Below are 72089 nucleotides of genomic sequence, written 5' to 3' on the forward strand. Positions count from 1 at the left end.
GGTTGGGTACATTTCCTTTCACCTAATGGGACTATTCATGTGTCCGGACACCGGCGATTGTGTGGTATTGGCTATTTATTTAACCATAACTTTGCATTCATTTAATAATTATATTAAGATATGTTTTCCTTGAAATGTAGTTACATTATCGTCTACATGGCTTTATTCTGACATAAAGACATAAGGCGTTACTTTGCTTATGTGCAAAGTAATTATAAAATTGATTGGCTTGTGTGGAGGCCTTCACACTCCCTGAGCGAGCCATCAAGTAACTATAAAAAGGCATATATCTTAACTTTCAATTCAGTTATATTTATTCCAAAGTATTAACATGCAGCTTATATATATGTCTTTATGATGACATAGAAAACATAGACCAGGCTGGGCTGGTGTAGCCCAGCCTGTTCGTCCCTAGACGTTCGTCTGGCTGGTGTAGCCCAGCCTGTCCGTCCTAGACGTTTGTCTGGCTGGTGTAGCCCAGCCTGTTTGTCTGGCTGGTGTTGCCCAGCCTGTTCGTCCCTAGACGTTCGGCTGTTTGGTGTAGCCCAGCTTGTTCGTCCCAGTTGTTGTCTGGCCGGTGTAGGCCAGCTTGTTCACCCCAGACGTTTGTCTGGCTGGTGTAGCCCAGCTCGTTCGCCCCAGACGTTTGTCTGGCTGGTGTAGACTAGCTTGTTCGCCCCAGACGTTTGTCCGGCTGGTGTAGCCCAGCTCGTTCGTCCCAGACGTTTGTCTGGCTGGTGTAGCCCAGCTTGTTCCCCCCAGACGTTTGTCTGGCTGGTGTAGCCCAGCTCGTTCGTCCCAGACGTTTGTCTGGCTGGTGTAGCCCAGCTCGTTCGTCCCAGACGTTTGTCTGGCTGGTGTAGCCCATCTTGTTCGCCCCAGACGTTTGTCTGGCTGGTGTAGCCCAGCTTGTTCGTCCCAGTTGTTTGTCTGGCTGGTGAAACCCAGCGTGTTCGTCCCAGTTGTTTGTCTGGCCGGTGTAGCTCAGCTTGTTTGTCCCAGACGTTTGTCTGGCTGATGTAGCCTCGCTTGTTGGCCCCAGTCGTTTGTCTGGCTGGTGTAGCCCAGCTTGTTCGTCCCAGCTGTTTGTCTGGCTGGCGCAGCCCTGCTTGTTCGTCACAGACGTTTTGTCTGGCCGGTGGAGCCCGGCTTGTTCGTCACAGACGTTTAGTCTGGCTGGTGTAGCCCGATCTGTTCGTACCCAGTCGTCTGGGATGGCCGGTGTATCTCGGCTTGTTCGTCCCCAGCTGTTTGCTGGCCCGGTGTCCCACGTTATGTTCGCCCCAGCAGTTTGGCCTGACCGGCGTAAACCGGCCTGTTTGTTCCATGACGTCTCGTCCACTCGGTGTAACCGCCTGTTGTTCCTGCACGTACACGTTCCCTCCTGTTTCCCTGTCCTGTCCTACTCCAGCGCAGGCGCATGCCGTCGAGCGGTCTGTCCGCTTGGGTGGGCTATGTTATGTTATTATCTTGTATTTAAGTTTCTAAATTAATTTATTGCATTGTTCAGCTTACAGTTATGCCTTGTATTTACTTACTATTCCTCTTGCAGCGTTAATGCAGTGTCCATTGCTGTGGGATACTCAACTAATTTTGTTTCACTTCTGAGAATATTATTGCTTAAGGCTAGCCATTCTCCCTTGATTAGTACTGTTTTAATAACCATTCCATCCCTTGAACATTACAGTTTTACGCTATCCAAACCATACCATGCACATTACTGTTTAACCTACCATCCTATCCCTTGATTAATCCCGCTTTAAGCGACCAAATCTTCCCATGATTACCACTGTTTCTTTTATTTGTTCAGCTTATATACAAGTACATTATATTACGGTCTTATTCTATTATTAGAATATAATATTCCCCTCCCGTTCTCACTGTTCTGTTCTACTCCTCCAGGGTAGGCGCATGCCGTAGAGCGGTCTGTCGGCTTGGGTGAGCTACGCCATGTTATCATTTATTTAAATTTCCCTAAATTAATTTATTACTTTCTTCAGCTTTCAGTTATGCCTTGTATTTACTTACTAATTCTGTTGCAGCGTTAAGGCATTGTCCATTGCTGTGGGATACGCAAATAATTTTGGTTTCACTTTTGAGACTATTATTGTTTTAATCTAGACCAACTATTCCATGAATAAGTACTGTTTAATTAACCAATCTATCCCACGAACATTACAGTTTTAATCTATCTAAACTATACCATGCATATATTACTGTTTAACCTAACCATCCTATACCTTGTATAGTCCTGCTTTAATCTACCCAAATTATCCATGATTATCACTGTTTACTCTTTTATTTGTTCAGCTTAAATACAAGTATATTATATCTTTTATTTGTTCAGCTTAAATACAAGTATATTATAACACGGTCTTAAGCTATTTACTTGTTCAGTTTCAGTTTGTCTTGTATTTACTCCGCTATTTATTCTCTGTTTTCTAGCACTGCTTAAGCCTCATGCCTCTCTTGCTGTTTTGGCCTCGCTATGTTATTTATATTATTTATTAAAGTTTTCTAAAATTAATTTGTTACATAGTCCAGCTTCAGTTATGCCCGGTATTTACTTAATAACACTGTTGCAGTGTTAAAGCAGTGTCCATTTCTAATGGGATACTCAAATAAATTTGCTTTTCACTTTTGAGTGAAGATGTGGAGATTATTATTGTTTGAATTCTTCCAAACTATACCACGAATAATACTGTCTTAATATAAACAAACTATACAATGAATAATATGGTCTTATTATAACCAAACTATACCATGAATAATACTGTTCAATCTATACATAAATATTACTCTCTTAATCTATTTTAACTGCTCAGCTTTTATTACATTGTCTTTTATTACGATAGCATTGGCTATGCCCGGTATTCTCAATCACTATGGACACTTAACTTTACCTTTGCACTTGTCTACTTGTGTATGTGACGGTTGCCGGTGCGGCAGCTGGGTCTCCCTGCCTGTTTTTTTTCCCGTTAGACCTGCCGATGCTTACTTTTTCATTTTCCGCAGTGGCGAGAAGCCGGAACGCGCAGCAACTGCAACATGGAAGAGGGCTCGGGCGGCGTCGTGCGAGGACAACAGCGCAGTGGTGTGAGGACGCAGCCGGCCTGAGCCAGGACGAAACCCGCCCGCTTCGCCTCCAACTCCTCGGGCGTCTCTGATGTGGACGGCTACCACACTTCCCAGAGGCCCCCTGCCGGCAAAGCGGCGGGTGGCACAGTGTCGCAGCCTCCACCCCTTTCGGCCGACGATTGAACGACGCTGCAGGCGCCCATCGCGCAGGCTCGGGGGCCCTCTCATGTCACAAGCCTTCTGGGCATGAGAACCACCGAGGCCGACCCTGCCGCGGCTGCTACAGCCGCCCTGCCCCCCACCTTCACCGACCGTCGCCCACGGGCCAGGGCCAGGGGGCATAAGTCGAGGCGACGTGTGAGCTCCTTCAGTCTGTCCTCCTTCCTTCCTAGTTGGGTCGCGTAGTTGCTCTGCCACCCTGAGGTTTCCCTCGCGGCCAGCGGCCACTCGCCCTTCGGGGGGGGGGGGGGTCCGGCCTGCTGGCCTGCAGGGTGAGGGTGCAGCACCCGTCCCCAAGTGTTCCGCTGTCCGCAGCTACTACTTTGACTTTACAGCCATTCTACTAGTAAGCCCTACCTTATGTCAGGTAATTCCTTCTTCCTTGGCGGCTCGGCCTCTGGCCTGGGGTTATTTTCTACTCCAAATACATATCTGGCTTTCCCAGTCACTATATATTTTTCTGCCGCCTGATCATTCTCCAGCTAGGGTTTCCCTTATGTTATGTTGTTCACTTTGGTGTCCTGTTATCTTAGAATTAGATTTGTTATATTCGCCTCACTGCTAATTCTAGACAATAGGACATTAGGTTTCTGCAAAATTTGTTACTAGGCTATAAGATTACGTTATTTTACTACGGGTGTACAATTTAAGATGTTTCGTGTACTTTGAGTTAGCCATGGCTATGTTATACATTTGTTAAGACCTACTTAGAAACCTGTTTTACTTCTGCAGAATTATTTATCCTGTCTAATAAATTTACGCCCCCATGTGTTGGTGTCTTCCTTCCCCTGATCAGAAAATGGCCACTGCCTTTTGAACGAAAGGCGGTGGAGTTTCTGATGGGGAAGGAAGAAACAATTGCGCATCGCGTTCCGCAAGGCGTGGTGCGGCCAGCCTGGGTGGCATAAAAAGGCGCGGGAAGCCAGGTCTCGGTCTCACTCCCTCTCCCGACCCGGTCCACGATCCACGAAGCGCCCACCCTCCTCCCCCTTTCTGCTGGCTGCCAGTTTTCCCGGTTCTGAATATGTCAGTCGTTGTTCCTCACGTCTTTCCTCCAGTTTCACTGGGGATGGGTGGGGGGGGGGGTGCAGCGCCTGTCCCCAAGTGTTCCGCTTTCCGCAGCTACTACTTTGACTTTACAGCCATTCTACTAGTAAGCCCTACCTTATGTCAGGTAATTCCTTCTTCCTTGGCGGCTCGGCCTCTGGCCTGGGGTTATTTTCTTCTCCAAATACATATCAGGCTTTCCCAGTCACTATGTATTTTTCCGCCGCCTGATTATTCTCCAGCTAGGGTTTCCCTTATGTTATGTTGTTCACTTTGGTGTCCTGTTATCTTAGAATTAGATTTGTTACATTCGCCTCACTGCTAATTCTAGACAATAGGACATTAGGTTTCTGCAGAGTTTGTTACTAGGCTATAAAATTACGTTATTTTACTACGGGTGTACAATTTAAGATGTTTCGTGTACTTTGAGTTAGCCATGGCTATGTTATACATTTGTTAAGACCTACTTAGAAGCCTGTTTTACTTCTGCAGAATTATTTATCCTGTCTAATAAGTTTACGCCCCCATGTGTTGGTGTCTTCCTTCCCCTGATCAGAAAATGTCTAATTCTTGGCTTTATATGAGTTTACTTAATCAGATGGTATATAAATGTATCCATAAATATAATGGTCAAATAAATGTTGTTTCCCTTAGAAATTTAGCCAAGTTCTCAAAAAAAAAAACACTTGCTAATTATAGAGAAGAAGAAAAACTAATTATTTTGAAAATAGTTAGGGATATTAAAAAACAAACAATGTCAGAGTGTTCATTGTTTTGTTTAGGGTTACTTGATTCATTATGTATGTAGTTATATGTTCTATTTTTAATTTTAAACATAACTAAAGCATATATTATATAAGTGATAATGTGATGCATGATCAAAAGCCCGTTTTGTAATATCATACCTTCCCCCCTGTATAAATATAACATAATAAATATAGCCGTTTTATTTGTTATTTTGTTACCTAAAGATCAGAAATATAAATAAATATTTCTTGTCAAGTTTATGTTTATAAAAATAGAGAATGTTTATATGTCACAAAGAAGTTAATTCCTTAAAAGAATGTGCTTTCAGTTACATGCCTTTTTCCTATGAAAGTTGGTCGTGGAGTATAAATAATTCTTCAGAGAATAATTCAAAATTTGATGAATATTATTACCTTCCACTACATGACAATAAAGGATTTTATCAAATTGTGACCATGTTTCTCAAATACTGTAGACAAATATATAATTCACTCTCTAATGATAAAAACCATAATCATAATAAATATGTAGCAGGAAGATGCCGACTACGCCAATTACCAGGACTCCTGCTCTTAGGTTATGATACTGAGACACGAAAGAAAGGTATAGTATCTTTCTCATTTTTCACCAGTGATTTGCCATGCACTTGGGTTATTCCAACTTCGATTTCTTATTTTTCTGAAATTGTTACCAATCCAGGTTGGATTGCAACTACAATGCTAAAACCTAAAATACCACCTGTTTTTAATTTACCCCACCCTATTAGTATCTTTAGTCTTGCTGACAGTCATTTAGTAGTAGCTTATCATTGGTCATCTATTCTCATTTTGCTCTTAGAACCCATATTGTTGATACCTTCTTCTCAGCTTCAATTAAAAATCTAAAGGGTAAGTGGGATCCACATCAATTAGTAAATAAAAGTGAAAAATATCTTAATAATAAAGAAGCAAGTTTAAAACTTCTTGGTTCTCATTATATCATTCAATATTTTCCCAAGTCTCATCTTAATGAAAATACATTTTCTATTGCAGTCTTTCACTCAAAGCATTTACCGATCAACCAAGAACTACAACACGATTCATTTCAAACCTCAGATTTTATGAAATCCCTCATTTGGGGTATTTCTCTTCTACAACTGAGTCAAGAAAGTCTGAAATAAATAATGGCAACAAGTTCTTATTCCTCTCTACCACATCCTCCTCCTCCTCCTCCTCCTCCGCCTTATTCAATCATAAAACTGCAAAGTAGTGATGGTGATATTTTTGAAGTAGAATATTATATTATCAGACAGAGTGGTAATATAAAAACAATTTTAAATGATTTGAGTGATGATACCAATGATGAAGTATTCCTCTTCCAAATGTAAACACTATTATTTAAAAAAAAATAATTGAATGGTGTGGTTACCATCACAATAATAATGATAACATTAATAATATTAGTTCTGTAATGTCATTTTCAAAATGGGATTTTGATTGTTTTGAACAAGATACATTGTTGCCAATAATTTTGTCGCCTGATTACTTAAATATTAAAGATCTAACTGACAAAGGAATCAAAATGTTTGCCAATATTATTAAAAAATTGACAGTAGAAGAAATCAGAGAAATATTTCATATAACTAACGATTTGACACCTGAAGAAGAAGAAGAAATTATTAAAGAAACTAACTGGTGTAAATTTATATAATTACAAGACCAGAAAGGCTATAAAGAATAATTACTGTGGAGTTCGTAAACCGTAGACTTTTTTATTAATTGTTAATGAAGGCAGGGGACATGACCTCTTGGGGGTTAGTAATAATTAGATGCCAGAAATTAGGTTTTGAAGATTTACTTTAAGGAGAAAATACAAGATTTGATAAAATAGTACTATGTTTTTTTCACATGTCTTTATAGCTGTTGATATGTATTAATTAGATCCATATTGAATGATTGTAGTAAGCAACAAACAGTACACTGATGAGGAAATATGTAAATACTGTAATTTTTGTAATGTACTTTTATAAATAGACACTATATAAATTCCAATACAAATTATTTGCCACATACACGTGGACCACAATATATATAGAGTATAAATTATAAGGGTAGGACGTGACAGAGTGGATTTATTGACAGCAGAGGAGCGTTAGAGTCTTCAAATAGCAGACGCCCAGTATATCAGAATATTGTGATAGAGTGTAGAGAGAATGTTAAGAGACTAGAAAAAACTGGGTATAAAGTAAGATTCATGTGGATCCCTTCAAATGTGGGAATACTGTTGAATGAGGTAGTTGATGACATAGCGAAGAGAGCCACTGAAAAAACTCTGGTTGATGTTGTATGTCAGTTAACCTTGAAACAAATAAAAACAAGAATCAAGGTGATTTAGGAGGGTGAAGAAATGATAAAGAGAATGGCAATGGTGGACAGTAGTAACACACTTAAGAATTATTCAATAATAAATACAAATTCGTCCTTCACTTATGGTAAAGGAAAGTCTACTTGGAAGGATTCAATGTACATGAGATTACGATTAGGATATAAATATATCTGGCAATACGGTGTTGATGTCAGTGAAAAAGATAAGGAGTGTAAATTATGTAGTATGCCGCACGCCCACACCTTAGAACATTATGTATTAGAGTGTCACCTTATTGAAAAATATAGAAATAAAGAAATAAATAGTGTACCACATCAAATTGTTTGGATGTGTGATAATGGTATAATCGACAGTATACTTAGGAGCTACAAGAATTTTGCCCCAAGAATGTAACAAGTATATACTGTACTTGCTGTATGCAATGATAAATGGGATTCTTGTACTGTTATATGTCTATTCGTACTCACTGAATTTGTGCGCCCCTTGAGGGACTTGAAGTAGAGGGGGGTAGAAATAGCCTAAGCTACTCTATCCTTTTGAGATGTATTTATTGCTTATCTCAATAAACATACTTGAACTTGAACTTGACAGAGTGGATAGCGCTCTGAGCTGTGGATCTAGGGTCTGGGGTTTGATTCCTCCGAGCAACGACAATGAATACATAACCTCTGAACAGTTCCCAAATAAATAAGTTATATTATAATATAGTAAATAAATTTATATATAGTATAATGTGTGTGTACACATATGTACTCCAAGCATTTTTAAATTTATTACAACATTATCAGTATAACATCACTTATATAATATTAGTCTGTTGATATGCATACTCCTTTCTCTTCTTAGAATGATTCTCTAAATATTTATTATATTTTTGAATACCCCAATCATATGACATCAAATATACATAATATATTAACATTAACAAAACAAAAGAAGTTAATGAATAATGTAAGATAATATATAATTCATCATTATTATGGTTAGTTTCATTATTTACATTTTCACTAACTTCTACTGAGAATGTATTCTGTTCCGTTAACACCAAAGTGGTATTTTCGTAAATTACCATTTTAAATTACTTATTTGGAAAGACTAAGGAGACTCAGGGGTAGGTAGGAACTTGTGTTAATCTCCTTTCCCATACAACTCCTTTATATAGCAATCAAACAAATATATATCATTATTATTTTTGACTTAGTTTAAATATTAACATTTTTACCAACAACTCTTGTGGGAACTACAATTAACTCCTTTATACATCATTGTCTCCTAAGGTATCAAACAAATATATGTACAAATAATGAAAACAAAATAATGTTATTAAAATTATAATAAGAAATATGGTATACTGAAATACATTCATTTTAGATTGTTTCTTTCTTTTTCAATATGATGAAAACGGTTCAGGATATAATCATTTTTGTTTAAAGTAAAAGTTTTTGGTGATGAATAGTCACCATTTCGATGCCAATATATTTCAAGAGGAAATGTATTTTGACATTCCCCAATTAGGTTCTAAGAGCGACTCATGTACAATATTTGATATTATTAACATAAATCCATTTGTCTTGATATGTTAAATAAATGTTAATGTTAATGCCGCTACAAAAGCAGATTCCATTTGAGTAAAAGATTGAATAAATTTGTGTTTTTCCTTAAAAATAGAAAGAAAATGTATTTTAGGAACCAAGTGTAACTTTTTATTATCAGTCAATTAAATTGTTAATTAAAGGTTGGCCTTCATCATCAACTAATTCATAAGGTATTTCATCAAGTTCATTCATTTTTTTTATTTCTCCAGTTATAGTATATATATATATATATATATATATATATATATATATATATATATATATATATAAAAAGCCTCGGCTATCACCTCATTATGTCCGGTCGTGATGGTCAAGTGGATTAAGGCGTCTTGTACATACCAGTTGCGTTGCTTCTGGGAGTATGGGTTCGAGTCACTTCTGGGGTGTGAGTTTTCAGTTGCATATTGTCCTGGGGACCATTCAGGCTTGTTCGCATTTGTGTTCCTCACGTGTGCCCCAAAGAATGAGGTGATTTGGTAAAATGCTATGCCCAAGATTACTATCCGAGTGCCGGCGGTGGGGTGGTTCAAATAGCCTCGGCTATCACCTCATTATGTCCGGTCGTGATGGTCAAGTGGATTAAGGCGTCTTGTACATACCAGTTGCGTTGCTTCTGGGAGTATGGGTTCGAGTCACTTCTGGGGTGTGAGTTTTCAGTTGCATATTGTCCTGGGGACCATTCAGGCTTGTTCGCATATATATATATATATATATATATATATATATATATATATATATTTAAGGCACAACTCTCCTAAACACGAGAGTGAAGTATACAACTTTAGAACACTTTCCCACCAGGAGACTCGAACCCTAGCCAACCCGAGCGGGTTAAGGCGTACCTGTTATGCCAGTTGCTGGAAGGCTTCTGTGCTGGCTAGGGTTCGAGTCTCCTGGTGGGAAAGTGTTCTAAAGTTGTATATATATATATATATATATATATATATATATATATATATATATATATATATATATATATATATATATATATATATATATATATATATATATATATATATATATATATATATATATATATAACTTTAGAACACTTTCCCACCAGGAGACTCGAACCCTAGCCAGCACAGAAGCCTTCCAGCAACTGGCATAACAGGTACGCCTTAACCCTCTCCACCACCTGCTCAGACCCTAAAAGAGATGGTAATTTCGGAGTATTTAAATACCACAAAGATCACCACCTCCCAAGAGCACTAGAGCAAGTGAGGGGTCATTTAGACGTCAATTTCATCAAGTCCCTGTTAATATGGGAAGACACAGTGTCTATGCTTAAGGCACAACTCTCCTAAACACGAGAGTCAAGTATACAACTTTAGAACACTTTCCCACCAGGAGACTCGAACCCTAGCCAGCACAGAAGCCTTCCAGCAACTGGCATAACAGGTACGCCTTAACCCTCTCCACCACCTGCTCAGACCCTAAAAGAGATGGTAATTTCGGAGTATTTAAATACCACAAAGACCACCACCTCCCAAGAGCACTAGAGCAAGTGAGGGGTCATTTAGACGTTAATTTCATCAAGTCCCTGTTAATATGGGAAGACACAGTGTCTATGCTTAAGGCACAACTCTCCTAAACACGAGAGTCAAGTATACAACTTTAGAACACTTTCCCACCAGGAGACTCGAACCCTAGCCAGCACAGAAGCCTTCCAGCAACTGGCATAACAGGTACGCCTTAACTCTCTCCACCACCTGCTCAGACCCTAAAAGAGATGGTAATTTCGGAGTATTTAAATACCACAAAGATCACCACCTCCCAAGAGCACTAGAGCAAGTGAAGGGTCATTTAGACGTTAATTTCATCAAGTCCCTGTTAATATGGGAAGACACAGTGTCTATGCTTAAGGCACAACTCTCCTAAACACGAGAGTCAAGTATACAACTGTAGAACACTTTCCCACCAGGAGACTCGAACCCTAGCCAGCACAGAAGCCTTCCAGCAACTGGCATAACAGGTACGCCTTAACCCTCTCCACCACCTGCTCAGACCCTAAAAGAGATGGTAATTTCGGAGTATTTAAATACCACAAAGATCACCACCTCCCAAGAGCACTAAAGCAAGTGAGGGGTCATTTAGACGTTAATTTCATCAAGTCCCTGTTAATATGGGAAGACACAGTGTCTATGCTTAAGGCACAACTCTCCTAAACACGAGAGTCAAGTATACAACTTTAGAACACTTTCCCACCAGGAGACTCGAACCCTAGCCAGCACAGAAGCCTTCCAGCAACTGGCATAACAGGTACGCCTTAACCCTCTCCACCACCTGCTCAGACCCTAAAAGAGATGGTAATTTCGGAGTATTTAAATACCACAAAGATCACCACCTCCCAAGAGCACTAGAGCAAGTGAGGGGTCATTTAGACCCCTCTTGGGAGGTGGTGATCTTTCGAGGTGGTGATCTTTGTGGTATTTAAATACTCCGAAATTACCATCTCTTTTAGGGTCTGAGCAGGTGGTGGAGAGGGTTAAGGCGTACCTGTTATGCCAGTTGCTGGAAGGCTTATGTGCTGGCTAGGGTTCGAGTCTCCTGGTGGGAAAGTGTTCTAAAGTTGTATACTTGACTCTCGTGTTTAGGAGAGTTGTGCCTTAAGCATAGACACTGTGTCTTCCCATATTAACAGGGACGTGATGAAATTAACGTCTAAATGACCACTCACTTGCTCTAGTGCTCTTGGGAGGTGGTGATCTTTGTGGTATTTAAATACTCCGAAATTACCATCTCTTTTAGGGTCTGAGCAGGTGGTGGAGAGGGTTAAGGCGTACCTGTTATGCCAGTTGCTGGAAGGCTTCTGTGCTGGCTAGGGTTCGAGTCTCCTGGTGGGAAAGTGTTCTAAAGTTGTATACTTGACTCTCGTGTTTAGGAGAGTTGTGCCTTAAGCATAGACACTGTGTCTTCCCATATTAACAGGGACTTGATGAAATTAACGTCTAAATGACCCCTCACTTGCTCTAGTGCTCTTGGGAGGTGGTGGTCTTTGTGGTATTTAAATACTCCGAAATTACCATCTCTTTTAGGGTCTGAGCAGGTGGTGGAAAGGGTTAAGGCGTACCTGTTATGCCAGTTGCTGGAAGGCTTCTGTGCTGGCTAGGGTTCGAGTCTCCTGGTGGGAAAGTGTTCTAAAGTTGTATACTTGACTCTCGTGTTTAGGAGAGTTGTGCCTTAAGCATAGACACTGTGTCTTCCCATATTAACAGGGACTTGATGAAATTAACGTCTAAATGACCCCTCACTTGCTCTAGTGCTCTTGGGAGGTGGTGATCTTTGTGGTATTTAAATACTCTGAAATGACCATCTCTTTTAGGGTCTGAGCAGGTGGTGGAGAGGGTTAAGGCGTACCTGTTATGCCAGTTGCTGGAAGGCTTCTGTGCTGGCTAGGGTTCGAGTCTCCTGGTGGGAAAGTGTTCTAAAGTTGTATACTTGACTCTCGTGTTTAGGAGAGTTGTGCCTTAAGCATAGACACTGTGTCTTCCCATATTAACAGGAACTTGATGAAATTAACGTCTGAATGACCCCTCACTTGCTCTAGTGCTCTTGGGAGGTGGTGATCTTTGTGGTATTTAAATACTCCGAAATTACCATCTCTTTTAGGGTCTGAGCAGGTGGTGGAGAGGGTTAAGGCGTACCTGTTATGCCAGTTGCTGGAAGGCTTCTGTGCTGGCTAGGGTTCGAGTCTCCTGGTGGGAAAGTGTTCTAAAGTTGTATACTTGACTCTCGTGTTTAGGAGAGTTGTGCCTTAAGCATAGACACTGTGTCTTCCCATATTAACAGGGACTTGATGAAATTAACGTCTAAATGACCCCTCACTTGCTCTAGTGCTCTTGGGAGGTGGTGATCTTTGTGGTATTTAAATACTCCGAAATTACCATCTCTTTTAGGGTCTGAGCAGGTGGTGGAGAGGGTTAAGGCGTACCTGTTATGCCAGTTGCTGGAAGGCTTCTGTGCTGGCTAGGGTTCGAGTCTCCTGGTGGGAAAGTGTTCTAAAGTTATATACTAGACTCTCGTGTTTAGGAGAGTTGTGCCTTAAGCATAGACACTGTGTCTTCCCATATTAACAGGGACTTGATGAAATTAACGTTTAAATGACCCCTCACTTGCTCTAGTGCTCTTGGGAGGTGGTGATCTTTGTGGTATTTAAATACTCCGAAATTACCATCTCTTTTAGGGTCTGAGCAGGTGGTGGAGAGGGTTAAGGCGTACCTGTTATGCCAGTTGCTGGAAGGCTTCTGTGCTGGCTAGGGTTCGAGTCTCCTGGTGGGAAAGTGTTCTAAAGTTGTATACTTGACTCTCGTGTTTAGGAGAGTTGTGCCTTATATATATATATATATATATATATATATATATATATATATATATATATATATGCATGTTTTTATCACACTGGCAACTATATAGATATGGAAATTGTAAAAAAAAAAGAACTTTATAAACTTTTGGAACCAGGAACTGATATTACAGCTTTTCTCTGGAAAATGATCCAACATACTTCAATTCAGAATCAATTAGATTCAACACATGATATGTACAAATTTACTACTACTACTATTACTACCACCACCACAAACACTACCACTACCACTACTAATAGTACTACTACTACTATAATGCCATATTTTACCTATCCTCTTAATCAAACATCATCCAATTCGGTATATTCAGGATTAATAGATAATTGTAAAAGTATTAGTGATAGTTTATACTTTGTACAACATAAATTGCTTGAATGTCCTCTTATCCGAAATATTTTCGATCCCATTTTCAAACATGATATTGCTCTTTATGAAAATAAATCACTGATAGGCATAAACAACCTCATTGACTTGCAAATGGTACGAGTATGGTGTGAATCCCTAATGACAGATAAAATCAAACGATATTGAACCTGTCATAATCATCCGATCTTCAACAATTGTCCCGTGTGGTTAATTGATGCTGTTCATCTACAGATTGCCAACCCCAATATCTCTCTAATATATTCTACAGATATTAGAGGGGTTAATAAACATCTTGGTCAACTATGTAGTTTAAAAAATTTACATCATATATTTAGACACTTTGAAAACATTAATATAAATTATTCTACATTACTTCTCCAATTAACGGTGTTATCTAATGCCTCTATTAAGTCCATAAATCGCAGAGGAAATAAATTTCCAGCTAATATTATTTCAGCTACTTCTTTTGAGGATGTTAAACGTCAAATTATGGCCACTGAACGTTCAGATTTACTTCGAGATGATATAAGTTCCTTTGTATCACGTCTTACAACTAATCTCCCACCGCCAGTAGGAACTAATTTCTTTAATTTGATTCTAAAAAAAAACTAAATCATCAGTTTAATATACATATATCCCCCTACCACGTATCAATCATGTTATTATATATATATTTTGTAATTGTATCAAATGTTTTTTGTATTCTTTATATGTTGAATCTAATAATTTCTTTCCTTTTTTCGTATATGTTCCATTCTGAAATTCTTCAAGACCTTTTTTAATACTATATTTAGTCTTATGAGCTGTTTTGTGAAGAGCATGATGAAAGGCCTCGCCCATTTGGGATCGTTCTATAAATAAATGTTGACCACAATTCTTATTGGGAATTAGATAATAGGGGCAAGTGGATATCTGACAAGCATTTGTTAAGATTTTAACATCATATCTGAATATATATATATCATGGAATGATGTTTTCTCACAATTAAACAATCCCATCTGATGGACTTTATCCATCAGGTGTCATTGGATTCAATATTTATCTTAGGTGTCATTGGATTCAATATTTCTTGGTGAACTTTCATGTATGACATCACCCAATTTTTTTCCACTTTTTTTTTATAAATATCTCTGAGATTCCATTTCTCTATGACTTCTCTAATCATCTCATTTCTGATATTAAAGCGACATTTATCATAGTCCTCAATTTGCTCAATTTTTTTTAGTCTTTCACGAGAGCTTGGAAACTTCAAAGCATGATACAAACATTTAAAAAAAAAATGTCATTAAACAACTCATTCAATACTAATTCGATTTCATACTCTTCAAATTCCTTCATCAAACAAATATCCTCAAAGTTTTTAAAGACAAATCTCCTGCATAAGACCATGAATAAAGGGCTGCAATTTTCTCACCATTTATTTGTATTTCCTTTAAAGGAAAAATATTGGCTGGACAAAGTTTGATCACATCTAAATGTTTTAAAGCTTTTCGAACTTCATGTAATGTATAATAATTTTCTATATTATATTCAGATTCTTCAACATTATGTTCCAAAAATTTCTGCTTTTCTTTCTCATATTTATCAGAGGTGAGAAAAAAATGTCAGTAAGGATACTCAAATTTGCCTTTACAAACACATCTGCCCACATATTCTAAAATTATCATTTTCATGATTCTCTTTAAAGTCTTAATATACTGAGGGGACTGTGGGTTATTATCTCTTATCATCATATACATTATGAACATGGGTTTAATTAGCGTTTCACACTTAAGAGATATTCCATCAAATTTTAAAATACTCTCTGTCATTAATGCTTGATTTATATTATTTTCACTTTTCAAACTCTCCCAATATTTTTTCAGTTTCCATCGTTTCATGTATCCATTAACAACCGTAGCTTGAATACTATTAATTATTATACAAACATACTTGGGTCGGCTTTTAATTGGATACTTCTCAAAGAGTTTTATCAACAAGACAGCTAATGATCCTAGATGAGCATTGTGATCCTTAATAATCAGATTCATCAATCCGATTATTATCGGATCTTCAAAACTGCAAAAGTCATCATTTTAGCAAAAAAGTTAGTTTCCATCAGTGATCCCATAACATGAGCCTCCTCAGGTGTGAAAATTGGTATAATAGCATTAAAGCAAGTTTCTTGTTTACCATTAATAATTTCAATTTCATTGTATTTATGACCAACTTCCCATATATGTTAACAAAATCAACAAGGGCTGTCACTCCAATTAAATCAAAGGGGGCTTCAACAATTTGAATAATATTATATGACCAAATATTTAAGACTGTACAGTTTAAGTTACGAAAAAGTACAGGAATGCCTGTTATGTTCCAAACAGTCGATAACTGGAATTTATTGACTGAATTTAACAGTGTTAGAAATTTTGGTTCTTGTAAATCACTGACTGTTGAAGTGAGAGAAATCCTACAACAATTTTCAGGTAAAACTTGTAATGCCAGAATATGGTGTTTTACTTTTTCAAATATTTTTACAAAATCATCTATATCCTTTTTAAAGTCATTGTCAGTGTATTCTTTTAGTTGACAAGCCTTCTTTGAATAGTAGTGACTTGATACTGTTATTGAGTTCAAAACTACACCAGCTAATTCCATTTCTTTAAGATATTGTCCTTCCTCAATAAGTTTCTTTATTCCATTGATTTTTTCCTTGAGATTAGTTTCAATATTGGTGTAAACTCCCTTAAAACGCCCTGTAAAATTACCTCTTACATCTTTTATGTTCATAATCCTTAGAAATAGTTCATCACAATTTTTTTTTTCTAGGTTAATAATCTCTCAAAAAATAATGCTTCTGTTGGTCTTTGTTATTAATTTTAATGATTCTCCGATTCCATTGTGTAATCAGTTGATCCATTATTTTTTACATTTAAATCTTGAAATTGTAAATGAAGGATATATTCAGTTTTGCTATTTGTAAACATGTATATTTTTTCACCATTATACTGTTTAAGATAAACATACTCATCAAGATAAAATTCGCTTTCTAATGTTCCACCAGGCAATAAAGAGCCTTCTACAGATAAACGTATTTTTACAGAACTGCAATGACTACTTATATTCTTCATTACATCTTCCATATCATTCATTTCAAGTACTTGAAATAAATTTGGTATTGTATTTCCAGTATTAAGTTGTGCTTGTAAAATTAAACTCTGTTTAACTGGATATTCTTTTCCAATTCCTAACACAAAAAATTCACACTTTTTTCCAACAGGACATTTTATTTTCTCAAGTTGAGTTTCAGGCTTATCTCTTGATACACTATGGAAGCCATCAGTGATAAAAAACACTTTAATATCTTTTGATTGACAACCTTCAATTTCCTCTTGAATTTTCTTTAATGCTCCGATTAAATCAGTAGAACTATTTCTCTAATCACTTTTTTGAATCTGTGGGCTACATCCCTTTTTCTCAACAACATCACTAAAGGTATACCTAACAGTTTCATTTCCACACTTCTCTAAAATAGGAGCCATATACTTATTCCATTGGTTCATTAATGCTGACCAATAAACACTCATTGAAGCTGAAGTATCAATCATCAGTATATTATATGATAATTGGGTAAAAACGTCAGGGAGAGTAGAAGGTAAATGTAGAATAACATCCATCCTTCCTTCAGCCTGTAAAAAAAAATTTCAATGTATTTTCATAGAAATTATAAATATTTTCGGCTACCTAACCTAACCTAACCCATAAAGACTACTAGGTACGACATATAATAATGAAAGAGAATGATAACTAATACTTACAATTTGTGAGGAAAGAAGATGATAAGCTTCAACCTTTACATTTATGGGAATAGATATTTCAATTCTATCCATTTTTCTGGTGGGAAAGTTGGTGGTAATGAGCTGAGAAGATAACTTAATGAATGTTATCATGCATTATCATTGGTATCCATACGTTTCAGTATGGCAGTCAGAGCATCCTCAACTGATTGTCCTTCAGGAGGTATCCCAGATTATAAGTCAGAGCATCCTCATGATCGTCCTTCAGAAGGTATGGCTCCACAAGTAATTCTCTTTTCCACCAATAGACGAAATGTTCTAACGTTACAAGCCTGCAAAATTCCAACGTTTTAAAGTTTAATACTTTTCCCTATTTCACTGTTAAACTGGAGGTAACGAGGGCTTATCTTGGCCCCAGCCTCTTTGTTCTCCATGTGAATTAGCACAAATGAACAGCCTAAGAGTTACATTCACTAATATATATACTGTCAGAATGTTATGATGTCATTTCCTCTTAAAAGATCATTATGATATTATATTGAAAAGTAACATCTTTTACCACACTTTTCCAGTACTGATTCAATGTGTCGTACACACAAGGTGCCTTGGTATCGGAAGGAACATTTGTTTTATAAAAGGGGTTACTACTACTCGGTGTAGTGGAGTTTCGAGATGAAGAATTAAGGTGAATATGGATACAAGAAGGTTCCATTCCTTCTATGTTCGGTACCATTTTGGGAGCAGAACATTCCACGCATATGCCTTCTTTGACTGGATTGAATTTGAATCCATCCAACTTTTCTACATCCATTATCCCGAATGGGTTGATATACGAAAATTCGTAGGTCGAAACGAATTTCCCAGTAAGTATATCTCTTACTTTCATTGATGATTCTTATTTGTGTCTTCTCTACTCACAACAGACATTCTCTACCTCTATCCACAACTATTTTTTATTTAAAAAAGCACAAAAGCAATGAAATTTTTTATGAATGCATCAAGCGTGTTGTACTTCGCCTTGTTGGGTCGGTATATAATCCACCAGTTCCATTCTCAAACCTAAAGCGAATATGGTGCTCTTCATCATGATGTCTCTGGTTCATTGCCATTATTACCCAAATTGTCCCGGCCATTCCGATCGCCAATCAGACGACGATTGTCTTCATCATCAGACTTAGTTGACTCATTTGTTCAGATGTTACAAAAGTGAAAAAAAAAAATGCAACATACGAACAACAACAGTCTTTGCTCGGATGTTCCTTATAGCAAATGCCTCAGGGTAAAGGGTCGTGATACACATCATAGTGATTAAGTAAATATTCCCAGACTTAGTTCTGAGAAAATGGTTCCTCAGGCACGACAATAGGCCTTAGAGGAGCTTTAGGTGGTGTCTGGTTTGGTTTCCCAACAAGTTGTAACACAAGAATTACAATATTTAGCCACGTCGCCTTTCAGCTTGGGCCAGTAGAAATATTTTAAGATTTTACGATAAGTAATAGTGATGCCTTGATGTTCCCCCATAAGGTCATCATGCCAAAACTTTTGGCAGCTGCCAAAACTTTCTCCCATATAGAAGGTAGGCAACATAACCTGCTGTATTAGATGCCAGGGATCGTCGATGTTTAGTTTTCATTAGATGCCAGGGATCGTCGATGTTTAGTTTTCATTTGATGCCAGGGATCGTCGATGTTTAGTTTTCATTTGATGCCAGGGATCATTATCCTCTTTTTACAAACATTTCTCCTATATTATCTAGTTGATTTCCAATGAATGTATTCAAACATCATATATCTAAAAAAAACAATGATGATTTACAGAAAGTTTAATTAGGAGAGATATGATAAATTGTAGAATAAATTGGAGCGATCTCGCTGGTATATCAAAATGATTCTTCTATAAATATAAAATGTAGCAGACTGGTCATAGTCAACCTTTTTTTTTTAACCAATGTAGCATATATTGTCACAGTCTTCATCACTTTGAACCATATTTTATAAATTCAATATATAATTTTTTCATGTATAGTTCCACATATGTTATAGTCTGACAATTTTTGATTTCTATATCATGTAAAGATAAAAAAAGAGTCAGAGGAAGAAACAAAGACAATGATTTATAATATAATAAGTTTTTTTGGTTACAACAGAATAAAATGAAACCTTTTTTCGAGGAACATTTACTTTCTTCCTAGACTGAGAGAGTGTGCTAGCCAAAGCTCCTCCGTTTTAAAGCTATTTATTATACATTATGGATGTTTTAATGATTGAACTATTGGTTTAGTTGAAGCTCTGAGGACAGAGTTAAATTACCTACGGGACGAAGTACAGCAGTTGAAAGAGCATCAGGCGAAAAGAAATAAGGAGACCAGCTTTGAAAAAAACACTTGGAAAGTTGTTAAGGATAGAGGTCTTAAGAAAACTTTGGTAAAGCCTCCTAAGGACATTCTTAAGACATTATGATAAATTATCTATCAGCTCACCCACAAGTTGAACTTCATTCAGATTACAGTGCTTAAAGTAACAGTTACCTAATTTTTAATTAAAGCTCTTCTAACCTTTGATATATATTGATGAAAATATCCTTGAAACGTGCTTTACAACCTTACAAAAAAAAGCTCTTCTAATAAAATTTTAATCATCACAAAAACTTGGCCTATTGGGGCCTTGCATGGCAGGCAGGGTGAGGCGTGTGAATTGACTAGTATTTACGTCCACACGTCACAAACGGTTGGTGTGGTATATTGTAACTTTGCTCATGGTTTCTTAAGATAAAAAAGAAAAAGAAATGCTTAAAAGAAATTAGAACTAGAGACTGCTATGGGGAGTATATCTTCGCCAGCTTCAGAGTCAAGGATGCCGAGTCTGTCCTGTCTATGGGTGCAGTTTAAAGAATTCCTAACACTGATGTGTCCGAATTCAACTCAAACCTTAGAAATCTAATACTTGATAACAGACTGAACAAAAACCACCTAATTATCGCAGGGAACTATAATATTGACCTCTGCGAGCCAGAACACCCTACTGCTGTTAGCTTTCTCAACTGTATGAATTCCTGCTTCCTCATACCCTTAATCACTAGACCTACTAGAATCACTGATAGCGCTGCCACGACTCTAGATCACATCTTGACAAACTTAACCTCTCCGCTTACTTCAGGTATAATCACCGATAGCACTACAGACCATTACCTCACATTTCTCTTAACTAACATTAGCAAACCACCTCTTGAGTCAAGAGAGATACGTTTTAGACTGCACAATGTAACTGCTATAGACAATTTTATAACTGCTGCTGATAATGTCAACTGGGAGTCTGAGTTAGGTAACATAGAGGACATCAACCTAGCAGTGCAATCTTTTCTTCAAAAAACTCTTAGCCTTTATAATACCCACTGTCCTATGCTTACAAAACAAGTCACAACCAAAAGGCTCAACAATCCCTGGCTTACAAAGGGAATACTTAAATCTATTAATAAAAAACATGACCTTGAGAAGAAGTATAGGTTAGGAATTGTCTCCAAAGAATTCTCAAAGAATTACTCATTATTGCTATCTAAGATAATTAGACGAGCCAAAACTAAATGCTACGAAGATAAATTTACCCAAATAAGGAGCAACATTAAACAAACTTGGAGCACAATTTCACAAATATTGGGATCAAAGAAGTCTTTAACCCTTAAACTGTGCATGGCGTATATATACGCCATGAGTAACATGTCCCACAGTGCGCATGGCGTATATATACGCCAAAGGGTGCCAGGCACGATTCAAACGTCCCGCGGTGTAAAGGGGTCACCCATACCGTAGCCAGGGGCGATTGTAAACAGACGCCATTTTGAAAAAAAAATCCAGAGCAGGCCTCCTTTGTTTCACAGACCTTAGTTAGTGGCCAGACACCATGGCGAGCGCATCACGACCCAGCTTGCGACCTCGCCCAGCGCTTCGCGCAGTCCTTGACCGAAGACGAAATTGCAGATGAATTGTTCAAGGACGTTGATGAGTCTGATATTGACGACTCACATATAGATGAAGATTATACCCAGCCAGAAGAAATCGAAACAACGGATAGTGAGGGTGAACATGTGGGTGCCACGAGGGTGAGGATGCCTCTCGAGGCTGCTACTCAACACCACCTCGTGCCCAAGCACGTCGTTCATCTATACCACTGCACGTTTATGATACGATTGACAAATCTGAAACAAGTGAATCTTTCTCAGGCTTTAGTGATGAAGAGTTGGAGAATAGTTTTACCCCGGCTGCTAGTGCCAGTACAAGTTTCGCCGCATCAGCTGCCCGCCCAGCCAAGCGCCGCCGCATGAGACAATATGGCGACAATGAGGAACAAATTCCCTCATGTTCCACATCTTTTTCCTCATCTACCGTTCCTGCCCCTACTGTTACAATGCGTGCTTCAGCTCCTGGTCCCCGGATTCCTCACCGTGGTGCAGCTAATGGCTCTCGGAAGGCAGCAGGTTTGTGTGTGTGGAGTGATGGGGAAGATTTTGTTCCACAAATTCCCGACTTTGATAACAGAGATGTGGGAATTACTGATCTTTTCCCTGATACTGGTGACGAAATGTGTGAAATGGACTTCTTTACTGCATATTTCGATGAGCCGCTAATGGAACACATTGTTCACGAAACGAACAGACTTGCGGATGATCTCATCGAAGGTGAGGAAGTTTCAGAATTTTCGCGACTACAGCGTTGGAAAGAGACAACTGTTGATGAGATGTATGTGTTTTTCGCAATTTGCATGTTGATGAAACATTGTGTGAAACACGTAATTTCAGATTATTGGAGCAAAGACAACTCTGTTCCAACACCATTGTTAGGGAAATATATGTCCCGAGACAGATTTCTGTTGATCCTACGGTGCATTCATTTGCAAATAATGCTGACGAGACACAGTATGATAGGCTTTGGAGGGTGAGGCACGTGCTAAATGACCTGATTGGAAAGTTCCGAGATTACTACGTACCAGCTCAGAAGCTGGTTATTGATGAATCCCTGGTGCTTTTCAAAGGACGTGCTGCCTTCAAGCAGTATATTCCCTCAAAACGTCACCGATTTGGACTGAAATTCTTTGTGCTCTGTGACTGTGAATCAGGAATGGTGTTACACATGATACTTTATTCAGCCACAAATATAGATATTCCTGCTAGTGACGAACATGGCTTCTCAGGTAGTGTGGTGAAGTCACTGCTTGCACCATATCTGAACAAGGGCCACATATTGTACACAGATAACTATTATACCAGTCCCTTGCTAACGAAATTCTTGCTGGATAATAAGACTGGAGTGTGTGGAACAGTAAAGCCAAAACGAAAGGAAATGCCTGTGTTTGATACTGCTATGCAAGTAGGAGACTGCGAGGTAAGAAAAAGTGGTGCAATGCTTTCAGTGCGGTGGAAAGACAGACGTGAAGTGAACATGTTGACCACCATTCACCCTGGTACAATGGTAGACAGTGGCAAGGTGAACAGAACAACAAAGCAAATACTATACAAGCCAGATTGTGTGATGGACTACAACATCAACATGCGTTTAGTTGATAAATGTGACATGATGGTGGTTGCTGTAGAGTGTGTACGTAAAACAGTGAAGTGGACAAAGAAAATGATTTTTCACCTTATTGATGTAACAATGCTGAACAGTTACAATATGTTTCTTGTGAAGACAGGTAGAAAACCATATTTCCGTTCGTTCAGTTTCCAAGTTGTGAAACAGTTGCTAGGTAAATTTGGCAAGGACACACCTGGTATACAAAGACCCATTCGAGACCCAATACTAAACCATGCTCCTTCACCCAGGCTCGCTTACAGGGAGGCCTTTCTGATACATCAAATCAAGAAATTACTACCAACTGGAGCTCGTGCAGCAGGCCAGCGTCAGTGTGTTGTGTGTTCCAGTACCAAATTGAGGCCACAGAAACGTAAATTGATGTTGACATGGTGCGAAGCGTGTGCCGTCCCTCTGTGCCATATCGACTGTTTCGCACAGTATCATAGTCTCCTGGAGTACTAAATGTGTAATTCTTTGGTAAATAAATGTACATATCAAGTTTATTTTTGTGTTTATATTGAAAAAAACCCAAATACATTGAATATTTCCTGTAAATTATACCATTTTGGTGGGCATACTTGTGACACTAATATGTGAGCGCCTAGTGAGTTTATACCATTTTTATTATAATACAACGTCTATTGCTAATAATTGGAACAATACTAGCGAAAAAAATTTGAGTAAAATGACCCAAGAATACTGTATATAATTCCGCGAAAATAAATTCGCGGCAACTCGGGCCGCGCGAGCGGCCGTGAGTGACAGCTGGCTGACGCAGCACCCTTGAGCGCTCACGTTCTGTGACGTCATCGGCCAACTTCTCGGCTCAATTGTGTCATTGGTATGTATAATAGAATTTTTTTATTATTTTTCCCGTGCTCAGGAGACTCAAATTAACATGTTTAGAAGACGAAAAAAAAAATTTTGAATTTTTTTTTTCTTGCACACAGGGGTGTAAATGTCCATATGACCCCTGAGCAGTGTAAGGGTTAAATAACAAACCGACTCTCCTGTCTAATAACGATGGTCAGCTTTCAGCCTCTGATTCTGCTATTGAGTTCAATAGGTTCTTCTCTTCCATTGGTTCATCCCTTGCAAACGATATTCCATCTTCCAGTACTGACAATAAGGACTATCTTACAGGTAGCTATCCACAGTCTCTGTACCTAAAACCTATTAATTCCACTGACGTCAATGAGATAATCCTTTCCCTTAAAACCAAGTCTGGTGCCCTTGAGGAGATACCAACTTTAATTTACAAAAAAGCCTCCAGATCTTTAGCCCCTGCAATTGCTTTGCTCTTCAACAAGTCACTTGAACTCCAAACCTTTCCAGATATTCTAAAAAAAGCGAGAGTAACGCCTGTCCACAAATGTGGTGATCTCACAGATGTTAACAACTACAGACCTATATCAATCCTGCCAAACTTGTCAAAATTTTTGAAAAACTAATCTATAAGCAGCTTTACTCATATCTAGCCAAACTCAATATACTTAGCCCTTGCCAATATGGCTTCAGACCCAAAAAAAAGCACTAACGATGCACTTATTAGTATGCTTAACTCGATTCCTACAGCTCTTGATAAAAATGAGTTCCCTGTTGGGTTATTTATGGACCTGCGTAAAGCTTTTGATACTGTCAACCACCAAAACCTTCTTCTTAAATTACATCATTATGGAGTCAGAGGACACTCCCTACAATACCTCAAATCCTACCTTACTGACAGGCTCCAATATGTTTCTGTGAATAATACAATTTCTCCCACCCTACCCATCAACATTGGTGTTCCTCAGGGCAGCATACTTGTCCCTCTCCTCTTTCTCATCTACATTAATGACCTTCCAAATGCCTCCCAACACCTCAAACCAATTCTATTTGCTGACGACACAACCTTCATTTACTCCAGTCCTGACCCCCTTGCTCTAAATGCCTCAATAAATACTGAGCTAAATAAAGTCCATCTTTGGCTAACTGCCAACAAACTCACCCTTAACATTGACAAAACTTTCTATATTCTGTTTGGCAATAAATCCTCTAATCAAATAAATCTCAAAATAAACAATTCCCAAATTTGTAACAAATTAGATGGCAAATTCCTTGGCATTCTCATTGACCACAAGCTGGATTTCCAGGGACACATTCTAAATATATCAAAAAAAGTTTCAAAAACTGTGGGCATTCTTTCTAAGATCAGATATTATGTACCACGCCCTGCCCTGGTGACTCTCTATTACTCCCTTATCTATCCATATCTCAACTATGGTATTTGTGCTTGGGGCTCTACTACCCAAAATCACTTACGTCCTCTAATTACTCAACACAAAACTGCTATTAGGACAATATCCAACTCTGGCCCCAGACATCACTCGGTACCCGTACTCAAATCTCTGAATATGTTAGACATTAAGTCACTGCACATTCTCTCATGTGTATTATACATATATAAAACGCTAAACTATAATGCCAATCCTGATCTCAAAAGCTTCATAGAAGGTTGTAACAGAACCCATGAGCACCACACCAGAAATAAATACAGTTTTGATATTCCTAGAGTACGACTTAATCAAACTAGAAATGCTCTACAAATCAAGGGGCCCAGAATGTGGAATGACCTTCCCAACCATGTTAAAGACTGTACCTCTCTCAACCAGTTTAAGTTAAAAACGAAGCTATACCTAATAAATTCCCTGTAACCTACCTTACCCTGCTATTGTCAACCAATGTCTGTTTTTCTTTAAAGAGCGCTGTTTGTCGACATAATTGTATTTGTGCTGCTTTTTCATCTATGTTTTCATTTCTTGTTTTCATTCTACTCATTATGCTCAATTAGTATTAAGCTTGTCATTTAAGTTTATCATGCCCGAAACGCTTTGCGTAATAGTGGCTTTAGGCATTGTATGTACTAGCTCTACCTATAAGTCAACCAATCTTTGTAAAAATTTATTGTATGTATGTACCTTACCTAAATAAACATTTTAATTTTTTATTTTTTTTATAGGCTATTTTTTTTTTTTTTTATGTCAGTGTTCGTATTTCCTTGTCATAATGGAGACACGCCGAGAATCTTGCACAGAAAGCTGTGAGGATACTAACCAACCAAGTAAGAGTCGTAAAGTTTCTTGTGGATTCTCTTCCTATGTTGGATTATATGGCAATGAACGCGTAGATGTGTTGTCGGCTGAGGCACGCAAACGAGATCATATAATTTTCCATGAAACTTGATGGTAACTGGCACGTCAAGGAACATATAAATGGAGTAGAAATATTAATGAGATTATTAATTTTGTTGGAGTGAGAGTAAACACAGATATATGTCTCTCCTACCCGAACTTCTTTTCTATTACCACCACATTTTCTTGGCTTATCTCATGTCAGAAGAACAATACGTAAACTTGTTAAGGTTCATTTTGGATCTACACTAGCTGCTGGATATGACTTGTACAGGTATAATTGGAATTTACTTTTTTTTTTAATTTATAACTTATTTATATTTAAATATATTTTAAATGCCATTTATTTATTTTATTTATTTATTTATTTATTTATGCATATACAAGAATGTACGTAAGGAATGTGAGGATACAAATATGGTAATTACAGTCTTGCAAAGCCACTAGTATGCACAGCGTTTCGGGCAGGTCCTTAATCTAAGAAAATTTTAAGGAGGTAAATACTTGCAAAATTTATAGACAAAAAAATGATAACAGTTACATGAAATGAAAAAAAGAAGATGAGAGAAAATTGTAGGTACAGTATATTAAAGCACATAGGTAGCTAAGATTGATTGCAATGACAGCTTGAATGGTAGTTGACAAAAATTGGTAGGCACAATACAGCAGAAACAATATAAGATTGATTGCAATGACAGCTTGAATGGCAGTTGACAAAAATTGGTAGTCACAATACAGCATATGGCTAGCACACATATTTATATTTAAATGTATTTTAATTAACAATCTACCTTTTGCTTCAGTGCTGCCTACGATGTTACTGTGCCAGCACAAGGAAAAGGTGTAATCAAGATAGATATTCAAGTAAAAGTACCAGAAGGTTGTTATGGAAGAATAGCTCCACGATCTGGTCTTGCTTTCTTTTTTTTAAATCACATTGATGTTGGAGGTTGTGTCATTGATGGTGATTTCCGCGGAAATGTTTCTGTGGTTCTCTTCAATCATTCTAAAGTAGATTTTAATGTGAAAAAGGGAGATCGAATTTCACAACTAATTTGTGAACGAATATTTATTCCTGATTTGTTAGAGGAAGTTTAGGACATTGAGCATACCAAATGCCCCTGTGCCGGATATCGGTTTTTTGGATCAACAGAAATTAGTAGTAGTAGTCAAACAACTAGCTAAATATACAGTGTGAATTAGTGATTCTCAACGATTACAGTGATAAGAGTGAGTAACTTGTGTGTTGACGAAATGACTGGTTCAGGGAATACCAAATCCCAGAAGATATTGATACATTTGTTGATGACCTTAATCACCAAATTGAAAGTTGTCTCAGAATTCAGCGCCGTACGACTCGGCGAAGACCCCCTCGGAAGAAAGTGCCTCGAGGCAAAGATCCACAGAGTAAAGCTGAAGAATTAATTCACATGTGAAGTAAGGCAGCATCCTCCTCCTCCCTCTCAACGGAAATCGTCATGGAACAGCTCCTGCTACACAATGACAGAAGAATCAGAATAGCGAGAGCACAGTCTAGTGAGGACGAATATGGAGAACCTATCACAGCCCAGGAAGTAAGGGCGGCTATTAAGAGAGGTAAAATTACAGCACCTGGTGAGGATGGCATTACCTACGACATACTTAATGCACTGTGTGAAGTGTCTGGGAATCCACTACTCCAATTGTTTAACAAATCATTCCTAAATGGAGTGCTGCCCACAAAATGGAAACACGCCAAAATTGTTCCCATACCAAAACCCAATGACCCTGGCAATTACAGACTTATCAGTCTCGTGTCATGTACTTGCAAGATGCTGGAAAGGATCATCCTAAAACGACTGTTGCACAAAATAGGAAGGTTTGGGGAAGGAGTCAATGGATATGTCAAAGGACGGAGCACAGCCAATTGTATAATTAATTACCTGGTTAATGACACGGCTAGGTACTCTGTATTTGTTGACATAAAAGGAGCCTTGCACAAAGCCCAGGGAATTGCGATCCTGGACGAGCTTGCATGCATGGGTGTCAAGGGGAGACTCATGAAATGGATTGAAGACTACCTCACAGGGAGGAAAGCTAAGGTCTACTTCAATGGAGCAATCTCAAGAACAATGAATATGGAACTCGGGACCCCCCAAGGAGGAGTCTTAAGCCCTACACTATTCAATGTACTTATGAATGCAATTGCCAATATTGATTTTCCTGAAGGAACACAACTAGTGGGATATGCAGATAATGTCCTAATACAAGCTCCCACCTTTGATAAAATAAAACAGGCCATTGAACTCCTTGGAAGGAAATGTATTGAGCTCGGTTTCACTCTCTCCACAAACAAGACAAAAGCATACTCCCATCACAAGCGGAGAGAAAATGAAGAACTGCAAATTAATGGTGTAACACTTGAATGGGTTGACCACTATCGGTACCTTGGCGTCACTGTCGGCTCAAACAAGGGAAAGAAAGAGGAGCTCAATCAACTCATAGGAACATGCAAAAGTCGACTCAGGGAACTGAAACTGAAAGCTATGACCTGGAATGATGGCTATGGAGCCTCTATTGCTGTACTTAAAATGATGTACACAGACTATGTATGCTCCGTCATTGACAATGCAGCACCTGTTTTATGTACTTATTCACAAAGCGATATGAATAGGCTAGAAAGCATACAGGATGAAGCCATTTCAATCATTCTTGGAGTTCCAAAGAAAAAAACTGTTGAAATGTCCAATCTACAAAAAGAGTTATCCCTTCCCAATATTAAAGAAAGAATTGTGGAACTGAATGCTAATCTTGCAATTAAGATTGCCAGAGATCCCCATTATAATGACATGGCTAAAAAAAATTGAGCTCTGTGCTACTTTCAGGGGGAAACAAGAGAAGCAAAAAATTGCATCACAGAGCAGTCTGCTACCTTGAAGATCTTCACCTGCTTCAACAAGCTCGTGAGCTCATGCCTGTAGAATGATTACCTCCCTGGGTGGATCCCCTGAATGACTTGTGCAGGATTATCATCAATGATATGGTAAAGAAAAAAAACAACATGGTACCCCAAGAATTGAGCCACAAGTATCTTAAGGAAATTTATAATGAAACTGGAGATGAACTAGATCAAATCTTCACTGATGGGTCATCTAATCCTATTAATGGCCGGGCGGTTGCAGCATACACGGTAATTAAGAAGGATGATGTATTTTTTCCACCAAAAACTGAGGAAAAAGCGCGCATTGAGAACTATACCTCTTCAACACAAGCAGAGTTAACTGCCATTGCTATGGCGTTAAGATATATTATTGAACAGAATACTACTGGTGCAGTGATTTGCACCGATTCGAGAGCAGCACTGCAAAGCCTAAATAAAGATCGGGGCGAGAATCTTGCAATAGTCGCTGAAATTAAGAAAGTTGTGAAGGTACTAACCAACCAGGGAAGAGTTGTCAAGTTCCTGTGGATTCCCTCCCATGTTGGAATCTATGGAAATAAACACGCAGATGTGTTGGCAGCTGAAGGTGCTGAGGGAGACCATATTGAATACTTCATACCCAAGACTCTTCTAGAAATTAGAAGTATTATTAGGGAACATCATCGTCATCTCAATCATTATGAACAAAAAAAAAGAATGTGGTAATTGCGGGAGAGAATCAATAATAGAGAAAAAACGTCCTTGGATACAAATGTCCACACGTACAGCAGCTTTTTGTTAACAACATATAATAAGGATGATTTATAATGTATCTTATCTACCATTTGACAGAGGCTGTTTACCTTGCAGACCGGCTGGAAATATATGAATTGAATTTCAAATTTATTGTTCCTTCTATTACATTTTTATATATGACAATTATATAACTATAATAAATACTTCTATAATTATTGACACAATATTATTATCCCTTTCACCAGATGGAATTATGTTCATTAAGAGTTAATGATTACAGGTTACAAAATTATACATTCACTCTTCCAATTAGAGTGAGTAATAATGGTTTTAATGGTTTATAATCATTTCAAAATAAAATAAATGATCTGTTACGGCCCTCTCGGGACGCAACGGGGTTCTTACTCTGATGTAGTTAGAGGAAGATATATATCCGGCCCCAAGCCAGTAGAGGCTATCAAGGGATGCGATCCGTGACGCAAGTAACTTAAAGGGAGTAGGGAAAGAAAGGTAAGAACTTAATATAATATAATATAACCTTCACCATTTAAATATATAAAAGTAAAACGTACACAAGGGGGAAGGGTATTAACACTTTACAAAGGGGATCAACACTGTAGTCTTCTGCTGGAGACTATGGATCCTCGAAGCTAGGTGCTGAGTCCGCGGTGCTTTCTTCGTGGCCTCCAGACGTGTCCTCGGAGAACGCCGAGCCTACCCTGGCCACAGGTCAGCCACAACACAGGTCCACTGGGGGCACCGTCGTGGAGGCCGTCAACCACACGTCCAGCAGGTCTGCTGGCAGGTACTGAGCCACCAAGGCTGGTACGGCCACTCCACGAACGATATAAGGGGTACGCCCTAGACAGGAGTCTCGTGTGATATCACCAATCACCCTCCTGTCCTCAATACCCCAGTGGATTATCGTCTCCAACCGTCGGTCCCGGGTAAATCCTTCCACTGCCACTCCACTGGCAGGCTTAACACACCACAGTGTTCTTCCGGGGGGGACGACGTCACGACAGCTGCAGCAAACTTCACTGTATGGAGACTGGCTGCCTCGGGTAGACTCACTCCACCTTCAACACAGTGGTCCCAGGTCGGCTCTGTAAGCAGACACGTCATTAATAACCGGGACACTAATACACCACACTCACAGGCTCAGATACAAACGCCCGACATATCCACTCCATAGATGGCGCTGTCGTCGGAGCACCACCTCACCAGAGGTCAGGAGCGGCGGTGTTGAGCGCTGAACCAGACTGGAAACTGGTCCTCGAGGCCAGTACACGCTGTCCTCACTAGGTGTCGTCGTCCGTTTGGCGGGGGTTTCGGGAGCCGACCCACAGATGGCGTAGTGGTTACTGCTCCTTGCTTGGATGCTGGATCCGGGTTCGTAACACCTCCCCACCAAAAAGAATTTGGTTTGGGGTTCTATAAAAAACACAAACCAAATTAGCAGGGCGACACAACTCCAAATGGACTTACTTATACTATGAACTGGAGTGATGAGGCTGTCTTGTCCACAGAACTTTTTACCGAGAAACTCTGGCACAAAGAGAGCTTGAAAATGGAAGGCAATGATCTGCCTGACGTAATCTTCCACACCTCCTCTGCGATGGCAAACAGGGGCATCATCTCACATCTCTCGAGTAAGGATTGGTTTCGACACGATCTGGGGTGACTCGACACATCCTTATGTCGTGGCACCGATGATGGCTGACCACAGACGGTATTTCTAGTACCGATCCGGTGGTCCTTCAGGGAGACAGGAACCTGGAATACAGGGGTCAGATAATTCAGAGTGATCGCGACAGTGGGTAAGTCAATACTTACGGCATACCCTACTAGGTCCACTCCTAGTCTCAACGGGGCTGTTTGTATGTCGCAGATGGCATTCACTCTGCCACCGTCAGGTCGACCAACGTTCCGCATAACGCTGTGTTGAGGCTCAGCAGTCACGCGGGGGTGTCAACCTGTCGGAAACAGTCACTCACATTATCACATGTCGTACCTCCTGTATCATCTATTACCTCCCAGGTCCCTTCTTCAACTGCAACACTTGCAGTACAACTCTCCAATCCCTGGGACCTCTGCGCGATGTTCATGGGAGCCATCATTCGTCGGGTCGTCCACTGATCCTTACTGAGAACACAGAGACTACATAGGAGAATAAAACAAAATATCGCTAAGAAACATGAGGCCAATTGAGGGATAAGTTTCCTGAGCTTGTCATGTCCATAGCCGGCCACATCCACACGCCTGGCTTGGACCGAAGAGGGCACTAGACCTTTTGAACACACCGCACCTACCTCTGACGTCTGGGGAATCTCTGGCTGGTTCACTACATGCTGTAACTTGCCATACCGCAAGCACACATCCGCCTTCGCTCCAGACTCGTTGGTATCCGTGGGTGCCCGCACACAAGGCCTCTCTTCTTGCTCAGGTACCTCTGCCTTCTTAACTTCATGTTCCTCGTCGAGAGAATCAGGAGACACTGCTAGATCGTTCTCAATCTGTAGGCGAGAGGACAAATTAAACATAGTTACATCCGGGTCTGTCTTTACCTGGACATTACCATTGCCTGTTACCTCAGACCTTGATGTTCTGACAGACTCGTCCGCTATCTTGGGATGATTGGTGCTCCAATCGGTCACCAGGTCGTTGGCTAGTACCACGTCAATCCCAGCCACAGGGAGGGTATCGACTACTGCCAACTCACATGTGCCGCTGAAATAAGGCGAGTCAAGATGTACTGGCACTAAGGGGGCGATGTACTGCGTCCTAGGAAACCCAACCAGGATAACCTCTGGTCTCCCATCCACACTTACTCCCTCGGGTAACGAGCTCTTCACGATCAGGGACTGGGCTGCTCCACTATCTCTGAGCACTACAATTGATCTACCAGTATGATCACTCGTTACATACCCGGTTGAAGTGTGAGGGGCCAACAAACTTGGTCCTTCCTGTGTCGTCGTAGACTGGTTTCCTACTGGTGATGTAACACAGCTCATCAACATCACCTCCCTTCGTGCGCTGCCACCTCTTCTGCCTCGGCACCTAGCAGCTATGTGTCCCTTCTGCCCACAAGTCCAGCACACCATGTTCCTCCTCGGACTACGGTGTTTCGGACTACTAGGACTTGTTCTTCGAGGGCTACTTGGGGGCGTCTTCTTAGCGCTTCGTGGGACGGGTCTTTCTTCTTCGTCGTGAGGTCTGTCAAACCGGCGCTGGTAATTCCTCGGGACGTACTTAGACGGCCTATGAGTCAGGATATACTCTTCAGCCATGGTGGCTGCTGCACTCAAGGTCTCTACCTGCTGTTCCTCTAGGTACGTCTTGAGGTCTCCAGATAAACAATCCTTGAAGTCCTCGAGGCAGAATCAGCTGCTCGAGGTCTGCCTTGGTCTCCACTTTCCGAGAGGCACACCATTCTTGAAAAAGTCGCTCCTTGATGGTGGCGAATTCGGTGAAAGTGTGCTCTGAGGTCTTCTTCAGGTTTCTGAACTTTTGCCTATATGCCTCAGGTACCAATTGGTACGCCATGAGCACCACTTTCCTTCACCATATCGTAATCGCCGGAGTCGTCAAGGGATAACGTAGAGTAGGCGATTTGGGCCTTCCCAGTCAAGACTGACTGTATCATGATGGCCCAATTCTCCCTTGGCCACTCCAAAGAGGCAGCGACTTTCTCGAAGGCTGCGAAGAACTTCGAAACTTCTCTCTCGTTGAATTTGGGGACCATTTTGATATTCCTTACCGGATCGAAACCGCTTACTCCAGTTTGTCTCTGTCCAGCGCCTAATCGTAATACTTCTAGTTCATGTTGTCTCTGTCTTTCTTCTCTCTCTCTTTCTCGTTCTTCTCTCTCTCTTTCTCGTTCTTCTCTCTCTCGTCTCTCTTCTCTTTCTCGTTCTCTTTCTCGTTCTTCTCTCTCTCTTTCTCGGTCTTCTCTCTCTCTTTCGCGTTCTAATTCTAAACGCCTCATCGCCAATTCTTTATCTTGTCTTTCTCTTTCCATTTCTAATTTCTTCCACTCTATTTCTCGATTAATTTCCAAGGCACGCATTTTGACAGTTAGCAAGCTTATATTCAGCTCACCTGCATCACTGTCAACGTCGCTGCCCTTATCTTCCTTTTCCATGGAAGCTATCTCCTCACCTTCCCTTGTACTAGGAGTTTCGCCTTCCTGTTTCTCTTCTGCCTTCAGGTGCCGGTGAACCTTGGACAAGATCTCCACACGGGAATCACTGGCACGGATCTTGATCTCCAGGTAGGCGCTCACTAGTACAAGCTCTGGTTTGCTCAGATACTTTAATCTGGCAAGACAGTCCACTCTATTCAGAAAAGCCTGAACATCGTCCAGATCATCGATGGTAGCCTTTTCTGCCATTGTCACAGATGGAACACTCAACTAGCACTTAACACACCGAGCACTGTTCTACGCCAATACTGCACTTTATCGCACCAAACACTGCACTTGCCAATATTGCACATAATCACTTCGGGCTCCACACTACCCAATATTGCACTGAGTCCAGCGAACACCTTCGCTCTACAATATTGCACTGAATCACTGAGCACCGGCACTAGTCAATATTGCACTTAATCGCTTAATCACAGCGAGCACCGCACTGCACAATATCGCACTTAGTCACTCTGAGCACCGCACAGGACGTATAACGTCACAATCGTCACAGGGGGAATTATATTACAGGGATTACGCCACTTCACCACCCCTGTCAAACATACTTAACAAGGGGACGGATCCCGCTGGGGATGCCAATTATGTTACGGCCCTCTCGGGACGCAACGGGGTTCTTACTCTGATGTAGTTAGAGGAAGATATATATCCGGCCCCAAGCCAGTAGAGGCTATCAAGGGATGCGATCCGTGACGCAAGTAACTTAAAGGGAGTAGGGAAAGAAAGGTAAGAACTTAATATAATATAATATAACCTTCACCATTTAAATATATAAAAGTAAAACGTACACAAGGGGGAAGGGTATTAACACTTTACAAAGGGGATCAACACTGTAGTCTTCTGCTGGAGACTATGGATCCTCGAAGCTAGGTGCTGAGTCCGCGGTGCTTTCTTCGTGGCCTCCAGGACGTGTCCTCGGAGAACGCCGAGCCTACCCTGGCCACAGGTCAGCCACAACACAGGTCCACTGGGGGCACCGTCGTGGAGGGCCGTCAACCACACGTCCAGCAGGTCTGCTGGCAGGTACTGAGCCACCAAGGCTGGTACGGCCACTCCACCAACGATATAAGGGTACGCCCTAGACAGGAGTCTCGTGTGATATCACCAATCACCCTCCTGTCCCTCAATACCCCAGTGGATTATCGTCTCCAACCGTCGGTCCCGGGTAAATCCTTCCACTGCCACTCCACTGGCAGGCTTAACACACCACAGTGTTCTTCCGGGGGGGGACGACGTCACGACAGCTGCAGCAAAACTTCACTGTATGGAGACTGGCTGCCTCGGGTAGACTCACTCCACCTTCAACACAGTGGTCCCAGGTCGGCTCTGTAAGCAGACACGTCATTAATAACCGGGACACTAATACACCACACTCACAGGCTCAGATACAAACGCCCCGACATATCCACTCCATAGATGGCGCTGTCGTCGGAGCACCACCTCACCAGAGGTCAGGAGCGGCGGTGTTGAGCGCTGAACCAGACTGGAAACTGGTCCTCGAGGCCAGTACACGCTGTCCTCACTAGGTGTCGTCGTCCGTTTGGCGGGGGTTTCGGGAGCCGACCCACAGATGGCGTAGTGGTTACTGCTCCTTGCTTGGATGCTGGATCCGGGTTCGTAACATGATCCATATTCTTTTTTGACAGTTTTGTTATAAGACAGAGCAGCTGCACACTTGCTTACAGTTGCTCAGTTGGTCTCTATCCACGTGACCAGGTTAGCGTTCTCTCTCTCTCTTCACACAACTAGGTCAATGTTTTTAATAATATTCCTTTACATAACGGATTTTTATTTAGTTAAATTTAGCCAAGGAAACCTGGTCCCAAATTCAAGAAGTAACATTTTCGTTCCCCAGGAAAGTGCGCTGAGAGCATGGATGGAGATCATGAGACGTTCCTCTTCACCAGTGAGAGTGTAGGCGAAGGCCACCCCGACAAAATTTGCGATCAGATCAGCGACGCAGTGCTTGATGCCCATCTTAGCCAGGACCCTGACGCCAAAGTTGCTTGTGAAACCTGTACCAAAACTGGTATGAATCCTGATCTGTGGGGAGATTACGTCCAAGGCCCAAGTTGATTATCAACAAATTGTGCGAGATATTGTTAAGAAAATTGGTTTTGATGATCACGAAAGGGCTTTGACTACAAGACCTGCAATATTCTTCTGGCCCTGGAGCAAAAGTGTGCGGATATTGCTAATGGTGTACACATTGGGCGCAGTGATCACATCATTGGTTCAGGGGACCAGGGACTGATGTTTGGTTATGCCACTGATGAGACTGATGAGTGCATGCCCTTAACTATTCAGATTTACTTCGAGATGATATAAGTTCCTTTGTATCACGTCTTACAACTAATCTCCCACCGCCAGTAGGAACTAATTTCTTTAATTTGATTCTAAAAAAAAACTAAATCATCAGTTTAATATACATATATCCCCCTACCACGTATCAATCATGTTATTATATATATATATTTTGTAATTGTATCAAATGTTTTTTATATTCTTTATATGTTGAATCTAATAATTTCTTTCCTTTTTTCGTATATGTTCCATTCTGAAATTCTTCAAGACCTTTTTTAATACTATATTTAGTCTTATGAGCTGTTTTGTGAAGAGCATGATGAAAGGCCTCGCCCATTTGGGATCGTTCTATAAATAAATGTTGACCACAATTCTTATTGGGAATTAGATAATAGGGGCAAGTGGATATCTGACAAGCATTTGTTAAGATTTTAACATCATATCTGAAATATATATATCATGGAATGATGTTTTCTCACAATTAAACAATCCCATCTGATGGACTTTATCCAATATTTCCTTAGGTGTCATTGGATTCAATATTTCTTGGTGAACTTTCATGTATGACATCACCCAATTTTTTTCCACTTTTTTTTTATAAATATCTCTGAGATTCCATTTCTCTATGACTTCTCTAATCATCTCATTTCTGATATTAAAGCGACATTTATCATAGTCCTCAATTTGCTCAATTTTTTTTAGTCTTTCACGAGAGCTTGGAAACTTCAAAGCATGATACAAACATTTAAAAAAAAAAATGTCATTAAACAACTCATTCAATACTAATTCGATTTCATACTCTTCAAATTCCTTCATCAAACAAATATCCTCAAAGTTTTTAAAGACAAATCTCCTGCATAAGACCATGAATAAAGGACTGCAATTTTCTCACCATTTATTTGTATTTCCTTTAAAGGAAAAATATTGGCTGGACAAAGTTTGATCACATCTAAATGTTTTAAAGCTTTTCGAACTTCATGTAATGTATAATAATTTTCTATATTATATTCAGATTCTTCAACATTATGTTCCAAAAATTTCTGCTTTTCTTTCTCATATTTATCAGAGGTGAGAAAAAAATGTCAGTAAGGATACTCAAATTTGCCTTTACAAACACATCTGCCCACATATTCTAAAATTATCATTTTCATGATTCTCTTTAAAGTCTTAATATACTGAGGGGACTGTGGGTTATTATCTCTTATCATCATATACATTATGAACATGGGTTTAATTAGCGTTTCACACTTAAGAGATATTCCATCAAATTTTAAAATACTCTCTGTCATTAATGCTTGATTTATATTATTTTCACTTTTCAAACTCTCCCAATATTTTTTCAGTTTCCATCGTTTCATGTATCCATTAACAACCGTAGCTTGAATACTATTAATTATTATACAAACATACTTGGGTCGGCTTTTAATTGGATACTTCTCAAAGAGTTTTATCAACAAGACAGCTAATGATCCTAGATGAGCATTGTGATCCTTAATAATCAGATTCATCAATCCGATTATTATCGGATCTTCAAAACTGCAAAAGTCATCATTTTAGCAAAAAAGTTAGTTTCCATCAGTGATCCCATAACATGAGCCTCCTCAGGTGTGAAAATTGGTATAATAGCATTAAAGCAAGTTTCTTGTTTACCATTAATAATTTCAATTTCATTGTATTTATGACCAACTTCCCATATATGTTAACAAAATCAACAAGGGCTGTCACTCCAATTAAATCAAAGGGGGCTTCAACAATTTGAATAATATTATATGACCAAATATTTAAGACTGTACAGTTTAAGTTACGAAAAAGTACAGGAATGCCTGTTATGTTCCAAACAGTCGATAACTGGAATTTATTGACTGAATTTAACAGTGTTAGAAATTTTGGTTCTTGTAAATCACTGACTGTTGAAGTGAGAGAAATCCTACAACAATTTTCAGGTAAAACTTGTAATGCCAGAATATGGTGTTTTACTTTTTCAAATATTTTTACAAAATCATCTATATCCTTTTTAAAGTCATTGTCAGTGTATTCTTTTAGTTGACAAGCCTTCTTTGAATAGTAGTGACTTGATACTGTTATTGAGTTCAAAACTACACCAGCTAATTCCATTTCTTTAAGATATTGTCCTTCCTCAATAAGTTTCTTTATTCCATTGATTTTTTCCTTGAGATTAGTTTCAATATTGGTGTAAACTCCCTTAAAACGCCCTGTAAAATACCTCTTACATCTTTATGTTCATAATCCTTAGAAATAGTTCATCACAATTTTTTTTTCTAGGTTAATAATCTCTCAAAAAATAATGCTTCTGTTGGTCTTTGTTATTAATTTTAATGATTCTCCGATTCCATTGTGTAATCAGTTGATCCATTATTTTTACATTTAAATCTTGAAATTGTAAATGAAGGATATATTCAGTTTTGCTATTTGTAAACATGTATATTTTTTCACCATTATACTGTTTAAGATAAACATACTCATCAAGATAAAATTCGCTTTCTAATGTTCCACCAGGCAATAAAGAGCCTTCTACAGATAAACGTATTTTTACAGAACTGCAATGACTACTTATATTCTTCATTACATCTTCCATATCATTCATTTCAAGTACTTGAAATAAATTTGGTATTGTATTTCCAGTATTAAGTTGTGCTTGTAAAATTAAACTCTGTTTAACTGGATATTCTTTTCCAATTCCTAACACAAAAAATTCACACTTTTTTCCAACAGGACATTTTATTTTCTCAAGTTGAGTTTCAGGCTTATCTCTTGATACACTATGGAAGCCATCAGTGATAAAAAACACTTTAATATCTTTTGATTGACAACCTTCAATTTCCTCTTGAATTTTCTTTAATGCTCCGATTAAATCAGTAGAACTATTTCTCTAATCACTTTTTTGAATCTGTGGGCTACATCCCTTTTTCTCAACAACATCACTAAAGGTATACCTAACAGTTTCATTTCCACACTTCTCTAAAATAGGAGCCATATACTTATTCCATTGGTTCATTAATGCTGACCAATAAACACTCATTGAAGCTGAAGTATCAATCATCAGTATATTATATGATAATTGGGTAAAAACGTCAGGGAGAGTAGAAGGTAAATGTAGAATAACATCCATCCTTCCTTCAGCCTGTAAAAAAAAATTTCAATGTATTTTCATAGAAATTATAAAAATTTTCGGCTACCTAACCTAACCTAACCCATAAAGACTACTAGGTACGACATATAATAATGAAAGAGAATGATAACTAATACTTACAATTTGTGAGGAAAGAAGATGATAAGCTTCAACCTTTACATTTATGGGAATAGATATTTCAATTCTATCCATTTTTCTGGTGGGAAAGTTGGTGGTAATGAGCTGAGAAGATAACTTAATGAATGTTATCATGCATTATCATTGGTATCCATACGTTTCAGTATGGCAGTCAGAGCATCCTCAACTGATTGTCCTTCAGGAGGTATCCCAGATTATAAGTCAGAGCATCCTCATGATCGTCCTTCAGAAGGTATGGCTCCACAAGTAATTCTCTTTTCCACCAATAGACGAAATGTTCTAACGTTACAAGCCTGCAAAATTCCAACGTTTTAAAGTTTAATACTTTTCCCTATTTCACTGTTAAACTGGAGGTAACGAGGGCTTATCTTGGCCCCAGCCTCTTTGTTCTCCATGTGAATTAGCACAAATGAACAGCCTAAGAGTTACATTCACTAATATATATACTGTCAGAATGTTATGATGTCATTTCCTCTTAAAAGATCATTATGATATTATATTGAAAAGTAACATCTTTTACCACACTTTTCCAGTACTGATTCAATGTGTCGTACACACAAGGTGCCTTGGTATCGGAAGGAACATTTGTTTTATAAAAGGGGTTACTACTACTCGGTGTAGTGGAGTTTCGAGATGAAGAATTAAGGTGAATATGGATACAAGAAGGTTCCATTCCTTCTATGTTCGGTACCATTTTGGGAGCAGAACATTCCACGCATATGCCTTCTTTGACTGGATTGAATTTGAATCCATCCAACTTTTCTACATCCATTATCCCGAATGGGTTGATATACGAAAATTCGTAGGTCGAAACGAATTTCCCAGTAAGTATATCTCTTACTTTCATTGATGATTCTATTTGTGTCTTCTCTACTCACAACAGACATTCTCTACCTCTATCCACAACTATTTTTTATTTAAAAAAGCACAAAAGCAATGAAATTTTTTATGAATGCATCAAGCGTGTTGTACTTCGCCTTGTTGGGTCGGTATATAATCCACCAGTTCCATTCTCAAACCTAAAGCGAATATGGTGCTCTTCATCATGATGTCTCTGGTTCATTGCCATTATTACCCAAATTGTCCCGGCCATTCCGATCGCCAATCAGACGACGATTGTCTTCATCATCAGACTTAGTTGACTCATTTGTTCAGATGTTACAAAAGTGAAAAAAAAATGCAACATACGAACAACAACAGTCTTTGCTCGGATGTTCCTTATAGCAAATGCCTCAGGGTAAAGGGTCGTGATACACATCATAGTGATTAAGTAAATATTCCCAGACTTAGTTCTGAGAAAATGGTTCCTCAGGCACGACAATAGGCCTTAGAGGAGCTTTAGGTGGTGTCTGGTTTGGTTTCCCAACAAGTTGTAACACAAGAATTACAATATTTAGCCACGTCGCCTTTCAGCTTGGGCCAGTAGAAATATTTTAAGATTTTACGATAAGTAATAGTGATGCCTTGATGTTCCCCCATAAGGTCATCATGCCAAAACTTTTGGCAGCTGCCAAAACTTTCTCCCATATAGAAGGTAGGCAACATAACCTGCTGTATTAGATGCCAGGGATCGTCGATGTTTAGTTTTCATTAGATGCCAGGGATCGTCGATGTTTAGTTTTCATTTGATGCCAGGGATCGTCGATGTTTAGTTTTCATTTGATGCCAGGGATCATTATCCTCTTTTTACAAACATTTCTCCTATATTATCTAGTTGATTTCCAATGAATGTATTCAAACATCATATATCTAAAAAAAACAATGATGATTTACAGAAAGTTTAATTAGGAGAGATATGATAAATTGTAGAATAAATTGGAGCGATCTCGCTGGTATATCAAAATGATTCTTCTATAAATATAAAATGTAGCAGACTGGTCATAGTCAACCTTTTTTTTTTAACCAATGTAGCATATATTGTCACAGTCTTCATCACTTTGAACCATATTTTATAAATTCAATATATAATTTTTTCATGTATAGTTCCACATATGTTATAGTCTGACAATTTTTGATTTCTATATCATGTAAAGATAAAAAAAGAGTCAGAGGAAGAAACAAAGACAATGATTTATAATATAATAAGTTTTTTTGGTTACAACAGAATAAAATGAAACCTTTTTTCGAGGAACATTTACTTTCTTCCTAGACTGAGAGAGTGTGCTAGCCAAAGCTCCTCCGTTTTAAAGCTATTTATTATACATTATGGATGTTTTAATGATTGAACTATTGGTTTAGTTGAAGCTCTGAGGACAGAGTTAAATTACCTACGGGACGAAGTACAGCAGTTGAAAGAGCATCAGGCGAAAAGAAATAAGGAGACCAGCTTTGAAAAAAACACTTGGAAAGTTGTTAAGGATAGAGGTCTTAAGAAAACTTTGGTAAAGCCTCCTAAGGACATTCTTAAGACATTATGATAAATTATCTATCAGCTCACCCACAAGTTGAACTTCATTCAGATTACAGTGCTTAAAGTAACAGTTACCTAATTTTTAATTAAAGCTCTTCTAACCTTTGATATATATTGATGAAAATATCCTTGAAACGTGCTTTACAACCTTACAAAAAAAAGCTCTTCTAATAAAATTTTAATCATCACAAAAACTTGGCCTATTGGGGCCTTGCATGGCAGGCAGGGTGAGGCGTGTGAATTGACTAGTATTTACGTCCACACGTCACAAACGGTTGGTGTGGTATATTGTAACTTTGCTCATGGTTTCTTAAGATAAAAAAGAAAAAGAAATGCTTAAAAGAAATTAGAACTAGAGACTGCTATGGGGAGTATATCTTCGCCAGCTTCAGAGTCAAGGATGCCGAGTCTGTCCTGTCTATGGGTGCAGTTTAAAGAATTCCTAACACTGATGTGTCCGAATTCAACTCAAACCTTAGAAATCTAATACTTGATAACAGACTGAACAAAAACCACCTAATTATCGCAGGGAACTATAATATTGACCTCTGCGAGCCAGAACACCCTACTGCTGTTAGCTTCTCAACTGTATGAATTCCTGCTTCCTCATACCCTTAATCACTAGACCTACTAGAATCACTGATAGCGCTGCCACGACTCTAGATCACATCTTGACAAACTTAACCTCTCCGCTTACTTCAGGTATAATCACCGATAGCACTACAGACCATTACCTCACATTTCTCTTAACTAACATTAGCAAACCACCTCTTGAGTCAAGAGAGATACGTTTTAGACTGCACAATGTAACTGCTATAGACAATTTTATAACTGCTGCTGATAATGTCAACTGGGAGTCTGAGTTAGGTAACATAGAGGACATCAACCTAGCAGTGCAATCTTTTCTTCAAAAAACTCTTAGCCTTTATAATACCCACTGTCCTATGCTTACAAAACAAGTCACAACCAAAAGGCTCAACAATCCCTGGCTTACAAAGGGAATACTTAAATCTATTAATAAAAAACATGACCTTGAGAAGAAGTATAGGTTAGGAATTGTCTCCAAAGAATTCTCAAAGAATTACTCATTATTGCTATCTAAGATAATTAGACGAGCCAAAACTAAATGCTACGAAGATAAATTTACCCAAATAAGGAGCAACATTAAACAAACTTGGAGCACAATTTCACAAATATTGGGATCAAGAAGTCTTTAACCCTTAAACTGTGCATGGCGTATATATACGCCATGAGTAACATGTCCCACAGTGCGCATGGCGTATATATACGCCAAAGGGTGCCAGGCACGATTCAAACGTCCCGCGGTGTAAAGGGGTCACCCATACCGTAGCCAGGGGCGATTGTAAACAGACGCCATTTTGAAAAAAAATCCAGAGCAGGCCTCCTTTGTTTCACAGACCTTAGTTAGTGGCCAGACACCATGGCGAGCGCATCACGACCCAGCTTGCGACCTCGCCCAGCGCTTCGCGCAGTCCTTGACCGAAGACGAAATTGCAGATGAATTGTTCAAGGACGTTGATGAGTCTGATATTGACGACTCACATATAGATGAAGATTATACCCAGCCAGAAGAAATCGAAACAACGGATAGTGAGGGTGAACATGTGGGTGCCACGAGGGTGAGGATGCCTCTCGAGGCTGCTACTCAACACCACCTCGTGCCCAAGCACGTCGTTCATCTATACCACTGCACGTTTATGATACGATTGACAAATCTGAAACAAGTGAATCTTTCTCAGGCTTTAGTGATGAAGAGTTGGAGAATAGTTTTACCCCGGCTGCTAGTGCCAGTACAAGTTTCGCCGCATCAGCTGCCCGCCCAGCCAAGCGCCGCCGCATGGGACAATATGGCGACAATGAGGAACAAATTCCCTCATGTTCCACATCTTTTTCCTCATCTACCGTTCCTGCCCCTACTGTTACAATGCGTGCTTCAGCTCCTGGTCCCCGGATTCCTCACCGTGGTGCAGCTAATGGCTCTCGGAAGGCAGCAGGTTTGTGTGTGTGGAGTGATGGGGAAGATTTTGTTCCACAAATTCCCGACTTTGATAACAGAGATGTGGGAATTACTGATCTTTTCCCTGATACTGGTGACGAAATGTGTGAAATGGACTTCTTTACTGCATATTTCGATGAGCCGCTAATGGAACACATTGTTCACGAAACGAACAGACTTGCGGATGATCTCATCGAAGGTGAGGAAGTTTCAGAATTTTCGCGACTACAGCGTTGGAAAGAGACAACTGTTGATGAGATGTATGTGTTTTTCGCAATTTGCATGTTGATGAAACATTGTGTGAAACACGTAATTTCAGATTATTGGAGCAAAGACAACTCTGTTCCAACACCATTGTTAGGGAAATATATGTCCCGAGACAGATTTCTGTTGATCCTACGGTGCATTCATTTTGCAAATAATGCTGACGAGACACAGTATGATAGGCTTTGGAGGGTGAGGCACGTGCTAAATGACCTGATTGGAAAGGTTCCGAGATTACTACGTACCAGCTCAGAAGCTGGTTATTGATGAATCCCTGGTGCTTTTCAAAGGACGTGCTGCCTTCAAGCAGTATATTCCCTCAAAACGTCACCGATTTGGACTGAAATTCTTTGTGCTCTGTGACTGTGAATCAGGAATGGTGTTACACATGATACTTTATTCCAGCCACAAATATAGATATTCCTGCTAGTGACGAACATGGCTTCTCAGGTAGTGTGGTGAAGTCACTGCTTGCACCATATCTGAACAAGGGCCACATATTGTACACAGATAACTATTATACCAGTCCCTTGCTAACGAAATTCTTGCTGGATAATAAGACTGGAGTGTGTGGAACAGTAAAGCCAAAACGAAAGGAAATGCCTGTGTTTGATACTGCTATGCAAGTAGGAGACTGCGAGGTAAGAAAAAGTGGTGCAATGCTTTCAGTGCGGTGGAACGACAAGACGTGAAGTGAACATGTTGACCACCATTCACCCTGGTACAATGGTAGACAGTGGCAAGGTGAACAGAACAACAAGCAAATACTATACAAGCCAGATTGTGTGATGGACTACAACATCAACATGCGTTTAGTTGATAAATGTGACATGATGGTGGTTGCTGTAGAGTGTGTACGTAAAACAGTGAAGTGGACAAAGAAAATGATTTTTCACCTTATTGATGTAACAATGCTGAACAGTTACAATATGTTTCTTGTGAAGACAGGTAGAAAACCATATTTCCGTTCGTTCAGTTTTCCAAGTTGTGAAACAGTTGCTAGGTAAATTTGGCAAGGACACACCTGGTATACAAAGACCCATTCGAGACCCAATACTAAACCATGCTCCTTCACCCAGGCTCGCTTACAGGAGGCCTTTCTGATACATCAAATCAAGAAATTACTACCAACTGGAGCTCGTGCAGCAGGCCAGCGTCAGTGTGTTGTGTGTTCCAGTACCAAATTGAGGCCACAGAAACGTAAATTGATGTTGACATGGTGCGAAGCGTGTGCCGTCCCTCTGTGCCATATCGACTGTTTCGCACCAGTATCATAGTCTCCTGGAGTACTAAATGTGTAATTCTTTGGTAAATAAATGTACATATCAAGTTTATTTTTGTGTTTATATTGAAAAAAACCCAAATACATTGAATATTTCCTGTAAATTATACCATTTTGGTGGGCATACTTGTGACACTAATATGTGAGCGCCTAGTGAGTTTATACCATTTTATTATAATACAACGTCTATTGCTATAATTGGAACAATACTAGCGAAAAAAATTTGAGTAAATGACCCAAGAATACTGTATATAATTCCGCGAAAATAAATTCGCGGCAACTCGGGCCGCGCGAGCGGCCGTGAGTGACAGCTGGCTGACGCAGCACCCTTGAGCGCTCACGTTCTGTGACGTCATCGGCCAACTTCTCGGCTCAATTGTGTCATTGGTATGTATAATAGAATTTTTTTATTATTTTTCCCGTGCTCAGGAGACTCAAATTAACATGTTTTAGAAGACGAAAAAAAAATTTTGAATTTTTTTTTTTCTTGCACACAGGGGTGTAAATGTCCAATATGACCCCTGAGCAGTGTAAGGTTAAATAACAAACCGACTCTCCTGTCTAATAACGATGGTCAGCTTTCAGCCTCTGATTCTGCTATTGAGTTCAATAGGTTCTTCTCTTCCATTGGTTCATCCCTTGCAAACGATATTCCATCTTCCAGTACTGACAATAAGGACTATCTTACAGGTAGCTATCCACAGTCTCTGTACCTAAAACCTATTAATTCCACTGACGTCAATGAGATAATCCTTTCCCTTAAAACCAAGTCTGGTGCCCTTGAGGAGATACCAACTTTAATTTACAAAAAAGCCTCCAGATCTTTAGCCCCTGCAATTGCTTTGCTCTTCAACAAGTCACTTGAACTCCAAACCTTTCCAGATATTCTAAAAAAAGCGAGAGTAACGCCTGTCCACAAATGTGGTGATCTCACAGATGTTAACAACTACAGACCTATATCAATCCTGCCAAACTTGTCAAAATTTTTGAAAAACTAATCTATAAGCAGCTTTACTCATATCTAGCCAACTCAATATACTTAGCCCTTGCCAATATGGCTTCAGACCCAAAAAAAGCACTAACGATGCACTTATTAGTATGCTTAACTCGATTCCTACAGCTCTTGATAAAAATGAGTTCCCTGTTGGGTTATTTATGGACCTGCGTAAAGCTTTTGATACTGTCAACCACCAAAACCTTCTTCTTAAATTACATCATTATGGAGTCAGAGGACACTCCCTACAATACCTCAAATCCTACCTTACTGACAGGCTCCAATATGTTTCTGTGAATAATACAATTTCTCCCACCCTACCCATCAACATTGGTGTTCCTCAGGGCAGCATACTTGTCCCTCTCCTCTTTCTCATCTACATTAATGACCTTCCAAATGCCTCCCAACACCTCAACCAATTCTATTTGCTGACGACACAACCTTCATTTACTCCAGTCCTGACCCCCTTGCTCTAAATGCCTCAATAAATACTGAGCTAAATAAAGTCCATCTTTGGCTAACTGCCAACAAACTCACCCTTAACATTGACAAAACTTTCTATATTCTGTTTGGCAATAAATCCTCTAATCAAATAATCTCAAAATAAACAATTCCCAAATTTGTAACAAATTAGATGGCAAATTCCTTGGCATTCTCATTGACCACAAGCTGGATTTCCAGGGACACATTCTAAATATATCAAAAAAAGTTTCAAAAACTGTGGGCATTCTTTCTAAGATCAGATATTATGTACCACGCCCTGCCCTGGTGACTCTCTATTACTCCCTTATCTATCCATATCTCAACTATGGTATTTGTGCTTGGGCTCTACTACCCAAAATCACTTACGTCCTCTAATTACTCAACACAAAACTGCTATTAGGACAATATCCAACTCTGGCCCCAGACATCACTCGGTACCCGTACTCAAATCTCTGAATATGTTAGACATTAAGTCACTGCACATTCTCTCATGTGTATTATACATATATAAAACGCTAAACTATAATGCCAATCCTGATCTCAAAAGCTTCATAGAAGGTTGTAACAGAACCCATGAGCACCACACCAGAAATAAATACAGTTTTGATATTCCTAGAGTACGACTTAATCAAACTAGAAATGCTCTACAAATCAAGGGGCCCAGAATGTGGAATGACCTTCCCAACCATGTTAAAGACTTGTACCTCTCTCAACCAGTTTAAGTTAAAAACGAAGCTATACCTAATAAATTCCCTGTAACCTACCTTACCCTGCTATTGTCAACCAATGTCTGTTTTTCTTTAAAGAGCGCTGTTTGTCGACATAATTGTATTTGTGCTGCTTTTTCATCTATGTTTTCATTTCTTGTTTTCATTCTACTCATTATGCTCAATTAGTATTAAGCTTGTCATTTAAGTTTATCATGCCCGAAACGCTTTGCGTAATAGTGGCTTTAGGCATTGTATGTACTAGCTCTACCTATAAGTCAACCAATCTTTGTAAAAATTTATTGTATGTATGTACCTTACCTAAATAAACATTTTAATTTTTTATTTTTTTTATAGGCTATTTTTTTTTTTTTTTATGTCAGTGTTCGTATTTCCTTGTCATAATGGAGACACGCCGAGAATCTTGCACAGAAAGCTGTGAGGATACTAACCAACCAAGTAAGAGTCGTAAAGTTTCTTGTGGATTCTCTTCCTATGTTGGATTATATGGCAATGAACGCGTAGATGTGTTGTCGGCTGAGGCACGCAAACGAGATCATATAATTTTCCATGAAACTTGATGGTAACTGGCACGTCAAGGAACATATAAATGGAGTAGAAATATTAATGAGATTATTAATTTTGTTGGAGTGAGAGTAAACACAGATATATGTCTCTCCTACCCGAACTTCTTTTCTATTACCACCACATTTTCTTGGCTTATCTCATGTCAGAAGAACAATACGTAACTTGTTAAGGTTCATTTTGGATCTACACTAGCTGCTGGATATGACTTGTACAGGTATAATTGGAATTTACTTTTTTTTTTAATTTATAACTTATTTATATTTAAATATATTTTAAATGCCATTTATTTATTTTATTTATTTATTTATTTATTTATGCATATACAAGAATGTACGTAAGGAATGTGAGGATACAAATATGGTAATTACAGTCTTGCAAAGCCACTAGTATGCACAGCGTTTCGGGCAGGTCCTTAATCTAAGAAAATTTTAAGGAGGTAAATACTTGCAAAATTTATAGACAAAAAAATGATAACAGTTACATGAAATGAAAAAAAGAAGATGAGAGAAAATTGTAGGTACAGTATATTAAAGCACATAGGTAGCTAAGATTGATTGCAATGACAGCTTGAATGGTAGTTGACAAAAATTGGTAGGCACAATACAGCAGAAACAATATAAGATTGATTGCAATGACAGCTTGAATGGCAGTTGACAAAAATTGGTAGTCACAATACAGCATATGGCTAGCACACATATTTATATTTAAATGTATTTTAATTAACAATCTACCTTTTGCTTCAGTGCTGCCTACGATGTTACTGTGCCAGCACAAGGAAAAGGTGTAATCAAGATAGATATTCAAGTAAAAGTACCAGAAGGTTGTTATGGAAGAATAGCTCCACGATCTGGTCTTGCTTTCTTTTTTTTAAATCACATTGATGTTGGAGGTTGTGTCATTGATGGTGATTTCCGCGGAAATGTTTCTGTGGTTCTCTTCAATCATTCTAAAGTAGATTTTAATGTGAAAAAGGGAGATCGAATTTCACAACTAATTTGTGAACGAATATTTATTCCTGATTTGTTAGAGGAAGTTTAGGACATTGAGCATACCAAATGCCCCTGTGCCGGATATCGGTTTTTTGGATCAACAGAAATTAGTAGTAGTAGTCAAACAACTAGCTAAATATACAGTGTGAATTAGTGATTCTCAACGATTACAGTGATAAGAGTGAGTAACTTGTGTGTTGACGAAATGACTGGTTCAGGGAATACCAAATCCCAGAAGATATTGATACATTTGTTGATGACCTTAATCACCAAATTGAAAGTTGTCTCAGAATTCAGCGCCGTACGACTCGGCGAAGACCCCCTCGGAAGAAAGTGCCTCGAGGCAAAGATCCACAGAGTAAAGCTGAAGAATTAATTCACATGTGAAGTAAGGCAGCATCCTCCTCCTCCCTCTCAACGGAAATCGTCATGGAACAGCTCCTGCTACACAATGACAGAAGAATCAGAATAGCGAGAGCACAGTCTAGTGAGGACGAATATGGAGAACCTATCACAGCCCAGGAAGTAAGGGCGGCTATTAAGAGAGGTAAAATTACAGCACCTGGTGAGGATGGCATTACCTACGACATACTTAATGCACTGTGTGAAGTGTCTGGGAATCCACTACTCCAATTGTTTAACAAATCATTCCTAAATGGAGTGCTGCCCACAAAATGGAAACACGCCAAAATTGTTCCCATACCAAAACCCAATGACCCTGGCAATTACAGACTTATCAGTCTCGTGTCATGTACTTGCAAGATGCTGGAAAGGATCATCCTAAAACGACTGTTGCACAAAATAGGAAGGTTTGGGGAAGGAGTCAATGGATATGTCAAAGGACGGAGCACAGCCAATTGTATAATTAATTACCTGGTTAATGACACGGCTAGGTACTCTGTATTTGTTGACATAAAAGGAGCCTTGCACAAAGCCCAGGGAATTGCGATCCTGGACGAGCTTGCATGCATGGGTGTCAAGGGGAGACTCATGAAATGGATTGAAGACTACCTCACAGGGAGGAAAGCTAAGGTCTACTTCAATGGAGCAATCTCAAGAACAATGAATATGGAACTCGGGACCCCCCAAGGAGGAGTCTTAAGCCCTACACTATTCAATGTACTTATGAATGCAATTGCCAATATTGATTTTCCTGAAGGAACACAACTAGTGGGATATGCAGATAATGTCCTAATACAAGCTCCCACCTTTGATAAAATAAAACAGGCCATTGAACTCCTTGGAAGGAAATGTATTGAGCTCGGTTTCACTCTCTCCACAAACAAGACAAAAGCATACTCCCATCACAAGCGGAGAGAAAATGAAGAACTGCAAATTAATGGTGTAACACTTGAATGGGTTGACCACTATCGGTACCTTGGCGTCACTGTCGGCTCAAACAAGGGAAAGAAAGAGGAGCTCAATCAACTCATAGGAACATGCAAAAGTCGACTCAGGGAACTGAAACTGAAAGCTATGACCTGGAATGATGGCTATGGAGCCTCTATTGCTGTACTTAAAATGATGTACACAGACTATGTATGCTCCGTCATTGACAATGCAGCACCTGTTTTATGTACTTATTCACAAAGCGATATGAATAGGCTAGAAAGCATACAGGATGAAGCCATTTCAATCATTCTTGGAGTTCCAAAGAAAAAAACTGTTGAAATGTCCAATCTACAAAAAGAGTTATCCCTTCCCAATATTAAAGAAAGAATTGTGGAACTGAATGCTAATCTTGCAATTAAGATTGCCAGAGATCCCCATTATAATGACATGGCTAAAAAAAATTGAGCTCTGTGCTACTTTCAGGGGGAAACAAGAGAAGCAAAAAATTGCATCACAGAGCAGTCTGCTACCTTGAAGATCTTCACCTGCTTCAACAAGCTCGTGAGCTCATGCCTGTAGAATGATTACCTCCCTGGGTGGATCCCCTGAATGACTTGTGCAGGATTATCATCAATGATATGGTAAAGAAAAAAAACAACATGGTACCCCAAGAATTGAGCCACAAGTATCTTAAGGAAATTTATAATGAAACTGGAGATGAACTAGATCAAATCTTCACTGATGGGTCATCTAATCCTATTAATGGCCGGGCGGTTGCAGCATACACGGTAATTAAGAAGGATGATGTATTTTTTCCACCAAAAACTGAGGAAAAAGCGCGCATTGAGAACTATACCTCTTCAACACAAGCAGAGTTAACTGCCATTGCTATGGCGTTAAGATATATTATTGAACAGAATACTACTGGTGCAGTGATTTGCACCGATTCGAGAGCAGCACTGCAAAGCCTAAATAAAGATCGGGGCGAGAATCTTGCAATAGTCGCTGAAATTAAGAAAGTTGTGAAGGTACTAACCAACCAGGGAAGAGTTGTCAAGTTCCTGTGGATTCCCTCCCATGTTGGAATCTATGGAAATAAACACGCAGATGTGTTGGCAGCTGAAGGTGCTGAGGGAGACCATATTGAATACTTCATACCCAAGACTCTTCTAGAAATTAGAAGTATTATTAGGGAACATCATCGTCATCTCAATCATTATGAACAAAAAAAAAGAATGTGGTAATTGCGGGAGAGAATCAATAATAGAGAAAAAACGTCTTGGATACAAATGTCCACACGTACAGCAGCTTTTTGTTAACAACATATAATAAGGATGATTTATAATGTATCTTATCTACCATTTGACAGAGGCTGTTTACCTTGCAGACCGGCTGGAATATATGAATTGAATTTCAAATTTATTGTTCCTTCTATTACATTTTATATATGACAATTATATAACTATAATAAATACTTCTATAATTATTGACACAATATTATTATCCCTTTCACCAGATGGAATTATGTTCATTAAGAGTTAATGATTACAGGTTACAAAATTATACATTCACTCTTCCAATTAGAGTGAGTAATAATGGTTTTAATGGTTTATAATCATTTCAAAATAAAATAAATGATCTGTTACGGCCCTCTCGGGACGCAACGGGGTTCTTACTCTGATGTAGTTAGAGGAAGATATATATCCGGCCCCAAGCCAGTAGAGGCTATCAAGGGATGCGATCCGTGACGCAAGTAACTTAAAGGGAGTAGGGAAAGAAAGGTAAGAACTTAATATAATATAATATAACCTTCACCATTTAAATATATAAAAGTAAAACGTACACAAGGGGGAAGGGTATTAACACTTTACAAAGGGGATCAACACTGTAGTCTTCTGCTGGAGACTATGGATCCTCGAAGCTAGGTGCTGAGTCCGCGGTGCTTTCTTCGTGGCCTCCAGACGTGTCCTCGGAGAACGCCGAGCCTACCCTGGCCACAGGTCAGCCACAACACAGGTCCACTGGGGGCACCGTCGTGGAGGCCGTCAACCACACGTCCAGCAGGTCTGCTGGCAGGTACTGAGCCACCAAGGCTGGTACGGCCACTCCACGAACGATATAAGGGGTACGCCCTAGACAGGAGTCTCGTGTGATATCACCAATCACCCTCCTGTCCTCAATACCCCAGTGGATTATCGTCTCCAACCGTCGGTCCCGGGTAAATCCTTCCACTGCCACTCCACTGGCAGGCTTAACACACCACAGTGTTCTTCCGGGGGGGACGACGTCACGACAGCTGCAGCAAACTTCACTGTATGGAGACTGGCTGCCTCGGGTAGACTCACTCCACCTTCAACACAGTGGTCCCAGGTCGGCTCTGTAAGCAGACACGTCATTAATAACCGGGACACTAATACACCACACTCACAGGCTCAGATACAAACGCCCGACATATCCACTCCATAGATGGCGCTGTCGTCGGAGCACCACCTCACCAGAGGTCAGGAGCGGCGGTGTTGAGCGCTGAACCAGACTGGAAACTGGTCCTCGAGGCCAGTACACGCTGTCCTCACTAGGTGTCGTCGTCCGTTTGGCGGGGGTTTCGGGAGCCGACCCACAGATGGCGTAGTGGTTACTGCTCCTTGCTTGGATGCTGGATCCGGGTTCGTAACACCTCCCCACCAAAAAGAATTTGGTTTGGGGTTCTATAAAAAACACAAACCAAATTAGCAGGGCGACACAACTCCAAATGGACTTACTTATACTATGAACTGGAGTGATGAGGCTGTCTTGTCCACAGAACTTTTTTACCGAGAAACTCTGGCACAAAGAGAGCTTGAAAATGGAAGGCAATGATCTGCCTGACGTAATCTTCCACACCTCCTCTGCGATGGCAAACAGGGGCATCATCTCACATCTCTCGAGTAAGGATTGGTTTCGACACGATCTGGGGTGACTCGACACATCCTTATGTCGTGGCACCGATGATGGCTGACCACAGACGGTATTTCTAGTACCGATCCGGTGGTCCTTCAGGGAGACAGGAACCTGGAATACAGGGGTCAGATAATTCAGAGTGATCGCGACAGTGGGTAAGTCAATACTTACGGCATACCCTACTAGGTCCACTCCTAGTCTCAACGGGGCTGTTTGTATGTCGCAGATGGCATTCACTCTGCCACCGTCAGGTCGACCAACGTTCCGCATAACGCTGTGTTGAGGCTCAGCAGTCACGCGGGGGGTGTCAACCTGTCGGAAACAGTCACTCACATTATCACATGTCGTACCTCCTGTATCATCTATTACCTCCCAGGTCCCTTCTTCAACTGCAACACTTGCAGTACAACTCTCCAATCCCTGGGACCTCTGCGCGATGTTCATGGGAGCCATCATTCGTCGGGTCGTCCACTGATCCTTACTGAGAACACAGAGACTACATAGGAGAATAAAACAAAATATCGCTAAGAAACATGAGGCCAATTGAGGGATAAGTTTCCTGAGCTTGTCATGTCCATAGCCGGCCACATCCACACGCCTGGCTTGGACCGAAGAGGGCACTAGACCTTTTGAACACACCGCACCTACCTCTGACGTCTGGGGAATCTCTGGCTGGTTCACTACATGCTGTAACTTGCCATACCGCAAGCACACATCCGCCTTCGCTCCAGACTCGTTGGTATCCGTGGGTGCCCGCACACAAGGCCTCTCTTCTTGCTCAGGTACCTCTGCCTTCTTAACTTCATGTTCCTCGTCGAGAGAATCAGGAGACACTGCTAGATCGTTCTCAATCTGTAGGCGAGAGGACAAATTAAACATAGTTACATCCGGGTCTGTCTTTACCTGGACATTACCATTGCCTGTTACCTCAGACCTTGATGTTCTGACAGACTCGTCCGCTATCTTGGGATGATTGGTGCTCCAATCGGTCACCAGGTCGTTGGCTAGTACCACGTCAATCCCAGCCACAGGGAGGGTATCGACTACTGCCAACTCACATGTGCCGCTGAAATAAGGCGAGTCAAGATGTACTGGCACTAAGGGGGCGATGTACTGCGTCCTAGGAAACCCAACCAGGATAACCTCTGGTCTCCCATCCACACTTACTCCCTCGGGTAACGAGCTCTTCACGATCAGGGACTGGGCTGCTCCACTATCTCTGAGCACTACAATTGATCTACCAGTATGATCACTCGTTACATACCCGGTTGAAGTGTGAGGGGCCAACAAACTTGGTCCTTCCTGTGTCGTCGTAGACTGGTTTCCTACTGGTGATGTAACACAGCTCATCAACATCACCTCCCTTCGTGCGCTGCCACCTCTTCTGCCTCGGCACCTAGCAGCTATGTGTCCCTTCTGCCCACAAGTCCAGCACACCATGTTCCTCCTCGGACTACGGTGTTTCGGACTACTAGGACTTGTTCTTCGAGGGCTACTTGGGGGCGTCTTCTTAGCGCTTCGTGGGACGGGTCTTTCTTCTTCGTCGTGAGGTCTGTCAAACCGGCGCTGGTAATTCCTCGGGACGTACTTAGACGGCCTATGAGTCAGGATATACTCTTCAGCCATGGTGGCTGCTGCACTCAAGGTCTCTACCTGCTGTTCCTCTAGGTACGTCTTGAGGTCTCCAGATAAACAATCCTTGAAGTCCTCGAGCAGAATCAGCTGCTCGAGGTCTGCCTTGGTCTCCACTTTCCGAGAGGCACACCATTCTTGAAAAAGTCGCTCCTTGATGGTGGCGAATTCGGTGAAAGTGTGCTCTGAGGTCTTCTTCAGGTTTCTGAACTTTTGCCTATATGCCTCAGGTACCAATTGGTACGCCATGAGCACCACTTTCTTCACCATATCGTAATCGCCGGAGTCGTCAAGGGATAACGTAGAGTAGGCGATTTGGGCCTTCCCAGTCAAGACTGACTGTATCATGATGGCCCAATTCTCCCTTGGCCACTCCAAAGAGGCAGCGACTTTCTCGAAGGCTGCGAAGAACTTCGAAACTTCTCTCTCGTTGAATTTGGGGACCATTTTGATATTCCTTACCGGATCGAAACCGCTTACTCCAGTTTGTCTCTGTCCAGCGCCTAATCGTAATACTTCTAGTTCATGTTGTCTCTGTCTTTCTTCTCTCTCTCTTTCTCGTTCTTCTCTCTCTCTTTCTCGTTCTTCTCTCTCTCGTCTCTCTTCTCTTTCTCGTTCTCTTTCTCGTTCTTCTCTCTCTCTTTCTCGGTCTTCTCTCTCTCTTTCGCGTTCTAATTCTAAACGCCTCATCGCCAATTCTTTATCTTGTCTTTCTCTTTCCATTTCTAATTTCTTCCACTCTATTTCTCGATTAATTTCCAAGGCACGCATTTTGACAGTTAGCAAGCTTATATTCAGCTCACCTGCATCACTGTCAACGTCGCTGCCCTTATCTTCCTTTTCCATGGAAGCTATCTCCTCACCTTCCCTTGTACTAGGAGTTTCGCCTTCCTGTTTCTCTTCTGCCTTCAGGTGCCGGTGAACCTTGGACAAGATCTCCACACGGGAATCACTGGCACGGATCTTGATCTCCAGGTAGGCGCTCACTAGTACAAGCTCTGGTTTGCTCAGATACTTTAATCTGGCAAGACAGTCCACTCTATTCAGAAAAGCCTGAACATCGTCCAGATCATCGATGGTAGCCTTTTCTGCCATTGTCACAGATGGAACACTCAACTAGCACTTAACACACCGAGCACTGTTCTACGCCAATACTGCACTTTATCGCACCAAACACTGCACTTGCCAATATTGCACATAATCACTTCGGGCTCCACACTACCCAATATTGCACTGAGTCCAAGCGAACACTTCGCTCTACAATATTGCACTGAATCACTGAGCACCGCACTAGTCAATATTGCACTTAATCGCTTAATCACAGCGAGCACCGCACTGCACAATATCGCACTTAGTCACTCTGAGCACCGCACAGGACGTATAACGTCACAATCGTCACAGGGGGAATTATATACAGGGATTACGCCACTTCACCACCCCTGTCAAACATACTTAACAAGGGGACGGATCCCGCTGGGGATGCCAATTATGTTACGGCCCTCTCGGGACGCAACGGGGTTCTTACTCTGATGTAGTTAGAGGAAGATATATATCCGGCCCCAAGCCAGTAGAGGCTATCAAGGGATGCGATCCGTGACGCAAGTAACTTAAAGGGAGTAGGGAAAGAAAGGTAAGAACTTAATATAATATAATATAACCTTCACCATTTAAATATATAAAAGTAAAACGTACACAAGGGGGAAGGGTATTAACACTTTACAAAGGGGATCAACACTGTAGTCTTCTGCTGGAGACTATGGATCCTCGAAGCTAGGTGCTGAGTCCGCGGTGCTTTCTTCGTGGCCTCCAGACGTGTCCTCGGAGAACGCCGAGCCTACCCTGGCCACAGGTCAGCCACAACACAGGTCCACTGGGGGCACCGTCGTGGAGGCCGTCAACCACACGTCCAGCAGGTCTGCTGGCAGGTACTGAGCCACCAAGGCTGGTACGGCCACTCCACCAACGATATAAGGGGTACGCCCTAGACAGGAGTCTCGTGTGATATCACCAATCACCCTCCTGTCCTCAATACCCCAGTGGATTATCGTCTCCAACCGTCGGTCCCGGGTAAATCCTTCCACTGCCACTCCACTGGCAGGCTTAACACACCACAGTGTTCTTCCGGGGGGGACGACGTCACGACAGCTGCAGCAAACTTCACTGTATGGAGACTGGCTGCCTCGGGTAGACTCACTCCACCTTCAACACAGTGGTCCCAGGTCGGCTCTGTAAGCAGACACGTCATTAATAACCGGGACACTAATACACCACACTCACAGGCTCAGATACAAACGCCCGACATATCCACTCCATAGATGGCGCTGTCGTCGGAGCACCACCTCACCAGAGGTCAGGAGCGGCGGTGTTGAGCGCTGAACCAGACTGGAAACTGGTCCTCGAGGCCAGTACACGCTGTCCTCACTAGGTGTCGTCGTCCGTTTGGCGGGGGTTTCGGGAGCCGACCCACAGATGGCGTAGTGGTTACTGCTCCTTGCTTGGATGCTGGATCCGGGTTCGTAACATGATCCATATTCTTTTTTGACAGTTTTGTTATAAGACAGAGCAGCTGCACACTTGCTTTACAGTTGCTCAGTTGGTCTCTATCCACGTGACCAGGTTAGCGTTCTCTCTCTCTCTTCACACAACTAGGTCAATGTTTTTAATAATATTCCTTTACATAACGGATTTTTATTTAGTTAAAATTTAGCCAAGGAAACCTGGTCCCAAATTCAAGAAGTAACATTTTCGTTCCCCAGGAAAGTGCGCTGAGAGCATGGATGGAGATCATGAGACGTTCCTCTTCACCAGTGAGAGTGTAGGCGAAGGCCACCCCGACAAAATTTGCGATCAGATCAGCGACGCAGTGCTTGATGCCCATCTTAGCCAGGACCCTGACGCCAAAGTTGCTTGTGAAACCTGTACCAAAACTGGTATGATCCTGATCTGTGGGGAGATTACGTCCAAGGCCCAAGTTGATTATCAACAAATTGTGCGAGATATTGTTAAGAAAATTGGTTTTGATGATTCACGAAAGGGCTTTGACTACAAGACCTGCAATATTCTTCTGGCCCTGGAGCAAAAGTGTGCGGATATTGCTAATGGTGTACACATTGGGCGCAGTGATCACATCATTGGTTCAGGGGACCAGGGACTGATGTTTGGTTATGCCACTGATGAGACTGATGAGTGCATGCCCTTAACTATTCAGATTTACTTCGAGATGATATAAGTTCCTTTGTATCACGTCTTACAACTAATCTCCCACCGCCAGTAGGAACTAATTTCTTTAATTTGATTCTAAAAAAAAACTAAATCATCAGTTTAATATACATATATCCCCCTACCACGTATCAATCATGTTATTATATATATATATTTTGTAATTGTATCAAATGTTTTTTATATTCTTTATATGTTGAATCTAATAATTTCTTTCCTTTTTTCGTATATGTTCCATTCTGAAATTCTTCAAGACCTTTTTTAATACTATATTTAGTCTTATGAGCTGTTTTGTGAAGAGCATGATGAAAGGCCTCGCCCATTTGGGATCGTTCTATAAATAAATGTTGACCACAATTCTTATTGGGAATTAGATAATAGGGGCAAGTGGATATCTGACAAGCATTTGTTAAGATTTTAACATCATATCTGAATATATATATATCATGGAATGATGTTTTCTCACAATTAAACAATCCCATCTGATGGACTTTATCCAATATTTCCTTAGGTGTCATTGGATTCAATATTTCTTGGTGAACTTTCATGTATGACATCACCCAATTTTTTTCCACTTTTTTTTTATAAATATCTCTGAGATTCCATTTCTCTATGACTTCTCTAATCATCTCATTTCTGATATTAAAGCGACATTTATCATAGTCCTCAATTTGCTCAATTTTTTTTAGTCTTTCACGAGAGCTTGGAAACTTCAAAGCATGATACAAACATTTAAAAAAAAAAATGTCATTAAACAACTCATTCAATACTAATTCGATTTCATACTCTTCAAATTCCTTCATCAAACAAATATCCTCAAAGTTTTTAAAGACAAATCTCCTGCATAAGACCATGAATAAAGGACTGCAATTTTCTCACCATTTATTTGTATTTCCTTTAAAGGAAAAATATTGGCTGGACAAAGTTTGATCACATCTAAATGTTTTAAAGCTTTTCGAACTTCATGTAATGTATAATAATTTTCTATATTATATTCAGATTCTTCAACATTATGTTCCAAAAATTTCTGCTTTTCTTTCTCATATTTATCAGAGGTGAGAAAAAAATGTCAGTAAGGATACTCAAATTTGCCTTTACAAACACATCTGCCCACATATTCTAAAATTATCATTTTCATGATTCTCTTTAAAGTCTTAATATACTGAGGGGACTGTGGGTTATTATCTCTTATCATCATATACATTATGAACATGGGTTTAATTAGCGTTTCACACTTAAGAGATATTCCATCAAATTTTAAAATACTCTCTGTCATTAATGCTTGATTTATATTATTTTCACTTTTCAAACTCTCCCAATATTTTTTCAGTTTCCATCGTTTCATGTATCCATTAACAACCGTAGCTTGAATACTATTAATTATTATACAAACATACTTGGGTCGGCTTTTAATTGGATACTTCTCAAAGAGTTTTATCAACAAGACAGCTAATGATCCTAGATGAGCATTGTGATCCTTAATAATCAGATTCATCAATCCGATTATTATCGGATCTTCAAAACTGCAAAAGTCATCATTTTAGCAAAAAAGTTAGTTTCCATCAGTGATCCCATAACATGAGCCTCCTCAGGTGTGAAAATTGGTATAATAGCATTAAAGCAAGTTTCTTGTTTACCATTAATAATTTCAATTTCATTGTATTTATGACCAACTTCCCATATATGTTAACAAAATCAACAAGGGCTGTCACTCCAATTAAATCAAAGGGGGCTTCAACAATTTGAATAATATTATATGACCAAATATTTAAGACTGTACAGTTTAAGTTACGAAAAAGTACAGGAATGCCTGTTATGTTCCAAACAGTCGATAACTGGAATTTATTGACTGAATTTAACAGTGTTAGAAATTTTGGTTCTTGTAAATCACTGACTGTTGAAGTGAGAGAAATCCTACAACAATTTTCAGGTAAAACTTGTAATGCCAGAATATGGTGTTTTACTTTTTCAAATATTTTTACAAAATCATCTATATCCTTTTTAAAGTCATTGTCAGTGTATTCTTTTAGTTGACAAGCCTTCTTTGAATAGTAGTGACTTGATACTGTTATTGAGTTCAAAACTACACCAGCTAATTCCATTTCTTTAAGATATTGTCCTTCCTCAATAAGTTTCTTTATTCCATTGATTTTTTCCTTGAGATTAGTTTCAATATTGGTGTAAACTCCCTTAAAACGCCCTGTAAAATTACCTCTTACATCTTTTATGTTCATAATCCTTAGAAATAGTTCATCACAATTTTTTTTTTCTAGGTTAATAATCTCTCAAAAAATAATGCTTCTGTTGGTCTTTGTTATTAATTTTAATGATTCTCCGATTCCATTGTGTAATCAGTTGATCCATTATTTTTTACATTTAAATCTTGAAATTGTAAATGAAGGATATATTCAGTTTTGCTATTTGTAAACATGTATATTTTTTCACCATTATACTGTTTAAGATAAACATACTCATCAAGATAAAATTCGCTTTCTAATGTTCCACCAGGCAATAAAGAGCCTTCTACAGATAAACGTATTTTTACAGAACTGCAATGACTACTTATATTCTTCATTACATCTTCCATATCATTCATTTCAAGTACTTGAAATAAATTTGGTATTGTATTTCCAGTATTAAGTTGTGCTTGTAAAATTAAACTCTGTTTAACTGGATATTCTTTTCCAATTCCTAACACAAAAAATTCACACTTTTTTCCAACAGGACATTTTATTTTCTCAAGTTGAGTTTCAGGCTTATCTCTTGATACACTATGGAAGCCATCAGTGATAAAAAACACTTTAATATCTTTTGATTGACAACCTTCAATTTCCTCTTGAATTTTCTTTAATGCTCCGATTAAATCAGTAGAACTATTTCTCTAATCACTTTTTTGAATCTGTGGGCTACATCCCTTTTTCTCAACAACATCACTAAAGGTATACCTAACAGTTTCATTTCCACACTTCTCTAAAATAGGAGCCATATACTTATTCCATTGGTTCATTAATGCTGACCAATAAACACTCATTGAAGCTGAAGTATCAATCATCAGTATATTATATGATAATTGGGTAAAAACGTCAGGGAGAGTAGAAGGTAAATGTAGAATAACATCCATCCTTCCTTCAGCCTGTAAAAAAAAATTTCAATGTATTTTCATAGAAATTATAAAAATTTTCGGCTACCTAACCTAACCTAACCCATAAAGACTACTAGGTACGACATATAATAATGAAAGAGAATGATAACTAATACTTACAATTTGTGAGGAAAGAAGATGATAAGCTTCAACCTTTACATTTATGGGAATAGATATTTCAATTCTATCCATTTTTCTGGTGGGAAAGTTGGTGGTAATGAGCTGAGAAGATAACTTAATGAATGTTATCATGCATTATCATTGGTATCCATACGTTTCAGTATGGCAGTCAGAGCATCCTCAACTGATTGTCCTTCAGGAGGTATCCCAGATTATAAGTCAGAGCATCCTCATGATCGTCCTTCAGAAGGTATGGCTCCACAAGTAATTCTCTTTTCCACCAATAGACGAAATGTTCTAACGTTACAAGCCTGCAAAATTCCAACGTTTTAAAGTTTAATACTTTTCCCTATTTCACTGTTAAACTGGAGGTAACGAGGGCTTATCTTGGCCCCAGCCTCTTTGTTCTCCATGTGAATTAGCACAAATGAACAGCCTAAGAGTTACATTCACTAATATATATACTGTCAGAATGTTATGATGTCATTTCCTCTTAAAAGATCATTATGATATTATATTGAAAAGTAACATCTTTTACCACACTTTTCCAGTACTGATTCAATGTGTCGTACACACAAGGTGCCTTGGTATCGGAAGGAACATTTGTTTTATAAAAGGGGTTACTACTACTCGGTGTAGTGGAGTTTCGAGATGAAGAATTAAGGTGAATATGGATACAAGAAGGTTCCATTCCTTCTATGTTCGGTACCATTTTGGGAGCAGAACATTCCACGCATATGCCTTCTTTGACTGGATTGAATTTGAATCCATCCAACTTTTCTACATCCATTATCCCGAATGGGTTGATATACGAAAATTCGTAGGTCGAAACGAATTTCCCAGTAAGTATATCTCTTACTTTCATTGATGATTCTTATTTGTGTCTTCTCTACTCACAACAGACATTCTCTACCTCTATCCACAACTATTTTTTATTTAAAAAAGCACAAAAGCAATGAAATTTTTTATGAATGCATCAAGCGTGTTGTACTTCGCCTTGTTGGGTCGGTATATAATCCACCAGTTCCATTCTCAAACCTAAAGCGAATATGGTGCTCTTCATCATGATGTCTCTGGTTCATTGCCATTATTACCCAAATTGTCCCGGCCATTCCGATCGCCAATCAGACGACGATTGTCTTCATCATCAGACTTAGTTGACTCATTTGTTCAGATGTTACAAAAGTGAAAAAAAAAAATGCAACATACGAACAACAACAGTCTTTGCTCGGATGTTCCTTATAGCAAATGCCTCAGGGTAAAGGGTCGTGATACACATCATAGTGATTAAGTAAATATTCCCAGACTTAGTTCTGAGAAAATGGTTCCTCAGGCACGACAATAGGCCTTAGAGGAGCTTTAGGTGGTGTCTGGTTTGGTTTCCCAACAAGTTGTAACACAAGAATTACAATATTTAGCCACGTCGCCTTTCAGCTTGGGCCAGTAGAAATATTTTAAGATTTTACGATAAGTAATAGTGATGCCTTGATGTTCCCCCATAAGGTCATCATGCCAAAACTTTTGGCAGCTGCCAAAACTTTCTCCCATATAGAAGGTAGGCAACATAACCTGCTGTATTAGATGCCAGGGATCGTCGATGTTTAGTTTTCATTAGATGCCAGGGATCGTCGATGTTTAGTTTTCATTTGATGCCAGGGATCGTCGATGTTTAGTTTTCATTTGATGCCAGGGATCATTATCCTCTTTTTACAAACATTTCTCCTATATTATCTAGTTGATTTCCAATGAATGTATTCAAACATCATATATCTAAAAAAAACAATGATGATTTACAGAAAGTTTAATTAGGAGAGATATGATAAATTGTAGAATAAATTGGAGCGATCTCGCTGGTATATCAAAATGATTCTTCTATAAATATAAAATGTAGCAGACTGGTCATAGTCAACCTTTTTTTTTTAACCAATGTAGCATATATTGTCACAGTCTTCATCACTTTGAACCATATTTTATAAATTCAATATATAATTTTTTCATGTATAGTTCCACATATGTTATAGTCTGACAATTTTTGATTTCTATATCATGTAAAGATAAAAAAAGAGTCAGAGGAAGAAACAAAGACAATGATTTATAATATAATAAGTTTTTTTGGTTACAACAGAATAAAATGAAACCTTTTTTCGAGGAACATTTACTTTCTTCCTAGACTGAGAGAGTGTGCTAGCCAAAGCTCCTCCGTTTTAAAGCTATTTATTATACATTATGGATGTTTTAATGATTGAACTATTGGTTTAGTTGAAGCTCTGAGGACAGAGTTAAATTACCTACGGGACGAAGTACAGCAGTTGAAAGAGCATCAGGCGAAAAGAAATAAGGAGACCAGCTTTGAAAAAAACACTTGGAAAGTTGTTAAGGATAGAGGTCTTAAGAAAACTTTGGTAAAGCCTCCTAAGGACATTCTTAAGACATTATGATAAATTATCTATCAGCTCACCCACAAGTTGAACTTCATTCAGATTACAGTGCTTAAAGTAACAGTTACCTAATTTTTAATTAAAGCTCTTCTAACCTTTGATATATATTGATGAAAATATCCTTGAAACGTGCTTTACAACCTTACAAAAAAAAGCTCTTCTAATAAAATTTTAATCATCACAAAAACTTGGCCTATTGGGGCCTTGCATGGCAGGCAGGGTGAGGCGTGTGAATTGACTAGTATTTACGTCCACACGTCACAAACGGTTGGTGTGGTATATTGTAACTTTGCTCATGGTTTCTTAAGATAAAAAAGAAAAAGAAATGCTTAAAAGAAATTAGAACTAGAGACTGCTATGGGGAGTATATCTTCGCCAGCTTCAGAGTCAAGGATGCCGAGTCTGTCCTGTCTATGGGTGCAGTTTAAAGAATTCCTAACACTGATGTGTCCGAATTCAACTCAAACCTTAGAAATCTAATACTTGATAACAGACTGAACAAAAACCACCTAATTATCGCAGGGAACTATAATATTGACCTCTGCGAGCCAGAACACCCTACTGCTGTTAGCTTTCTCAACTGTATGAATTCCTGCTTCCTCATACCCTTAATCACTAGACCTACTAGAATCACTGATAGCGCTGCCACGACTCTAGATCACATCTTGACAAACTTAACCTCTCCGCTTACTTCAGGTATAATCACCGATAGCACTACAGACCATTACCTCACATTTCTCTTAACTAACATTAGCAAACCACCTCTTGAGTCAAGAGAGATACGTTTTAGACTGCACAATGTAACTGCTATAGACAATTTTATAACTGCTGCTGATAATGTCAACTGGGAGTCTGAGTTAGGTAACATAGAGGACATCAACCTAGCAGTGCAATCTTTTCTTCAAAAAACTCTTAGCCTTTATAATACCCACTGTCCTATGCTTACAAAACAAGTCACAACCAAAAGGCTCAACAATCCCTGGCTTACAAAGGGAATACTTAAATCTATTAATAAAAAACATGACCTTGAGAAGAAGTATAGGTTAGGAATTGTCTCCAAAGAATTCTCAAAGAATTACTCATTATTGCTATCTAAGATAATTAGACGAGCCAAAACTAAATGCTACGAAGATAAATTTACCCAAATAAGGAGCAACATTAAACAAACTTGGAGCACAATTTCACAAATATTGGGATCAAAGAAGTCTTTAACCCTTAAACTGTGCATGGCGTATATATACGCCATGAGTAACATGTCCCACAGTGCGCATGGCGTATATATACGCCAAAGGGTGCCAGGCACGATTCAAACGTCCCGCGGTGTAAAGGGGTCACCCATACCGTAGCCATGGGCGATTGTAAACAGACGCCATTTTGAAAAAAAATCCAGAGCAGGCCTCCTTTGTTTCACAGACCTTAGTTAGTGGCCAGACACCATGGCGAGCGCATCACGACCCAGCTTGCGACCTCGCCCAGCGCTTCGCGCAGTCCTTGACCGAAGACGAAATTGCAGATGAATTGTTCAAGGACGTTGATGAGTCTGATATTGACGACTCACATATAGATGAAGATTATACCCAGCCAGAAGAAATCGAAACAACGGATAGTGAGGGTGAACATGTGGGTGCCACGAGGGTGAGGATGCCTCTCGAGGCTGCTACTCAACACCACCTCGTGCCCAAGCACGTCGTTCATCTATACCACTACACGTTTATGATACGATTGACAAATCTGAAACAAGTGAATCTTTCTCAGGCTTTAGTGATGAAGAGTTGGAGAATAGTTTTACCCCGGCTGCTAGTGCCAGTACAAGTTTCGCCGCATCAGCTGCCCGCCCAGCCAAGCGCCGCCGCATGGGACAATATGGCGACAATGAGGAACAAATTCCCTCATGTTCCACATCTTTTTCCTCATCTACCGTTCCTGCCCCTACTGTTACAATGCGTGCTTCAGCTCCTGGTCCCCGGATTCCTCACCGTGGTGCAGCTAATGGCTCTCGGAAGGCAGCAGGTTTGTGTGTGTGGAGTGATGGGGAAGATTTTGTTCCACAAATTCCCGACTTTGATAACAGAGATGTGGGAATTACTGATCTTTTCCCTGATACTGGTGACGAAATGTGTGAAATGGACTTCTTTACTGCATATTTCGATGAGCCGCTAATGGAACACATTGTTCACGAAACGAACAGACTTGCGGATGATCTCATCGAAGGTGAGGAAGTTTCAGAATTTTCGCGACTACAGCGTTGGAAAGAGACAACTGTTGATGAGATGTATGTGTTTTTCGCAATTTGCATGTTGATGAAACATTGTGTGAAACACGTAATTTCAGATTATTGGAGCAAAGACAACTCTGTTCCAACACCATTGTTAGGGAAATATATGTCCCGAGACAGATTTCTGTTGATCCTACGGTGCATTCATTTTGCAAATAATGCTGACGAGACACAGTATGATAGGCTTTGGAGGGTGAGGCACGTGCTAAATGACCTGATTGGAAAGTTCCGAGATTACTACGTACCAGCTCAGAAGCTGGTTATTGATGAATCCCTGGTACTTTTCAAAGGACGTGCTGCCTTCAAGCAGTATATTCCCTCAAAACGTCACCGATTTGGACTGAAATTCTTTGTGCTCTGTGACTGTGAATCAGGAATGGTGTTACACATGATACTTTATTCAGCCACAAATATAGATATTCCTGCTAATGACGAACATGGCTTCTCAGGTAGTGTGGTGAAGTCACTGCTTGCACCATATCTGAACAAGGGCCATATATTGTACACAGATAACTATTATACCAGTCCCTTGCTAACGAAATTCTTGCTGGATAATAAGACTGGAGTGTGTGGAACAGTAAAGCCAAAACGAAAGGAAATGCCTGTGTTTGATACTGCTATGCAAGTAGGAGACTGCGAGGTAAGAAAAAGTGGTGCAATGCTTTCAGTGCGGTGGAAAGACAGACGTGAAGTGAACATGTTGACCACCATTCACCCTGGTACAATGGTAGACAGTGGCAAGGTGAACAGAACAACAAAGCAAATACTATACAAGCCAGATTGTGTGATGGACTACAACATCAACATGCGTTTAGTTGATAAATGTGACATGATGGTGGGTGCTGTAGAGTGTGTACGTAAAACAGTGAAGTGGACAAAGAAAATGATTTTTCACCTTATTGATGTAACAATGCTGAACAGTTACAATATGTTTCTTGTGAAGACAGGTAGAAAACCATATTTCCGTTCGTTCAGTTTCCAAGTTGTGAAACAGTTGCTAGGTAAATTTGGCAAGGACACACCTGGTATACAAAGACCCATTCGAGACCCAATACTAAACCATGCTCCTGCACCCAGGCTCGCTTACAGGGAGGCCTTTCTGATACATCAAATCAAGAAATTACTACCAACTGGAGCTCGTGCAGCAGGCCAGCGTCGGTGTGTTGTGTGTTCCAGTACCAAATTGAGGCCACAGAAACGTAAATTGATGTTGACATGGTGCGAAGCGTGTGCCGTCCCTCTGTGCCATATCGACTGTTTCGCACAGTATCATAGTCTCCTGGAGTACTAAATGTGTAATTCTTTGGTAAATAAATGTACATATCAAGTTTATTTTTGTGTTTATATTGAAAAAAAACCAAATACATTGAATATTTCCTGTAAATTATACCATTTTGGTGGGCATACTTGTGACACTAATATGTGAGCGCCTAGTGAGTTTATACCATTTTTATTATAATACAACGTCTATTGCTAATAATTGGAACAATACTAGCGAAAAAAATTTGAGTAAAATGACCCAAGAATACTGTATATAATTCCGCGAAAATAAATTCGCGGCAACTCGGGCCGCGCGAGCGGCCGTGAGTGACAGCTGGCTGACGCAGCACCCTTGAGCGCTCACGTTCTGTGACGTCATCGGCCAACTTCTCGGCTCAATTGTGTCATTGGTATGTATAATAGAATTTTTTTATTATTTTTCCCGTGCTCAGGAGACTCAAATTAACATGTTTAGAAGACGAAAAAAAAATTTTGAATTTTTTTTTTTCTTGCACACAGGGGTGTAAATGTCCATATGACCCCTGAGCAGTGTAAGGGTTAAATAACAAACCGACTCTCCTGTCTAATAACGATGGTCAGCTTTCAGCCTCTGATTCTGCTATTGAGTTCAATAGGTTCTTCTCTTCCATTGGTTCATCCCTTGCAAACGATATTCCATCTTCCAGTACTGACAATAAGGACTATCTTACAGGTAGCTATCCACAGTCTCTGTACCTAAAACCTATTAATTCCACTGACGTCAATGAGATAATCCTTTCCCTTAAAACCAAGTCTGGTGCCCTTGAGGAGATACCAACTTTAATTTACAAAAAAGCCTCCAGATCTTTAGCCCCTGCAATTGCTTTGCTCTTCAACAAGTCACTTGAACTCCAAACCTTTCCAGATATTCTAAAAAAAGCGAGAGTAACGCCTGTCCACAAATGTGGTGATCTCACAGATGTTAACAACTACAGACCTATATCAATCCTGCCAAACTTGTGAAAAATTTTTGAAAAACTAATCTATAAGCAGCTTTACTCATATCTAGCCAAACTCAATATACTTAGCCCTTGCCAATATGGCTTCAGACCCAAAAAAAGCACTAACGATGCACTTATTAGTATGCTTAACTCGATTCCTACAGCTCTTGATAAAAATGAGTTCCCTGTTGGGTTATTTATGGACTTGCATAAAGCTTTTGATACTGTCAACCACCAAAACCTTCTTCTTAAATTACATCATTATGGAGTCAGAGGACACTCCCTACAATACCTCAAATCCTACCTTACTGACAGGCTCCAATATGTTTCTGTGAATAATACAATTTCTCCCACCCTACCCATCAACATTGGTGTTCCTCAGGGCAGCATACTTGTCCCTCTCCTCTTTCTCATCTACATTAATGACCTTCCAAATGCCTCCCAACACCTCAAACCAATTCTATTTGCTGACGACACAACCTTCATTTACTCCAGTCCTTACCCCCTTGCTCTAAATGCCTCAATAAATACTGAGCTAAATAAAGTCCATCTTTTTCTAACTGCCAACAAACTCACCCTTAACATTGACAAAACTTTCTATATTCTGTTTGGCAATAAATCCTCTAATCAAATAAATCTCAAAATAAACAATACCCAAATTTGTAACAAATTAGATGGCAAATTCCTTGGCATTCTCATTGACCACAAGCTGGATTTCCAGGGACACATTCTAAATGTATCAAAAAAAGTTTCAAAAACTGTGGGCATTCTTTCTAAGATCAGATATTATGTACCACGCCCTGCCCTGGTGACTCTCTATTACTCCCTTATCTATCCATATCTCAACTATGGTATTTGTGCTTGGGGCTCTACTACCCAAAATCACTTACGTCCTCTAATTACTCAACACAAAGCTGCTATTAGGACAATATCCAACTCTGGCCCCAGACATCACTCGGTACCCGTACTCAAATCTCTGAATATGTTAGACATTAAGTCACTGCACATTCTCTCATGTGTATTATACATATATAAAACGCTAAACTATAATGCCAATCCTGATCTCAAAAGCTTCATAGAAGGTTGTAACAGAACCCATGAGCACCACACCAGAAATAAATACAGTTTTGATATTCCTAGAGTACGACTTAATCAAACTAGAAATGCTCTACAGATCAAGGGGCCCAGAATGTGGAATGACCTTCCCAACCATGTTAAAGACTGTACCTCTCTCAACCAGTTTAAGTTAAAAACGAAGCTATACCTAATAAATTCCCTGTAACCTACCTTACCCTGCTATTGTCAACCAATGTCTGTTTTTCTTTAAAGAGCGCTGTTTGTCGACATAATTGTATTTGTGCTGCTTTTTCATCTATGTTTTCATTTCTTGTTTTCATTCTACTCATTATGCTCAATTAGTATTAAGCTTGTCATTTAAGTTTATCATGCCCGAAACGCTTTGCGTAATAGTGGCTTTAGGCATTGTATGTACTAGCTCTACCTATAAGTCAACCAATCTTTGTAAAAATTTATTGTATGTATGTACCTTACCTAAATAAACATTTTAATTTTTTATTTTTTTTATAAGCTATTTTTTTTTTTTTTTTTATGTCAGTGTTCGTATTTCCTTGTCATAATGGAGACACGCCGAGAATCTTGCACAGAAAGCTGTGAGGATACTAACCAACCAAGTAAGAGTCGTAAAGTTTCTTGTGGATTCTCTTCCCATGTTGGATTATATGGCAATGAACGCGTAGATGTGTTGTCGGCTGAGGCACGCAAACGAGATCATATAATTTTCCATGAAACTTGATGGTAACTGGCAAGTCAAGGAACATATAAATGGAGTAGAAATATTAATGAGATTATTAATTTTGTTGGAGTGAGAGTAAACACAGATATATGTCTCTCCTACCCGAACTTCTTTTCTATTACCACCACATTTTCTTGGCTTATCTCATGTCAGAAGAACAATACGTAAACTTGTTAAGGTTCATTTTGGATCTACACTAGCTGCTGGATATGACTTGTACAGGTATAATTGGAATTTACTTTTTTTTTTAATTTATAACTTATTTATATTTAAATATATTTTAAATGCCATTTATTTATTTTATTTATTTATTTATTTATTTATGCATATACAAGAATGTACGTAAGGAATGTGAGGATACAAATATGGTAATTACAGTCTTGCAAAGCCACTAGTATGCACAGCGTTTCGGGCAGGTCCTTAATCTAAGAAAATTTTAAGGAGGTAAATACTTGCAAAATTTATAGACAAAAAAATGATAACAGTTACATGAAATGAAAAAAAGAAGATGAGAGAAAATTGTAGGTACAGTATATTAAAGCACATAGGTAGCTAAGATTGTTTGCAATGACAGCTTGAATGGTAGTTGACAAAAATTGGTAGGCACAATACAGCAGAAACAATATAAGATTGATTGCAATGACAGCTTGAATGGCAGTTGACAAAAATTGGTAGTCACAATACAGCATATGGCTAGCACACATATTTATATTTAAATGTATTTTAATTAACAATCTACCTTTTGCTTCAGTGCTGCCTACGATGTTACTGTGCCAGCACAAGGAAAAGGTGTAATCAAGATAGATATTCAAGTAAAAGTACCAGAAGGTTGTTATGGAAGAATAGCTCCACGATCTGGTCTTGCTTTTTTTTTTTAAATCACATTGATGTTGGAGGTTGTGTCATTGATGGTGACTTCCGCGGAAATGTTTCTGTGGTTCTCTTCAATCATTCTAAAGTAGATTTTAATGTGAAAAAGGGAGATCGAATTTCACAACTAATTTGTGAACGAATATTTATTCCTGATTTGTTAGAGGAAGTTTAGGACATTGAGCATACCAAATGCCCCTGTGCCGGATATCGGTTTTTTGGATCAACAGAAATTAGTAGTAGTAGTCAAACAACTAGCTAAATATACAGTGTGAATTAGTGATTCTCAACGATTACAGTGATAAGAGTGAGTAACTTGTGTGTTGACGAAATGACTGGTTCAGGGAATACCAAATCCCAGAAGATATTGATACATTTGTTGATGACCTTAATCACCAAATTGAAAGTTGTCTCAGAATTCAGCGCCGTACGACTCGGCGAAGACCCCCTCGGAAGAAAGTGCCTCGAGGCAAAGATCCACAGAGTAAAGCTGAAGAATTAATTCACATGTGAAGTAAGGCAGCATCCTCCTCCTCCCTCTCAACGGAAATCGTTATGGAACAGCTCCTGCTACACAATGACAGAAGAA

General features: G+C 39.5%; 3 protein-coding genes and 1 pseudogene across 3 annotated transcripts; all 4 read left to right on the plus strand.

Annotated features, from left to right (window-relative positions):
• The first annotated feature begins 29336 nt into the window (after nt 1–29336).
• Nucleotides 29337–29921, plus strand: LOC138355189 (uncharacterized). The gene has a single exon (XM_069310043.1). The coding sequence runs from the start codon at nt 29337–29339 to the stop codon at nt 29919–29921; it is 585 nt and encodes a 194-aa protein (XP_069166144.1).
• Nucleotides 29922–36027: 6106 nt separating this feature from the next.
• On the plus strand, nt 36028–36483 carry LOC138355190 (S-adenosylmethionine synthase-like). The gene is made up of 2 exons (XM_069310044.1): nt 36028–36156; nt 36289–36483. Exons 1-2 carry the CDS (start codon nt 36028–36030, stop codon nt 36481–36483), a joined length of 324 nt encoding a protein of 107 aa, XP_069166145.1.
• A 14990-nt stretch (nt 36484–51473) lies between these two features.
• LOC138355191 (uncharacterized) lies at nt 51474–52058 on the plus strand. The gene has a single exon (XM_069310045.1). The coding sequence runs from the start codon at nt 51474–51476 to the stop codon at nt 52056–52058; it is 585 nt and encodes a 194-aa protein (XP_069166146.1).
• Nucleotides 52059–58156: 6098 nt separating this feature from the next.
• On the plus strand, nt 58157–58612 carry LOC138355192 (S-adenosylmethionine synthase pseudogene; annotated as a pseudogene).
• Nucleotides 58613–72089: the final 13477 nt, after the last annotated feature.

The sequence above is a fragment of the Procambarus clarkii genome, chromosome 66 (assembly GCF_040958095.1).
Source record: "Procambarus clarkii isolate CNS0578487 chromosome 66, FALCON_Pclarkii_2.0, whole genome shotgun sequence".
In the NCBI taxonomy this organism is placed as follows: Eukaryota; Metazoa; Arthropoda; class Malacostraca; order Decapoda; family Cambaridae; genus Procambarus; species Procambarus clarkii.

Coding starts and splice junctions, on each gene's coding strand:
- LOC138355189 (XM_069310043.1), top strand. CDS start 29,337: ATGGTACCCCAAGAATTGAGCCACAAGTATCTTAAGGAAATTTATAAT.
- LOC138355190 (XM_069310044.1), top strand. CDS start 36,028: ATGGATGGAGATCATGAGACGTTCCTCTTCACCAGTGAGAGTGTAGGC. Junction 36,157..36,288: donor GCCAGGACCCTGACGCCAAA/GTTGCTTGTGAA, acceptor TGATCACGAAAG/GGCTTTGACTACAAGACCTG.
- LOC138355191 (XM_069310045.1), top strand. CDS start 51,474: ATGGTACCCCAAGAATTGAGCCACAAGTATCTTAAGGAAATTTATAAT.